The sequence below is a fragment of the Gopherus flavomarginatus genome, chromosome 1, assembly GCF_025201925.1.
Source record: "Gopherus flavomarginatus isolate rGopFla2 chromosome 1, rGopFla2.mat.asm, whole genome shotgun sequence".
Lineage (NCBI taxonomy): Eukaryota > Metazoa > Chordata > Testudines > Testudinidae > Gopherus > Gopherus flavomarginatus.
The window spans coordinates 195,951,106-196,023,194 of NC_066617.1; the positions used below are offsets into that span (position 1 = coordinate 195,951,106).

A 72,089-nucleotide genomic window follows, 5' to 3' on the forward strand; every position below is an offset into this window, starting at 1 on the left:
AGATATCAGAGTCTTAAAGGCCTAACTGGCTCCTACTACTTCAGCTGACTTCCTGTTCTCTTCAAGTGGGTTCAGGGAAGCAGCAGGAAACAGGAAGCTCCCTGAGAAGCTGGTGTTAATCAGTCCAGGCGCCTGGGAGTGCTAGAGAGGTACATAAGAGGCTCCTCCTCCTCCTCTCTCTCCCTGCAACTCCCTGTTGCTTTCTGTTATTTCCTCTCACATTTTCTCCTGCCTGCCTGTTATGTCTCTTGTGCCCTCCTTCCTCCAGCACAGAACTCCACCACCTCTGTGCATCTAGAGCAGAGAGAATACAGACGCACCAGCAGCAGACACAATTTTCTACACTCTGGGTCCTACTGGTAACCTCCCTTCCTCCCCCCCACAGTCTGGCACATGAGGCGGCTGCCTCAGTTCACCTCATGGTAAGGCCAGCCCTGCCCCTCCCACCCCACCTCTTGATGTTCTCAGCGGGTAATGGGTCTGAATCTATATCTATCGCAGGATTTTGTACAGGCATCCATCATCATCATAATACCTAAGATCCCCTTCCCTTTCTCCCAGTTAAGATGGGTGTTTTACAAACCATAGGAACATTCCTGGATTTGCCATACTAGGGACTGGCAAATTAGACCTCAAACTTATTGATGTTTGCCTATCACTAATCTTGACCAGCCTAGACTTCATTCAAAACATTGACCTAATGTGAGTTTTATACGATGTGGCTAGTGCACAAATTTTGGCTGACTCCTGAGTCGGTCACCAAAGATACCAGTATGTTAAGTGCAGAGGATGAATAGATGCATTTCCCCTGAAAGAGTGCTCTAACAGGCAGGGGTACAGGCGTGGCCTAGCATTATTCCTTACACATATGCTCTCAGAGACAGACCACCTGCCTAAGGGAGATCAGCAGTAAATGTGCTTTCTCCATGAGCCTGTGATCTTTAAAGATATTTTGCCTCCTGAGACACATTCCCTCCCTGAATTCTAACTGAGGTTGGATGACTTTGTGCCAGACCAAAGCAAGGCCGTGGATTAAAGAAAACAAACCAAAGCCCCATTGCAGATCCTGCTGAGATCTATCGGATACTCCCCTCTGCAAACTAGCCCGATGATTTAAAAAGGTTGATGATAAATATGTGTGGCAGATTTTATTTGGGAGCCAATTATTTTAACCCTTCTGAAATATTGTGGAAATGATGAGGATTGCAATACTCACTCTTAGAGAACAAGTGTTATAATGCCCTATACATCCTTTGTATAGTATAATGTACTTTGTCTAATCTGGAAGATAGTTCCAAAACGATAACATTTAAATTTAGTGAATTATGTAGAACAATATGCTCCAAGGATACACTTGGACCAAAAAAGACTAGAGGAGAAAGGCAAAAACTGAAATATGGGAATGTGTATTGTGGGTTGGGAGAAAACAGAAGTGTAAATTAGGCAGTCATTTTATTGATGTAACTTTTTTTATAATTATGTTAATAAAAAATAAAATAAATATGGAGATATACCTATCTCATAGAGCTGGAAGAGACCCTGAAAGGTCATTGAGTACAGCCCCCTTCCTTCACTAGCAGAACCAAGTACTAATTTTGCCCCAGATCCCAAAGTGGTTCCCTCAAGGATTGAGCTTACAACCCAGGGTGTAGCAGGCCAATGCTCAAACCACTGAGCTATCTAATCAGTAATGATAGGGGTGGATTTGAACTCACCAGAAGATATTTGCATATTATCTGCATAACAAGGAAAATTAAAATTGAAGTAATAATGGAAGACGGGAGTCAGAGCTGCTTATAAATACAGAAAAGCACAAGGCTCACCCCAACCTGAGAGAACTGAGTGGCCTGAGGTGAATTTTTAATATTCTAATCAGGAAATATTGAGATGAACTAAATCTAGGGAATTCTGTCCCTGATTGTCTTCTAGAACAGCTGAGCTCTTGGAGGTAGAAACCTCTGAAAGTTTACTCAATTTGTCGATTAGAATAGGGGAAGAGATCATACCCCCAAGTATAAGGCTTAAAGCATGATTCAAAAAGTTTTCATATTCAGTTCCTAAAAGTAACATTGAGGCCACACAGTGACCCCTTCCTACCTCAGAGAGAGTGACTGAAGTAGATAATTATCCAATGTAACATGAGCAGCAAGAATATTAAAGCAGATTTATGAAAAAAGTTGTAAATTAGAGGAAAATAAGGGCCCTTGCTACACTTTATACTGTTGTGGTACCATGAGTTTGGTACAGCTCACAGTTGTAGAAAAGTTCCTGTTACCGTGTATGCAAGGTATTGTGAAGTTACGGCATCATCAACATATGCGGTGGAAGAAGTTGACACGGTGAAGAATTATGATCTGATGTAAGTAACCACTACCATTAATAATTTATAGTTACGCATAGAGCAGGCTTGTCTGCCAAGGCTATGGTGAGCAAATAGTTAAGAGCCATTATATTTGCCTGGATGGTATCAATATACAATGTTCGCCTACAACTGATTCAATTGGACTACTCATGTGAGTACAGACATTCACATGCTTAAGTGTTTTCAGGATCTAGTGGTTAGACATCAGCCTTTTACTAATTAGTTGATGTGACTGAACAATTTTAGCCAAGAACAGTCCAATTTTGCCCTTTCTTTTTGCCCAAGAATTGCCATACACAGGCTTATTTTTCTACAATTTATAGTCTTGGGGCAAAGATTGTTTTGCAAGCATTTGAGCTACATGCCATAAAACAAGGTTCTCCTCTGACTGGAATCTTTGTGATATTAACTCACCCACCTTGTCTCTCTGGAACCTTTGAGAGCAGACATAATACAAATATCAATTTATTTGTGAGCTACATTTATTGAATAATTTCTGGAAATAATTCTTGGTCTGTGGATTATTATGGACAGATTGTAGCAAATATTTGATATTCTGAAATGTTGATCCATTTCGAGTTGATACCAACGCTATGTTACATTTTTGTTCACTGATTGGCTGAGGGTGTTTTCCAGTCAGAATACTTTTGTGGATTCAAAATTCACTTTCTGAAAAGTCAATGTTTGCTTAACATTTGCTCCTTCCCTCCAACATTGCTGCCCATAGACTCCTAAACAACTATATTCTCAAAAAGCAAGCACACCCACAAAAAAGAGTAAACAGATTCAAAGCAAATTTGTTTAAAAAATTAAACAATGTAGCCACACACTTTTCTTGCAATATTCACCCAGCTGTACTACTCAGTCCCAGAACGTGTGAGATGGTTCTTATTATGTTAAAAGAATCTGCTTAAAGAAATTAAAAATGCAGCATTCTAAAATGCAAAATAAAACAAGCAGCATATTGAATTGTTTGCAAGCAATTCAAAATGTTTATTACTGAAAAGTTAACATTTCTGTAGTCAAAATCTATCCTAATTTGCCAATATGTCAATGCAGAAAAGACACTGTGGATTCTAGGTGTCCAATACTGCACATGCTTTTCCTAAGATCTAACACTGAACTCTTTAATCTTCATCATATTGAAAGTCTTTGCTTTCTCCCTTTCCCTTCCCTCAATAGAAAATCAGTTTTGAAAAGCTAACATAATTATAGATATAACAGGCACCTTGTTTTGTTTTATGCTCATAGAAATTGAAACTAATTGTTGTTGGTTTCTTCTTCACATATTTGGTTTCTATTCTTCACATATTTACTGAGAGATTTAGTCCTTACCCTCAGGAAAATAAACAGAAACAAGCCAGTGATCAGAATGGTATTGAGAATGAATATTACATAAAAAACAAACAAATGCATATGCAAATCCAGCCAAGTTTACTTTACAGGTGGAAGAGAGTATTAATGTCATTCTGTTACTTTTGAAAATGTTAGTCATTTATAAAAAGCACCTAAGTGACTCAGGAGCCTGAAGTGTATTAACATTCAATTGGAAGCCGGTTTCTGCGTTACTTAAGCACTGAAAGAAAGTAACATATAAAAGCACAGATTGGGATGAACTAGGAGGTAGGAAAAAAAAAAACTGCCAACACTCCTGATAAGAATGTTTCAAAGAAGTTGTTAAAGTTTTCTTTCTCTCCACCATTCAAAGTGATTTCCAGTGAAGTGTAGAAGCAGATGAGGTCTCCATGTGATTTGTTTGGATGCCTGCACCACATGTGAATCAATATCAGATTTTTCTTTTCCATGTCACACATTCTTTTTGTTTAATATACAATTCTGCTGAGATTGATATATGATGCAACTATTAGAGGGTCAGGAAGTTTCTTGACTAAATATTGATCAAGGTTATTTAAAGAGGAAAAGTCCATTACCTCAATACAGCAGAAGGCATCTACATTTTATCTCATCTGATCTAGGCCCAGATCTGGGCTCTGATGCATTCCCAGCAAAAGCTCAGCTGAATCCTCATGACCCAGCCAGGCTAAATGGTCTGAGAATTCTCTAGAGAGTCTAGAAAGTAACCTCCCCCTAAACCTGATTTCATGATAGTTATGTTCCATCAAACTTAAATCTCCTCCCCTGGTGCACAGTTGCTAATTTTACTCCCCACCATGGTGCAGATGGATGATACTAGTAAAGGCAATGCATTCCTGATGGCCCCATAGTGGGATGGGCTTCTCTGAGTGACAATTAGTAGAAAACAGCCTGGGTCGAGCAGCATGCAAACCTTCCTCATTACAACTTCATAAGGGCAGTCAGCTGAAGGGAACGGCAGCCCAGGTGGATAAAGCTCTGCCTTAGACAATGAAGGATCAGGGATAAAGGAAAAGTCTAACACACGCTCCTCAGCGTCACTTGCTGCTGGAGCATTATCCGCTACCCATAGCAGTGCCTCCCAGAGGATTTAGGGGGCCTGGGGCAAAGCAATTTTGGGGGCCCCTTCCATAAAAAAATTGCAATACTATACAATACTATATTCTCCTGGGGTCCCCTGCGGGGCCTGGCACAAATTGCCCCATTTGCTCCCCCACATGAGCAGACCTGGGAAAAATAAACCTTCAGCATCTCGGCACAAACCCAGTTTTGAGAAAACTTCTTTACAAGGTATCACTGGTTCTCAGCATCAGCTAGTGCTAAAAGGCACTAAACCTCATTAAAAGGGTTGGACGAATATTTTCCGTCAAAACTTTTTTTGGATCGAAAACTAGGGGTTTTTAAAAAGCAGAAAAAAATCACGGATAATGTCTACTTTCCTTCAAAATTTGTTGAAGTTTTTTTAATTGAAAAGCTGAAATTAGTCTGCCAAAACCTGAATATGGTTTTGGGTTTCAGAAGTGTGCTGCCAAATATTTGCTACTTGCTGTGTTTGATTGTTTAAAGAAACAATAAAAAAAAATGTGCTAAAAAAAAATCCTAAACTTTTAAACCACCTTAGCTTGTGACCAAATGCCTGAGCCCATCCAGTCAGAGATTTTTCCAGCTTTCTGGCTTCCTTGACTCATATCTGTCTCCATAACTTTGGGTTCATTTAGGTTAGAACATAAGAACAGTCATACTGGGTCAAACCAAAGGTCCATCCAGCCCAGTATCTTGTCTACCGACAATGGCCAATGCCAAGTGCCCCAGAGGGAGTGAACCTAACAGGTAATGATCAAATGATCTCTCTCCTGCCATCCATCTCCACCCTCTGACAAACTGAGGCTAGGGACATCATTCCTTACCCATCCTGGCTAATTAGCCATTAATGGACTTAACCACCATGCAGTTATCTGTTTCCTAGAGACTGGCTCCATGGGGTCCCTCACAAACTGGAGACAGTTACTGTGGGTTTGTCTTTAGTATAGCTTATGTACATACTCCACACACTGAGCATTTGAACTTGTTCCAGAATCTGGGATGAACCTATGTTGTGAAAATTGAAATGCTCAAAATAGCACATGCATGTGAATAGACACAGGGTGCTAAAATTAAATTAACCCAGGGGTTCTCAAACTGGGGGTCAGGACCCCTTAGGGGGTCAAGAGGTTATTACTGGGGGTCTCAAGCTATCAGCCTCCACCTCAAACCCCACTTTGCCTCCAACATTTATAATAGTGTTAAGTATACAAAAAAAGTGGTTTTTATTTATAAGGAGGGGTCACACTCAGAGGTTTGCTATGTGAAAGGGGTCACTAGTATAAAAGTTTGAGAACCATTGAATTAACCCCTCTGGAGCCTTAGGGAATGCGGAGGAGGGTGGTCTCCCTTGGTAGGGTTGGGAAGGATATTGCTCTTCTCATGTGATCCTTCCCCAGTGGCTAATTTTCAATGAAGCTACCCTCCCCTGACATGAATCTCCCTATAGCACTGAAATTAAATATAGGCTATAATTTGGCATTTGAGAAGTGAAAGAGATGGCAGCCCTAATGGACAAGCTAACAGCTTGGCTCTTCTGCAAGCCTCAAATTGCTGAATGAGCTTTAGGGTAGGGAAGGCTGTGCCTCCCAAACAGCCTGACCCTACCCCCTATCCGACCCCCACCCAACTCCTGCCTGTTGAGGGCAGTTAGCATGAGCGACTCCATTTTGTAAATTCCCCTATTCTGTGAGGCCCAGGTCCACTATTAACTAAAAGTGAGCACATCATGTACTAGGGTCCCTAGGGCAGTGTTAAAACAAGGTAAAACCATAAACAGGAAAAAGGACAGAAAAACATTTAGCAACAGCACAATTAAGGGAAATTCCAGTATGCAAGATAACAGCTGGACTATGCGCTGGCCAGCACGAGGACTACGTTAAACTGTGATAGGCTAAAGATAAGAAAATGGCTTGTTTATTGGCTTAAAGCTTACGATGCATGAGGGTCACATATAAACCCCCTGTAACCTGTAGCCAGGGTCTGCCCCTGACTAGTAGGGGTGCCCCACGCTCAAGTGTAACAAAACTTTGTTATTTGGACACTCTGCGTATTTTGGGTTTGTTTATGTGCCTCAGCCTAGGAACGAACAGTGCGTGGCCTATTGGAGTAATTCGTAACACTGCCCCCCAACTGCCCACCCCCTCAGAATCCCAGACCCACCCTGCTCCTTGTCCCCTCACTGTCCCCCGAAGACCCTCTCCAACCACCACCCCAGGACCCCACCCCTGCTCCCTAACCTATGACTGCCCTGACCCCTATCCACCCTCCCCCCTGCTGAGTCCTGACAGACTCCCCCAGAATGCCCACGATCCAACCCTCCCATTCCCTGATGCCTCCCCTAACCTCTGCCCCCTCCCTGTGCCTTGAATGTGCCCGGGACTCCATGCTCCTTAGCCAATCTTCCCGGCCCTGGCCCCTGACCCCCGGCTTCCCCGTCACCCGGAGCCTCAGCAAAACCAGGAGCGTCCCTGAACAGCTGCAGCATAGCTCTGTTAGGGCCCCTGAACTCGGCCCTGCTCAGCCTGAAGCTCACAGCCCCACCCCTTGACCATGCACCTCTGAGTGGGGCGGAGCTCAGGGGCCAAGCCAGAGCAGCACTGTCCAGGGACGGAAGAGGGAGAGGGGTGGGGACGGAGCCTCAGCTATTCGCGTTAGGGCCCCTGCGGAGCCCGGCGCCTGGGAAAAATTGCCCCACTTGCCCCCCCGGGCGGCCCTGTCCCATAGAAACCCAGCCCCTGTTCCCACATGAGCAGGGGGCAAATGGGGCAGCTGTCCCGGTGCCCAGGGATTTAAAAGAGTCCTGGGCTCCCGCCGCCGGCGCCCTGCACAGCGTGGAAGGGCTGATCTAGCCCTTCCCCTGTTCAGTCCACAGCTGCCGCAGCAAAAGGCTCCTAATCACCATAGAACTTCATCTTCCCGGCCAGGGGTTTCCTTCCCGCAGGAGCATTTCACAACTATGATCTTGAAAACGAACTTTAGGGGGATCTTTCTAGCCAAGTGCCTGGTGGTTTTATTCTTCTGTGTGAAAGGTGAGTTTGCACTGGCTGTTTTCTGTTTCGGGCTGGCTTTGCTTAAAATGGCACTGAAAGAGTTTAAAACTGTGGTAGATTAACATCCATTCCTTGTACCCAGATAAGGGTGATGAATATCTTAACAGGGTGCTGATTAGGCCCATCTATGCCACAGTGTTAAATGACTCGGTGACCCAGTTCCATTAGGGCTATAATTTTCAAGGTAGGACCTATAAGTGCACTGTCCCAGGGTTTCACCTAGTTGTGAGAACTTGGGGTGGTGTCCACATTGCACACTTTAAGCCTGTCCCCTGACTCAGTTATAGCTGAGGAGCAAGTTATTACCGATATATTTTAAATTATTCCATTAATAGTGCTTTTAATATAGAAATGTGTAAGCATAATTAAATATGACTGATCCTACCTCTGCCACATATCTTCTACTTAAATCTAAATAGGGAAGCTTGGGGCAGGATGGATGACTTGATAAAATGCTTGGATCTTACTTAAATATCATGGGCCACATTCTTCCCTGGTTTAACTCTACTAAAATCAGAGATGAATTTGACCCCTTGTCTCTAGGAGAATTATCGTTATTGCCACAGCAAGTCCAGTGCAGATAAATCATTTGAAGTGTTACACAGCCCTCTCAACTGTAGCTAGCCCTTATGAAGCTGTGCAGATCAGATATTTGGAGAACTGGTAATGGGACCTTTTAGGGTAGGTTCCTGGCCCTGATTCTTGGCCATTGACTTTAATAGAGCCAGGATTTCACCCTACTGCTCTTAAGGCTTGATCCTGCAAAGTTTTCAGCACTCTGTCCCCAGTCCAGGCAAAGCACTTAAATACATGCTTCACTTTAAGCATGGGAGTAGTCTCACTGACTTCAAAAGAACTATTCACGTGATTAGATTGAAACATGTATTCAAATGCTTTTTTGTTGGGGGCAGAGTGCTTAGCTCCTTGTAGGATTGAGCCCTCATTGGGTACGTCTACACTACAGGATTATTCCGATTTTACATAAACCGGTTTTGTAAAACAGATTGTATAAAGTCGAGTGCACGCGGCCACACAAAGCACAATAATTCAGTGGTGTGCATCCATGTACCGAGGCTAGCGTCGATTTCTGGAGCATTGCACTGTGGGTAGCTATCCGGTAGCTATCCCATAGTTCCCGCAGTCGCCTCCGCCCATTGGAATTCTGGGTTGAGATCCCAATTCAAGATGGTGCAAAAACAGTGTCACGGGTGATTCTGGGTAAATGTCGTCACTCATTCCTTCCTCTGTGAAAGCAACGGCAGACAATCATTTTGCGCCCTTTTTCCCTGGATTGCCCTGGCAGATGCCATAGCATGGCAACCATAGAGCCCGTTTTGCCTTTTGTCACTGTCACCGTATGTGTACTGGATGCCGCTGACAGAGGTGGTTCTGCAGCGCTACACAGCAGCATTCATTTGCCTTTGCAAGGTAGCAGAGACGGTTACCAGTCATTCTGTGCTGTCTGCTGTGCCATTATAAATTGGCGAAGAGATGACAGTTATCAGTCGTTCTGTACCATCTGCTGCTGTCATGGGTGCTCCTGGCTGACCTTCACTGAGGTTGGCCAGGGTCGCAAAGACAAAAATGAGAATGGTGCCCTGGGTCATTTCCTCCTTTAATTGTATCTAAAAATAGAGTCAGTCCTGCCTAGAATATGGGGCAAGTGTACTAGAGAACCAGTGTATCAGAGAACCAGAGAGCACAGCCGCTCCATGTCAGATCTCACAGAAATGATGAGCTGCATGCCATTCTAGGGGGTGTCCATGCAACAACTCCACCTGTTGCTTCCCTCCTCCCCCAACCCTTCTGGGCTACCATTGCAGGGTCCCCCCATTTGTGTGATGAAGTAATAAAGAATGCAGGAATAAGCAACACTGACTTTTTAGTGAGATAAAATGAGGGGGAGGCAGCCTCCAGCTGCTATGATAGTCCAGGCAGGACATTAAACGGTGGAGGGGAGAGGAGCGCAGCATCCCGCTGCTATGATAGTCCAGGCAGTACAGAATCTTTTCTTTAGACATAAAAGGTGGGGGCTGATGGAGCTCAGCCCCCAGTTGCTATGATGAGGATGGTTACCAGCCGTTCTGTACCATCTGCTGGGAATAACCGGGAATCATTCCTATTTTTACCCAGGTGCCCCCGGCTGACCTCACCTGGGGCCAGTCAGGAGCACTCACGGGCTGATAACAAGGACGGTTACCAGTCCTACTGCGCTGTACCGTCTGCCACCGGGGAAGGGAGGGGAGAGGATGCTGCTGTTCATTGCCCCAGCACCGTGTCTACCAGCAGCATGCAGTAGACATACGGTGACATTGAAAAAAGTCAAACAACAAACTATTTTTTCCCTTTTCTTTCATGGGGAGAGGGGGAGTAAATTGATGAGATATACCCTGAACCACCCCGGACAACGTGTTTGACCCTACAGACATTGGGAGCTCAGCCAAGAATGCAAATGCTTTTCGGAGTCTGCGGGGACTGTGGGATAGCTGGAGCCCTCAGTCCCCCCTCCCTTCTTCCATGAGCGTCCATTTGATTCTTTGGCTTTCCGTTATGCTTGTCACACAGCACCATGCTGTGGACTCTGCATCATAGCCTGGAGATTTTTTTCAAATGCTTTGCCATTTTGTCTTCTGTAACGGAGCTCTGATAGAACAAATTTGTCTCCCCATACAGCGATCAGATCCAGTATCTCCCGTATGATCCATGCTGGAGCTCTTTTTGGATTTGGGACTGCATCGCCACCCGTGCTGATCAAAGCTCCATGCTGGGCAAACAGGAAATGCAATTCAAAAGTTTGCGGGGCTTTTCCTGTCTACCTGGCCAGTGCATCCGAGTTCAGATTGCTTTCCAGAGCGATCACAGTGGTGCACTGTGGGATACCGCCCGGAGGCCAATACCGTCGATTTGCGGCCACACTAACTCTAATCTGATATGGTAATACCGATTTCAGCGCTACTCCTCTCATCAGGAAGGAGTACGGAAACTGGTTTAAAGAGCCCTTTATATTGATATAAAGGGCCTCGTTGTGTGGACAGGTGCAGCGTTAAATCGGTTTAACACTGCTAAAATCGGTATAAACGCATAGTGTAGACCAGGCCATTGTTAAGCACATGGCCTCACTTTCCCCATTGGTAACATGGAGATAATGATATCTACCTTCTTTTGCAAAGTGCTGTAAGATCTCTTGGCTATTATTATTTTATTTAGCTTTCATTCTGGGGGAATCCACAGCCTAAGCTTGCAATTATAATATTTATAATAATACTTTGTAAATGATTTTAGCTTCAAGTTAACAATCCTTTATCCAACATGTATTAATATAGGTAAATGTCAGCCTGGAGTTTTTCCTACTGCCCTCAATGAAGCTGCTGTTGCATTTTTTCCTTAACCTTATTCAAGAGCAACTTCACTGTGCATCGTGTAGACCCATTTCTCTTTTCTAGTAACAAACATTTTATTAAAGGGAAACAACTGACAGTGCAAGTATTTTTTACACAGGAATATTAACAGAAAGGGTGATGGATACAAATGATCATATGGTAGGGTGGGGTTGGTCTAGATCGTAAGTTACATTAGGTACATACCTATTGGTATTATTTATACTTACAGCAATTATTTTTTAAAACTTTGATCTAAAAACTTAGTTGCTTGTGGCTTATTTATTAGAAGAAGTAGTGGATTCAGTACACAAGAACCATTCATGAATGACAGGAATAAATTCAACAGTAGATCATTTATGATGACTGTTTAATGTTTTCTATGTACTGTACAAGGACTAGATAAATAAGGAATATATTCTTGCTATGGACTTAAAATAGACTCTTGATTTCCTTGAATGGCTCTATTTGTTTAAAATGCTTGAAACTTTAAAAGTGAATGCTTCTTTTCTCAGATGGGTAAAGTACTATTAGCGCAGCTCTTTTTAGTTCACTGCACATGAATCATCCGATCCTCTTTGTGACAGCCTCTGAGCAGTCTGTAGCTAAATTCTGATCACTATCCTTTGCAGAGTATTTCACTTGGCACGATCAAAAATATTGTTTCATTGTCTATATAGAAGACTAAATGCAGCAAAGAGCCTTGTGGCACCTTATAGACTAATAGATGTATTGGAGCATCCGACGAAGTGGGTATTCACCCACGAAAGCTCATGCTCCAATACATCTGTTAGTCTATAAGGTGCCACAGGACTTTTTGCTTCTTTTACAGATCCAGACTAACACAGCTATCCTTCTGATAGAGGATTAAATGTTTGTTGGTGTTTGTTTTGTTTTGTTTGTGCTCATTACGTTCAGACTTCTGCTCCACTGATTTGGGAGACCAAGCAAACTTTTAAAGACCTATCAGGAGACCTAATCAATTGGAATACTATTGAGCTTTCCTTCCTCAGGATTTTGATCAGCTTTCCCTCATCTACACATGCAAAATATAAATGATAGAATATGCAATACAAACAATAATGAGTAGTAATAACTCTAAATATCTGGGAGTAATTCTGAGGAGTAGCAAGTATCTGAATTACATTCTTTTTCTTTGTCAAAAATGCTGCAGGTTTTACAAAGGGCTTTGGTGCTCCAGTTAACACCTATTGGGAGAACGAATATTATTAAAATAGTTACACTTCCAAGAGTGAGTGATTTCAGAATGTTCCATTAGAAATGCTGAATGCTTTTTAAGAACTGTAATAGCTCAAGAATAGCTTCCCTTTGGGCTGACAGATGCATTGCATTAAACTAAGGTGACCAGACAGCAAATGTGAAAAATCAGGACGGGACTGAGGGGCAATACATGCCTATATAAGACAAACTCCCAAATATCAGGACTGTCCCTATAAAATCTGGGACATCTGGTCACCCTACATGAAGCTCTTCATCCTCTCACAGGCTCTAATGGGTTGTCCCTTTCAGATTTCTCTAATAATTATTTTGCTGCACAAGCATGATATTCTAATTTTTTGGATTGATTCCAATATTATTATTCCACAAAGCAGCAATTAGTTTTCAATTTTCCTCTCTGATATATTTTATCATATCCTAGATATAATGAAAACTTTTATAATAAAGAATGATATATTGTAATAAAAGACTTATAAACCTAGTTTTTCTCTATGGGGAAAAGAACTCACACTGTGTAAAAAATAATTTGGCATAGCTCACCATACCTACTGTATAGTTTTATCCTGTAGATTAGGGGGAATTAATTTAGCAAATGGAAGACTGAATAATCCCTAGTTATGAATTAAAGTTTTGCTGTTAATGAATTTATTTTATTTGAAACTTACAAGCATGCATTTAACCTGATAGTTTAAAAGTTATTTATCAACTTGCTTATGCAGTACGGACTATGAATCTACAGAAATGTTTGTGTAGAGTCAGTTTCTCGTTTGAAGTCACCTTCAGGCAAAACCTGTGCTCTAAAAACCCAATCTGCTCTTACTACTCAGTATGCAGAGGCTGTGATTTTTAGATTTAGATTCAGTTTGAGATAAATGGGCATGAGATCTTATGACAGAACATACCATGGGAAAATGAATGCTTCTTTATAAGTAACAACATGAATAAGGCTAAACAGCCTTTACCTTTCTTAATAATACCAATATTTAGCCCTTATGTGACACCTAACATCTTCAAGTGCTGGACAACCACTTGCAGTAGCACCCTTGTGAACTGGGTGTTATCTGTTTTGCACAAAGGGAACTGAAGTCAAAGGTGACCTGAAAAGAGGGAAAAACCTGCCTTTGGGCCTGTGTTTATCAGATGATCATACCCATGAAATAGAGCTCTTGGAGGGAGGGAGTGTATGCTGAGGTCACAGCAGTGTGGGAGACAGGACCTCTGGGTCTTACTCCCACTTCTGCCACTCACTGTGTGACCTCAGGGAAGTTGTTTAGACCAAGATTTTGAAGAGGGACTAAGGATTTACAGTGTTAAACTCGAGACACATTAAAGGAAGCTGATTTTTTCAGAAATCGCAGAGCAGCTGGGCTTTAACCTGTCTCAAGTTTAAATTGAGGCACTCAAAATCACTGGTCACTTGAAAACTTTGGCCACAGGTTTGAATCATCAGAAGTAGTTTGAGTAATTTTGGCTGCCTCAGTTGTAGGTGCCCATCTTGAGGCACATAAAACAGCCTGATTTGCAGAGGAAATTTGTGTTCACAAGCCTTATTTAGTGGGAGCTGCAGGTGCTCAGCGCCTTTGAAAACCAGGCACAACGCATCATAAAGGAACACCTCCAAAACCAAGGCACTCCTAAGGGCACTTTTGAAAATTTGGCCCATAACTTATCTGTGTTCAGAATTAAAATGGGGTGTTTGGGACGCTTAACTAACTAATCTTTGGGAGTTGCTTTGAGGGCCTGAGATGAAAGCAGCTAAATAAATGCCCACCTTATTAATGAAGAGTGGTTTGGGAAATAACGGAAATGTGGGAGTTTAACTTTATGACCAAGTTATTTAATGCTGCAGTGTCTACTGTTAACGCTCCTCCATAGATGCTTTGGACAGACACTAATAGGGCTGTATTGTTCTTCCTCTATTCTTCTGCAAACGAAGCCCCTAAAGTATATGGTATTCAGAATGGTTCTGTTTTCTTGAACATTCCTGACTTCAAAGTGGAAAAGTAACAGGAAATAACATGGCTCAAAAATTCATTACGCCTCACAAAAGGCAAAGATTCTTATGTGAAATATTACAAGGATAGGAGAAAGTATGAGATGTTCCCCAATGGAACCCTGAAAATAGACTGCCTGGTGGAAGAGGACAGCGGAAATTACAAAGTGGCTGTGTACAATGGCATGGGAAGTCTGCAAGTGGAGAAGAACTTAATTCTGAGCGTTCAGGGTGAGTCACTTTCCACATCCCTCCCACCATAGCTGGGTAAGCCCCCTTGTTCCCATTCTCTTCTGCTGAATAAGTCTCCATCCTGTTTCCTTGTGGTCTCTAACTTTGCCACGTGGTCTCCTTTTCACTGAAGAGTTAGCTCTTTTGCGTCTATTCCCTTTCTCTGTTCTTGGGTGGGTTCCTCCTTTTCGTCTCTTGCCAGGTGAGTCTCCCTGTTCCCTTCTTTCCCTCTGCTATCTGATTTCTTCTCTCTCACATCAGCCACGAACTCCGCCAGGCAAAAAGAATGGTATCTAAGAACAATGGAAGAAGTTAGCTCAGGTCACACTAAGCCTTTGTTTTGCTACACAAAATATCCAACCCTGGTTTTTATACATTTGGGAGGGATGGGAGGCAAGGGTCTAAACTGGGGGAGTGGAAATGGTAGTAGAACTGTTCCAAGATCCTCCCACAAAATAACCCATTTGAGACATCAAAATGAGATGCTCCTCACAATGGATTGCAGAGATGTTTGAACTGTTTGCATGCTCTGCTGGGCTCAGCTCCCCTAACTGGGATTCAAATATACCCCTGGACTCCGCTAGGCTCCTTAAGTTTGTGTTCTTCTCCATAAGACACACATTTTGGAACCCAAAAAAACAGCTCAGGAGAGTGCTGGTACATGTGCTGCTGCCCAGTTCAAGTCCTGATTTCACAACAGAAAGTGAAACCTTTGTTAAGCAGCCACTCAAGGGACTGATACCTCTAGGTCGTTTAACCAGTGTGATGTGGAGCAGAACTGTGCTCTTTACATTTGGAATACTTAAACAGTCTCCTAAAACAGGAGGCTGCTGAAAAAGCCTGAGATCTTGCACAAATTTCTGTAACATGAAGATTTTCCTTCTACAGTATTTTGTTTTCATTCCTTGCTTTTGAGCCTGCTAGCTTGTTTGCATGTTTACAACCTGCATTAGTGTTGAACTGCTGCATCTGAAGCCTGACAATTAGTAAATGCTTCAGCATCTAGCCCCCATTTTATTTGTAATCAACTGGGGTCTCCTGTTTACTGTTCACCTGTTCCATCCCTTATAAGCAGGACTGGTTTGAATTTTTTTGTATTTTGAATTAAAAAAAAAGGAGGGGGGAAATATGTTTGGAATTTTTTTCTTGTTTATTGACCAATTATTACAGCTGATTGGAATTTTATGAATGTCAAGATTTTGATGACCTTTAAAAAAAATTCTAAAGAAAAGAAACATGAGCAGAATTTAAAAAAAAATTACTATGACATTCATTCCTGATTTTTTCTACTAACTTGACTTATAAGATGAAGGTAAAAAATGCAGAAATCCTTTAATGTTTTAAAATATTTTCTTTATCGAGATAATTGCTATTTAGATGGAGGTGACCAGTGTCAACTAAGACATCTTTGGCTGGTTCCCTTTACCTTCAGCCAAGAAAGTTGTAGAAGGAAAAGTGTTGCAACAGCTCCATCTCATCTCAACTAGCCTCCCTTTTCCCACAAAAGGATAGTTATTACCATCTAAGATACTAGCCCTCTGACAACCTTACAGATTCAGGAACTAACTTCCTGGAGGAGATCATGAAATGACTTTGGGAAGCTCATGGGGTGAACCACTTGGTTGCCACCCCTTACCACCATCAAACAAATGGCCTAGTGGTAAAGTTTACTGGGACTTTGGGGGCCATGAAACGAGGCACAGCAAAGAAGGAAGAACAGTTAAAGCATTAATTATATTGTGTGTGGACTTCTGCTGCCACAGCAAAGCTCTGAAGTGGTGACCACTCTCAAATCAACACTCTCTGAGCTATTGTTACAGACTGCGTGCTGGCTCGGGTAGGCATCAGTATGTCCGTTATACTTGGGTCACGTTTTTCAAAGTTTACTGCATAAGGCAGTGGTCCCCAGCCTTTTTGGCTGGTAGGCGCCAGCCGAAGGACCACTGCGGTGGTGGAGCACCTGCTGAAATGCCAAGCGACGTCATTGAGAAGCATCCCCACCGAAATTTGGGAGCGATACCTCTCGATGGCATCACTTGTCTGCTGAAATGCTGCTGAAATTCGGTGGCATTTCAGTGGGTGCTCTCCTGGGGGCCAGGACGCAGGCGCATTAAGATGCCCCCACGGGCGCCATGGAGCCTGCAGGCACCGCTTTGGGGACCCCTGGCGTAAGGCATTGGACTGGGATTAATAAGATTGGGATAGGATTTCTAGCTCAGCCACTGACTTCCTGTGTGACCTTGGGCAAATGACTTAATCTATTCAGTGCCTCAGTTTCCCAACTATGACATGGGAATATAGTTCTTAAGAGTGTTGGGAGGACAAAATCCATTAGCGTCAAGGTGGATTTGATTTAAATCACTGGACAAGAAGACTCGATTTAATCATGGATTTCTACATAGAAGTGCTTTCTTGGTGATAGTTATAACCTTAATGCATATTCTTCACAACTCAGAGGTAGATGTAGGTTTCATTTTTAGATGGTACCACTATACATTTTTAAAGTGATTTATTCTGAAAACTTTTCAGATTAATCAGAAAATGAATGATTGTTTGGTTATTTCATTTATTAAAGGTAATTGAAGCAGATAGTTCACCTTCCAATGAATTCATAAATATCTCCAGTTCAACAAGTTAATCATTAATATTTGGAGAATTTTCTTGCCATGCTGTACTAGAAGGAGAACATCACCAGACAGACATTTAAATTGTTTTATTTAACTAAAATAACATGTATTCTGGTTTTTCTTCTTTTAACAGAAAACACATGATTTAACAAAACAAGTATATGAATTTTTTAATTTAAACATTCAAGTTTTTTAAAATCAAGTTTTTGTTAACATTATTTTAGCTAAAATAGTTAAATGAAATATTTAAAGCAACTATATCAGCCAAGTCAACATGAGAAACTTCAAATGTTGGCTCCTGCAGCTGACTCAGTTGTCTTCACCTTCATTTTCCATTTTGTTCATAATCTGGAAAAGAAAAACATGCTTTCCTGCCTTTTCAGGTCCCAAACGATTTCTCAATTTGGAATGAATTAGTCCAAAAGAAGAAAATATTCTTTCTACACCAGCAGAAGAAGCTACTGCTGTTAAAAGTGAGATTATCACTTTTACAGTCTCTGAATCCAAGTGCTTAAGTGACTTCCACAAACTTACTGGTATGACTTCCTTTAAAACATCATCAGCAAACATATTTCTTGAATGGTTCTTATTCCCAAACTGGGTCTCTTTTACAGCCTACTATTGTAGGTTTTTCCTTCTAGTGAGAGAATGGTATGATAGATCTCAAATCAGTGAAGGCTACACTCAGAAAGACCTCAAGACTTCTGGAATCTGCTACTCAAATAATTACACTTTTGTTTCTGCTGCCTGTCCCTCCTATCTCACATTTATCTCCAGATTGCTTCTCCTTGTCCAGATCTATTCCTCCCCCAGCAATCTTCTATTCATTGAACTTTTTGAAACTTTGCACTTTTTAGAGAGAGGTAAGGGATTGACTCCATGTACGCAAACTTGCAGCCAGACAATAGGGTTGAGGTCTGTTATTTCTCACCTCTATATATTTAAAACATTTTTTGCTGTTAACAAGTATGTTATCTCTGGAGACACACATCCACAGTTGGAGAACTGCAAAACTAAGTATCTTTGATAGTGCTCAGTCTAGAAGATACCAAGACCCAGAGGGTAGATAGAAAGATTAACCTAAATAATCTATACAGAAGCCTCTGGAATCGCATAAGATTAGGTCCCTAATTCATGAACTATTGGAACTCATTCACAAAACTTTTCTTAAACATTACATGAATATATTGTCTCATACTATAGAATTTATTCCATGATGAGATGCATTATAGCTCAGATAGTTTTAATTAACCTCTAGATAGGTTTTTTTTTCTTCACAAAGCATTTTATCAAAAAAATTCAACTTAAATAAAAAAAATGATTTTTAAAAACTTTTTTAAATCATTGATTTTTATTTACCTTGACTAGTGATGTGAGGTGCAGTGATATGATGCCCGTTAGGATCAGATAGCTAGGCGAGCTGATACTGAGAGCGTGCAGAGTCGGTTGACGGTATGCCCGGCTCATGAGACAGCTCATGGTGTCCAACACCATCAGGTGGTCCAGAGATGTCTACATGGAACAGATCACGGGACACTGCCAGTACCAGGTTGAGTAACTGAGACTGCTGACCAGGGAAATAACCCACTTCCTTCCCTGATGAACCCATGTACTTATTCTCTACACCAATACTGACTTGGACTCTTAATACTTTCCATGGGTGGCGGACTCGAGTCCACTTGTTCACTGATGCCTTAAAAACTCCCACAGCCTAGTCTGAGTCTGTGCTGGTTATGTGATATGTATGTACCTCGTGAACCTTGTAACTGATACTTGTAATCCCCCATAACCCAAGCCAGATGTATAGTACCTTCCCTCTTAAACTTACGTAAATTTGATTTTAAATATTAACTTTAATATTTTTAAAAGTAAAAGCTTATCTTCTCACATCATCATATGAATCTAGGAATCAGGACCCTAGCTATCTGTCCACAGTATTTAGAATGTTTCAAAATAGGATATCTTTCTGAAATTCATGCTCACTCAAACTGAATTTATGGGCTTGATGCAGTAATTACTGGATAAAATTCTATGGCCTGTGTTATACAAGAGGTCACACTAGATGATCACTGTGGTCCCTTCTGGCCCTAAAATCTATGAGTAGTGTTTGTCTAGCCCACAGCAATTGCTTAAGTGTTAGCAGGATCTGGGCCATACTTTGCACATACACATACATTTTATTCAGTAGATGGATTACAGTGTTTGCTCGGTAGTTAGTGTTCTAGTTGAAGTGCTGTACTCTGAAAAATTACTGACTGTAAGCTAGCATTGAGGGCTTCCAGGCTTTTTGCAATGACTGATTACCTTTACACAGCAAATTCAAAAAGTTGCTGCTTCTTCCTCTCCAACTGATGTGCCTGCAACTTCAACCTGGACTCAGAGACATGGTGGGCTATTTCTGGCTCATGCACCATCACCAGTAATAGAGATTCCACAAAGGGAGCTCCATTAGCAATTTCCTGTGCATAATAAGAAACAGAAACCAGTTTATTCATAGCTTCATTTCCTCTGTAGTGCTAAGATGATTTCTAGTCTAGTCTGTTTTTATACTGCAGTTAGTTATACTGTCATATCTGAACACGTTCCAGCTGTGCATTAAGCAATGTGACTAAGACCTGGCCTATACACTTATACCATCATAGCTATGGCAGGCAGGGATGTATTTTTTTTTTAAACTGACATAGCTTTTCCAGTCTTTCTAGTGCCCAAAACTGAATGCAGAATTGCAGATGCAGTCATGCATAGAGGGAGACTATTGTCTTTCTGCTCTATGATGTAAAGCCTTCATGTAATTTCCCCCTCCCCATACCTTTCATGCTAACTCGTCCCAGCATAGCATAGCATAGCATAGTTTCTCTCCCATAGTAACTGCAATGTGTGTTTGCTTAATTGGACTGATGACTTCCTGTATGGAAGAGAGGAAATACTGCAGTCTCCCTATGTCCCAAGCAACCACCTTAGTGTCTGAAAGCCTGCATGATATCTGAGGTATTTGTGGGTGGAGATAGAGCAGCAGCTGATGTTTTGCTTTCCTTGGCTTTTCCTGCTCTGTGCTCAGTTTTCCACACACAGATCTGGGAGGGAGGTGTTATATTTTTGAGTATGGTAATATAGATATAACTCTGGGTCCTCTCGCTGGTTGCTAATGAGCAGCCACCCCAGTTAGTGCCAGCTCTGTGCCTGAGACAGAGAAGGAGGTGGTCAGTGGAGCCCACAAGTTGACTCCAGGCTCTGTATGGATGGAATAGAGTTCCTGTATCCATGAACCCCGGAGAGCAGAGTTGTTGGGAGGGTTTGCAATCTCCCAGGTCTGCAGGATCCTGTACCTCCTTCTACCAGATGGGATGATGTGGCAAAATTTTTGCTGCGGGAAACTGGTAGTTTGCTCCTCCCTTCAGCCATGTCTGCATGGTTCTCCATGAACTGGAGCAGTGATATTCAGACCTCAGTGGTTCAGAAGCCAAGTTATCGATCAACATTACTCAAAAGAGCCACAGTAGTGTGAATTCATTATGAATATTACTATAGTAAATGAAACATTCAAACAGTATGATGGGAAATATTTTGTGTGTGTGTGTGTGTGTGTGTGTGTATTATTCTCACAGGAAATAAGGTAGTGCAAGTTGGTCACTTAATTGGTTAATAACAGAATAAAAGCATCTTGACTGGTTAATAATTAAACCACTCAGTGTTTTAATATCATGTGCTGCAAAGAGCCGAAAGGAGACATCCTGAGCCGCAGTCTGTTGAGGCTATGTGTACACTGACACTTTCATTGTTAAAACTTTTGTGGTTCAGGAATATGCCCCCTCCCCCCCCCACAAATGGCAAACATTTTAACAACAAAAAGTGTCACTCTAGACAGTGCTACATCAGCTGCTCTCCTGGCAATGAAGCTACCACCCCTCATTGGGGGTGGTTATATTTTTTCGCCAAGAGAGCTCTCTCCCGGTGCTAAAGAGCAGCTACACAGTGCTCCTTACAATAGCATGACTGCTGCAGCACAACCACACCATTGTAAGGTGCGCAGTGTAGATCTACCTGAGCTAGAGTGATCTGGCCTCTTGTGTTTCAAAACTGAATAGGACAAAAGGACTGGGATTCTCTCTCTGTAAATAAACAATGAAATGTTATCTCAAGAAGAAACACTGTACAGATCTGTAGGGAGGGAACAGAGAGGAAAGTGATAATGAGTCATAAAGGTGTTAAACTTTTTATATTAAAGAAAAATAAACATACAGGCCAGTATTGTGGTGGCCTTTTCTTTGTTATTGCCACATCACTTCCCCCACCTACCCTTGGGTCTAATGTGCTGTTCGCTCTCCCCTTTATGTTTTCAGGCATTGCTACTTTCCCACTTTCTCTCTCACTGAATATCTGTATTTCAGATTAATTTGCCCCAGATCCTTTCACATTTTGTTATGTTCTACCAATGCCTATAAAATCCCGCCAGGTTCCTTTGTATCATTCTGTGGATCTTGCCAGTTCTAATAATTAACTTCTTAAAATTAGAAATCTTCACAGACTGCCTCTTCTATTCTCTTTCAGAAATTGTCTCTAAACCAGAAATCAAATGGATATGTTCACAAAAATTAATAAAGGTGACATGTGAGGTGAAACAGACGAACAAACCTGCTTTGCATTTGCTTCAAAATGACAGAATGCTCTCTGTAAATGGGCCAATATATACAAATTGCACATGGAAGACTGAATATCCACCCAAGACCAGAATCCTTACTGCAGAGTTCCAATGTGAAGTTAAAAATGATGTTAGCAAGAGAACTGATGATCAGGAAATCAAATGTTCAGGTACAAAGTCTATATTGTGACAAGGTCTCCTTATCACAGCCCACAAAGAGTTACAAACATATAGCTGTCTCCAGGGTACTGATTCTAAAACTAGTGGCAGCCCAATAAAATAACTGAGGGAATTGACATGAAGTAGGTTTTATGCAGTGCTACACAGCAGGAAGCAAAAAACAAAACCCTTTTTGTCAGCTGTTATTCTTTTATTATTTCTACAGCACCAACAGTATCCATTGCACTACACTGACCATTACAACTTCAGAGGTCATTTTAGTTGGATAGAATAAAATTACTCAAGCTGAAAATTGGTCAGGGCGTCCGTTAACACCCGATCTTTCTCAAGAATGGGCCTGATTCTCCTCTCTCTTAATCCAGATTTATACTGTACACCTATGTGACTTCATTGACTTCAATGGAATTGCTCTTGATTTACACCAGTGTAAGGCTGTGCCTACACTACAGGTGCTACGGTAGCATAGCTATAGCACTGCCGCTGTGCCACTGTAGTGCAATGGTGTAGATGTTTACTACCATGGCAGAAGGGTTTTTTCCATCACTATATTTAATCCACCTCTCTGAGAGGCAGTAGCGAGGTTGACAAAATAATTCTTCCATCGACCTAGATGCATCTACACTGGGGGTGACATCAACTTAACTGAGGTGCTCAAGGCACAAATTTTGTTATGAGCCTGAGGAACATATTTAGATCAATCTCATTTTTTAAAAAAAGTTAGGTTGCCCCAGCTACATCGCTCAAAGAATTTAACCCCCACCGTAGACAGCGCTAGATTGACGGAAGAATTCTTCCATCGACTTAGCTACCATGCGAAGCTACCTTCCTGTCAGTGTAGGTAGTGCCCATGGTGCTGCAGCTGTGCCACTGTAGTGTTCAAGTGTAGACAAGCCCCAAGTGACAGGAGAATTAGGTGCAAGGAAGTCTTGATCTTTTCCACCCTTGTATCTACACAGTCAGTGGTGCCACATTGGCAGATGGATTCTTCTGATAGAAAGAAATAGATGTCCTTATTATGTTATTTAACATGTGCATATAAAGCATGGGCTTCCTTTGCAATTTTTGGGAAATTAGCTGTGTTTTAGGAGGTGAGCGGCTTAAATGAGCAATCAAGTAGATTATGCCTCAGGTGTAGATTTTCTTAAAGGAGAGGTTTTACAAAACTTGCTCTTCATAAAAATGTTTTCATGAAACTTTAGGGGGAAAAAGTCAGTGGAAATTTTGTTTTTGTTTGAACGAAACAGTGTCCTGCAGTGTTGGAGAGGCAAGCCCAGCAGCATTAGGCTAGTGTGCAATGAGTGAAACACACCTGAAAATGACCAGTCTTTTCTTTAATTGTCCAACTTGGTAAAATACAAGAAGTCAACAAATTAAAAATTAATCAGGTCTCCAAAATCCTTTCAATTTTAATTAGCTAAAATGTCAATAGAAAAATTGTTAAAAACTAAATTTCATTACCTGTGTGTTTTTAGTCTTTTAAAAGTAATATCTGAACAAATTTGATGGCTTCCCACCTGTGGTAAAGTCCTGTGGCCTGTGTTATTCAGGAAGTCAGACTAGATGATCACAATAGTCCCTGCTTGCTTTATAGTCTAGGAATCTCCAACTATGCAATTAACTCACATGTTCCCTGTGACGTGTTAATCTGGGCATTTGGCAGCTTCAGACACCAAGCAGTTTAACAGTAACATAAGTAAAATTGGCAATCAGGTGGTAGAAACCTACATACTTACTACAATGGGAACAGTGCTGCAGGCATTACCCCTTTAGTTTTGCCAGAGTCATAGCTACAGAAATGGGCATTTACAGCTATTACCCCAAAAGAATCATATATTCTAAATTAGAGATTCCAATGGTTAAATCATCACTATTTAATATGCGTTGACCAGTGACTCTGCAGTACATGCTGTATGGTATACAGGTGAAGATATGGAGTCAAATTTGCTGTGGAATTAATTCCTTGGGCTTCAGTGAAGTTTTCCACGCAGAGAGTTTGGCCTATTGACCATACCCCAATGAGTTTATAATCTAGATCACTGGTCCCAAAACTTTTCAGGTCATGTCCCCCTTTACACCAGATGCTGCAGCAGGGAGTGCCACTGAAAGCCTGCAAATAAATAAAACCAGTCTGCTTTCAAAGGGGGTGAGGTGCAGATATAAGACTCAAGAAATAATTCTCAAAGATAGCTAGGGATAATTCTGTTAAATTGACACACAAGCATAGGGTGGATGGTCCAAATATGGAGTCACCCTAAGGCAGGTAGAGTTGCTGTTTCTTACTGTCACAGTCATTTGTGTATATTAAATACTTGGAGCTTATTGCATGAAGTTCATTCTTTCATCACTCAAGGCCAATCCTCACTGGGTGTAAACCGACACCCCGAGCACTGGCTCCGCACTCCCATTTGTGGATTCCTAGCCAATGGGAGCAGGGGCAGGGGTAGTGCCTGTGGGTGAGAGCCAAGCAGATCCACTTGCATGCTCCACCTAGGAGCTGGACCTGATGCTGGATGCTTCCAGGCACAGCATGGTGCCAGGACAGCCAGGAAGCCTGCCTTAACACCTCCACTGTGCTGCTGACCGGGAGCCGCTCAAGTTAAACCCAGGCCCCAATCCCTAGCCCTGAGCCCCCTCAAACCAGGACCCTCTTTGTGCACCCCAAACCTCTCATTCCCAGCCCCACTCCAGAGCCTGCACTGCCAGGCCAGAGTCCTGACCTGCTCGTGTACCCAACCCCCATCGCTGAGCCCTCCCAAACCAGGAGCCCCTTCCTGCACCCCAAATCCCTTATCATTGGCCCTAGCCCAGAGTGCTGACCTGCTCCTGCACTCCAACCCCCTGCCCAGAGCCCCATCCCACACCCTGAAGCCCTCACTCCCGTGGCCCAGCCTTGAGACCTTCCTACACCCCACATCCCTCATCCCCAGCTCCGTTAGGTTATGGGCATCAAAAATTTTCTTCAACTGGGTTGCCAGAAAATAAGTTTGGAAACCACTGGCCTAGTTGACAGAGCACTGGACTCTGGACTCTGTAGACTTGTGTTCTATTGGCAGCTCTGCCACTGGCCTGCTAGGGGACCTTGGGCAAGTCACTTCACCGTCCTGTGACTCAGTTTTCCCCTGTAGTAAAATGAGGATAATGATACTGACCTATTGAGATCTATGGATGAAAAGTAACATATAAGAGCTCAATATTATTATTACATGAATCTCTTGTTTTAATTGGGCTACTTACAGGTGCCATTTTGCAACCCAAATAATATTGATAATGATGATGATAATTGTATAGGGCAGTGTTTCCCAAACAAGGGTCGTCTCTTGTGTAGGGAAAGCCCCTGGTGGGCCTGGCCAGTGTGTTTACCTGCCCCGTCCGCAGATCTGGCTGATTGCGACTCCCAATGGCTGCGCTTTGCTGCTCTGGGCCAATAGGAGCTGTTGGAAGCAGCGTGGGCCAAGGAACATATTGGCTGCCACTTCCAGCAGCTGACATTGGCCTGCAATGGCGAACCGGGGCCAGTGGGAGCCGCAACCGGCCGGACCTGCGGACGGGGCAGGTAAACAAACTGGCCTGGCCCGCTAGGGGCTTTCCCTACACAAGCGGCGACCCTAGTTTGAGAAACACTGGTATAGGGTATTTTTTTTGGAAGATCACAAAGCACTTCGCAGACTCTAAGAAATTAAGCATTGCAGCATGCCAGCCCTTTTACAAGAGAGGAAGGGGAAGCCTTGCGATAATTAAAGACAGATTTCAAGACACAGAATTTAAAGTATGTACCCCTTTTTGCTCACACATGTGCACACTTTTGCATACTCAATCACTTCCATTTTGTGAGCAAAACTTTGGATTTGCAAGTTTAAATGGGGCTTTCCAATATCCATTTGTTTTATGATCCAGTGCCCCATATGCGCACACATTTGGGAGAACTGTATGCAAACATAAATGTGTGTAAACATGCAAAAATATGTGCAGAGTTTGAACCTCCCTTTCTGCAAATTCTGTGCCAAGGATCTGGCTTAAATAGATGGGCAAAGAGGCTGAGGCCAGTAAGGAGGAATCCTCTTCCCTGGGCAATAGATCAATTGAAGATCCCCTTCCCTAACCTGAGGGTGGAAGTAGACTGTGGTGCATCTCTGAGGATATAGTTTAACCTGGGAGCCCAGCCTACACAGGAGAATTAAAGCATAAAGCACCTGATCTACAATTCCCATAGGGCTCCAAGGTGCCATTTCTGAACTCAGCTATTTCAGTTGTCAGCCAAAATATTTCTGCTTATGATTTTTTGAAAAGTCATAATTGTCAGTGAGGAGAAAAAAAAATCAGTCCAGCTCTATGTAGGATCTACTCTACATTAGAGATTTGTGCATCATATAGGTGCAGAAATCTCTAACTCACACAAGCTTTAAGGTGTAAAGGTTTGGTAGTCAGTGAGTGTGCAAAGCAAGTCTGAGTGACACATTGAGGGGTAGAAGAGGACTGTGTCTTACATCCTCCTTTTGGCTGCCTTTCCTGCTACTCACTTTTCTTTTATCCACTGGGCACAAGTTCTGAAGTCCTTATGTAGATACAACCGTAATCGACTTCAATGGGAGTTCTGCCCAAGGAAGGACTGAGTCAGGTTTTGATCCTCAGTACGTACATGGTATTCGTTTGCACACACAGCGCACGTTACTGTACTTCACACTCATTTTTGACCAACTTACCCCCAACAAGCAATTTTACACTTGTGTTGAATTTAGCCCCCCTCAGCACCCCTTCTGAAAGGGCCTGCTTTTGAATGCATGCACTCCCAAAGAGGTGTGGTGCTGGATGGGGGAAGTAGAGATATAAGCAAGCCTATTTGGATAAAATAAGGAACAATCCAATCAACCTTCACCCTCAGATCAAACCAAACATTTGTTTTGAGGTTACATAAAGTCTGGTTAGTTTTTCTGTTTCTTCACTGTTGTTAATTATTGTGTAGTTCTTCTTTAGAGTTCCAGCCAAGGCTAGAAAAGCATGCTCTGAAATACCACAAGACAAGTTTTTCTCACAGTATTTCCGGCCCAGTAGGAAGCACCACTGAAAAAGTCTGTTTTTTGTCAGACTCTGAGCCCTACTTTTGCCCATTCAAAGCATTCTGAAAGTCTCTAAAAGGGCCAGAAGGGCATTCAGATCTTTGTGTGCCAATCTAGAACAAGACTTTTGAGGTTTGACCATCCTAGCTGCAAGATGACACCTACTGTTGCTTAGGTAAAACTTCTTGGTACTCCTGTGAATTCTGCCTCAAACTTTCCCTAGAACTCTCATCAAATAAAGCGTATGCCACACACATTTCATAACTCTGTGTTCCATGAAAACTTGGCAGGAAGCAGAATTCTGTGAGACCATAAGCTAGTGGTTTAACCTTGTTGTGCCTCAATTACCCCTCTGTAAAATGGGGATAATAATACTTAACATTATCTCAGAGGGGTATTATGAGTCTTAATTTGTTTGTGAAAATGCTTTGAGATGCTAGGACAAAAGATGCTATATTAACTACAAGGTTTTCATACAATTTATCATTATCCATGTCATAAGCTTCACGTGTACATCCTCCAGATCACTGGGACCAAATTCCAGACTTTGCATTGGAGTTTTCTTCTCTCCCTGTGACATCTCCTTCTTCTCTCTGAGCTAGGGCTGCTGGACATTGTTCTCATTGGGAGCATTGCAGGAGGTTCAGTTTTCTTTATCATCTTTTTGGCTCTGCTGATTTACTGTATCAGGAAGAAGAGAGCACAAAGATATGAACAGGGTGAGCCCTTGAAATTTTCATGTTGCTGTCTGACCACTTAAAATCTCCTAGTTCTTTTCACAAACTGCTCAGAAATAGTGAAGAGAAAGAACGGAATTTTGTCACACTGAAATTCTACGCTTAAATTGCCAGTTTTAATCTTGGTTACTGATAGTTGTTCTTAACAAGACAGTGCTATTTTCAAGGACTATTATTTACCAGTGAGGGGAGAACAGATCGTCCAAAAGCTTGTCTCAGAGAAGCATTCATGATTATTTGAACATCCTTGATCTACATGTAAGCTTGAGAATCTCATTAACTTATATATATGTAAAGACAACCAACTTCACTAATTGCATTTGAAATGTAGGCATGCCTAGAGAATGATTTGAGATGCCTCCATTTTTTTTTTTTTTTTGGATATGCAGCCTGAGACACTTTAAAGAGATCAGATTTTCAGAAAGTATAGAGCGTAAGAGAGATTTTGTTATTATAGACTCATAGACTTTAAAGTCAGAAGGGACCATTATGATCATCTAGTCTGACCTCCTGCACAATGCAGGCCACAGAATCTCACTCATCCACTTCTATAACAAACCTCTAACCTATGTCTGAGTTACTGAAGTCCTCAAATTGTGCTTTGAAGACCTCAAGCTGCAGAGAATCCTCCAAGAAGTGTCCTATGCCTCATGCTGCTGAGGAAGGCGAAAAACCTCCAGGGCCTCTGCCAATCTGCCCTGGAGGAAAATTCCTTCCCTACCCCAAATATGGTGATCATTTAAACCCTGAGCATGTGGGCAAGACTCACCAGCCAGCATCCAGGAAAGAATTGTTTACAGTAACTCAGATCCCAACCCATCTAATATCCTATCACAGACTACTGGGCTTACTTATCTGATGATAATCAAAGATCAATTGCTAAATTAATTGCCAAAATTAGGCCATCCCATCATATTCATCCTCTAAAAATCAGGCCCCATTAAAGTGTCTCAACTTGAGTACCTGAACATAGAAATATGCAAAAATCATTAGTAATTTTTGAAATTTTAGACTGAGTTTTAGTTTTAGTGGTCACAGAAAAAGAAGAAAAGATATGTAATGAGAGAAATCTAATTCAAGAATACAACAGAGTATTAGTTATAAATAATTAACAATGAAATCATCATTACAGGTAAATCATATCATTAGGGTGAACAGGGTTTAACTAAGTCCTACATGTTCATTAGATGTTTTCATGGTGTGAATAGCTTGACCAGCAATAGGGAGGACCATAAATCTCCCAATAGCCTTTTCTTGGAATATATCCAGTCTGAACTTGCAGACCTGAGAGGTTTGGATAGTTCAACTGAACTTTTGGTTGCTCATCTGAGTCAAACCCAAACTCCAAACCTGTTAGGCTTGGCTTCACTAGAAAGCTAAGACATGTTAGAACATGACCTTGAGGAGTCATGAACATAAGAATGGCCATACTGGGTGAGACCAATGGTCCATGTAGCCCAATATCCTGTCTTCTGACAGTGGCCAATGCCAGAAACTTGAGGGGAAATTAACAGAATAGGCAATCATCAAGTGATCCATCCCCTGTCACCCATTCCCAGTTTCTGGGAAACAGTTTGTTTTAGTTGCCATGTTTCATTAACTTTGTGCCCAGCAGTTAGTGTAGACAGCGACTATTGTGTTTAACATCTTGCCAGCAGCCATGGGTAACCTTACTGGAACCAAAGATTTACTGGTGATCCATTGACACAGTTTTAAAACTGACTTCCTGTCCTCACTGAGTGTTAAGGTGCATTTAACTCTGTGTTAGTTACTATCAGGGTAACTAGGTCCTTTAGAATGGTTCAACAGGAGTTTAGGATCAGTTCAATATCTAAGCCAAGGGTCACTCAGTCCCTAAATCAAATCATAAATGGTCACTGGCCTTTCAGAAATGGTAATAATGTGGCCAAATACCATTACTTTACTTCATCTATATGAAGTACATTTAGTATGGGTAAAAAGTACAAGATTGATTGCCCTTGTGTACGGAATCCTCTATTTACCTGCAGAACAATTACACTACAGATAGCAGCAGGACAAACTTATTTTACGCTGCCCTCTGCTGATGTGTCTCAACCCTGTGTTCAAGGGATCACCTCCAAAGATGAGAGAGGAGTTCAGTCTCCTTGGCATATTTCCTGCTTTCTGGTAAGCTGTTGTAGCTGTCCAGCAGAACAGGCGCACTGAGATAAGAGGGGATGGAACTGACTGAAATATCCTATGAGCACCGTGACCCCTACCAGCGAACAGATGGGCCATGGGTAGTCTGGAATAGATGGCAAATTCAGGTTTGATTATTTCATTGAAATAAACAGGGTCCCCAAAACCATACCACTTAAACTATGCAAGCATTTGACTGCTTGCCAGTATCCAAGCCTCCTTCCCTAAGTAGTAGCTTTTCACTATAAATAATAATGCCACATTACTTTTTGACTAATTTTTTTCTTATTGCCCTTCTGTTTATTTCCAAAATATCCAGATAACTAAAAGGCACTAGCTTCTGTATGCTACCTCTGCTAACAGTAACCATCAGCGCAGTGAAAACCTTTGACTGCATAAGAGGAACAGGGCCTAGGAAAGATCTCAGCAGCTTCCCTAACTAAGACAGGCACAGGCTGCCCTGCAGACTCCTTCTGTAACCAGCATGGATTATCTTCTGTTTGTTTGTACTGGTGACATGACTCATGCCGAGTCATTAACTAATTACTTGGTGGATTTGTAATTGCAGATGACGAGACACTGATGTAAATTCAACGAGTGAGTGATGAATTGAAATATCAGGAGTTTCCTCAATCTCCAGTTCATGCTCCCCAGAAGCAGCCATGTCAGCAGCAGAGACCCCCTCCACAGTCTCAAACTCAGTACCAGGCAGTGCCCCCCCAGCCCAGGCCATGCACTCAGCTGAAGTCTCCAAGCCACATGAAAGAGAAACCGTAAGCATTTCTCCTGGAGGAACAGAACCTGTCCCATTCCTGCTCTGATGGGATCCACCACAAAAATAATCTTGCAAATAGTCAGCAATTCCCCAGACTAGCGGCTTTTGTTATGGAAGATCATGATCTGTATTGAATGGATGATAAAAAGGCTCATGGATGGAGACTAGAGGTGATCAAATGTCATTATCTTGTCCCTTTTCTCCAAGTGACTTCATGCTAATGTGGGGCATTTAGTCCTGAAAGCTGCTTCCTTTTTGCTTCATTTGGTTGTACCTCTCCTTGCCATCTTCTGTTTTGTTGTGGCTTTTTTGTTTGTTTATTTTGGTTTGCTTTGGTTTGGTTTTATTGTTTGAGGAAGGCCCTAAGACTCTATTTAGATGACTTTCATCACATCTATCTCTTTCTCCCTGTACCTGCACTCCCACCCAAACATGCCTCTAGTTGTTGCAGCCAGTCATTTGGTCTTATGGGGAGGAAAATAGTTGTGTTAATTGTAATGAAGGTCTGACATACTGGAGTGCTGGCAAGAAACAGCAACTTTATTTCTTGGCTAGTGACATGACCTAGTTCAGGGTTCCCAAGGCAGATATGCTTGTCACATGACAGTAGCCAGTGTCCATTCGCATGTGAGATTCCTGTAACAGTAATACATACTACCAACCAATACCAAGCAGTCTAATTAATAACTACTTTCTCTGAAGCTTGTTGATTCTCTCATCCAGAGGTGAAAGTGGGCTGATACAGGCTGGTACAGCATACTGGTAAGAAGTGGCTATTGGCACCGGCCTGTACACAGATGATGTTAAAGCACTGCTGTGGCAGCACTTTATCATCATTGTCCCTTTTGCCCCTCCCCCACAAGGCTGTGGATGGGGTGAGGCAGAGGGAGGGAGGAAGGGGCAGCTGCCCCGGGATTTGGTGATTTAAAAGGGCCTGGGGCTCCCAGCCTCTGCTACTGCAGCAGTGGCCAGAGTTCTGTGCCCTTTAAGTCGCCGCTGGAGCCCCAGATGGCACGGAAGGGCTGGCTGGGGAAGGCTGACCCCTAGCCTGCACCCCTTCCGGGGGCCCAGAGTCAGGTCTCCGTACCGGTAAGTCTTTCATCTTACTTTCATCCCTGCCCTTCTCCCATGGGCACTTCATAAGGATTACTTTATATCTATGGCTTTGGTATCCTCCACAAGCACTATATGGAGTGACTTTACTCCCATCTAACTGCACCTGAGGCTGTCACATCAAGACTTTAGTCGAACTTGTATGCCTAGAGCCCAGTTAATGCCTTAGTTACACCCCAGAGGTAGTGTGGACCATTGTACTGGGATGCAGAAGACCTAGGTTTCTATTTCAGCCACTGTCCTGCAGTTTTCTCTCCTATCCTTTGTTTATCTTCTCTGTTTAGATTGTAAATGTTTGTGGCCTCTTGTTAAGTGTTTGTTTAGTGCCCACCATAATGAGACCTCTAGGTGCTATGTGTAAATATTTAAAAAAAGAAAAACAACCCCCCAGAAACCTATGCAACCCCAACAAAGGCAGTGGGAAGCACAGAGGTAACAAAGGGAAGAATATTTCCTAAAGGATCATTTGGCTTCAGTTGTAAGGCTAAGTGTATTGTAAACCATCCAAAAGACCAAGCTAACTCTATTCTCCAATGTAATTCACTAACATATACAGTATTACTATCTGCTAAAGTACTGTTGTCAGAAAAATGCCTGAAAAAACAATTTTACCAAATTCCATAATTCTCCTATCCCACAAGCCTCATTAGATTTGCTTAGTTAATACATCAAAAGATTTTTTTAAAATTCTAATCAGTAGCTCTGCAAAAATCAACTCAACACCTGAAAGTCAGGTTAGGATCTTTTTGGTTCATGCATGATCACCACAGATAGTGACTGCACTTTGAATGTGTTGATTATACATAAGTCAGAAGGGAAATCAGTGCTCACTACTGTAGTTATATTGACTCTGCATTGCTCACAGTAGTAAAAATTGTACAGAAAGCTGTCATGTCATAGAGGGTCAAATTATTCCCCTGCATGCACTGAAGGTGTGCCAATTTTATGTACAGTGAAGTCACTTCTCACATATCCACAGTTTAAAATTAGTATGTAGAATCTATGTAATGTAGGTTGAATGTGAATGATTGCAAAGAAGTCCCTTCAGCTTAGGCATGCCTTAAGCAGAAAACGTGCAAATTCTCCAAACACACTTTTCACTACACTCAATAGCCTATAGGAAAGTGTGAAAACTAAAGGAATTACAGTAGCAAAGAGAAAAAAAACAGACTTTGGACAAATGTTATACAAAATTGAGTTTGGATTTTGCCTATATTTTACCAATATATCATGGTTTTGCTAATTTCACCAAATCCTGCAATCCTTTATCTGGGGCATTTGCTCTCATTGAAGACAGTGCAAGTTTTGCACAAGAAGAACTGAAAGAGGACTTGTAGGCTTTGGCCAGGGTAGAGCTGCATTTTACACACTAGTTAAACTATAATGTTCCTTATTCTGTATCTTTTAACAATGTAATTACTGCAAATGAAGAGCTGGAAGAATAAAAATTGATGCATGCCAGGTACGCAAAATCCATTTCTGGTAGCCTCAGTTTTAAGTCCATATGCTGAATAATGTGAATATATTTCTTTCAATTGAAGACAAAGCCTTAATTGCGACTCAAGCAGGACAATCCAAAATGTTGTTGAACAAACAAATTAAACCTTTTTTTAAAGAAAGAAATACTTGGGCTATGGGTTTAATTAGATATCCTTTCAAATGGAAAGGTTCTTCATTACACTGTTCTCTTTAAAATGATTTTTGGGGGAGATATATAATAATCACCTCAAATCTAGATCCAGAGTGTGGAGCAGTTGCTCAGTCACCTTGAAGCTGTGACAGCAGCCTCGCCATACTAACAGCACCGCTATGATTTACTATGTGCTCAGGGGTAGAAGTTGATCAAGGGAGCCACACAGAGCTCCAATCCTACAAATGCTTAAGCACATATGTAACATTACTCACCTGAACAAAATTACATACATGCTTAAATCGGGGTCCTTCTTTGCAGACTTATCTAGCCACAACCATTTGTAGAAATCCTGACCCCAAACCCTCCTACAGAAAGAGCCATCACAATGCCTCAGTATAGCCTACTATTCCCTACCCCATGATGCAAAAAATGATGATTTCATTGCTAGCATGTATATTTGTCAGAATTTGCCCCTGACGATGAAGTGGATTGCAGCCTTGAACACTTAAAAACAAAAGCAAAACAAACAAGCCACAACACTGAACTACGCCTCAATGGACCTGGACACGATCTCTGAAGAAAAGAAGAGGGCAGGCTATTGAGGATATCATCTACACAATGCATATCCTGTGTATATACAGATTGTTACATCTACAGACTCCGCTGGCTTGTCTCAATTGGCCCTGTGGCATAGGGCTTTTGGAAAATAAACCCCTTTTCTATGTTTGTGGGTTTAGTTGCACTATGTTGCTGTGTTCCTAATCTCTAGTTATTATTGTTTGCTAAGTGCTAAAAAAAATACTAACTTTAACAGCTACTACAAAACCCCCAAATATAAATAAAATCAATTTTACCCAAAGTCCATTAGCATACCTCTTAATAATAGTATTATATCTGGGACAGTGATTGCTGTGAACTAGATCTTCCTATGCCTAGAATCTTTCTGTACACATCATACCACTTTTTTTTAAAAGTAGTGAGATGGAGTATAAGCTTAAGAGTTTAGGAATTTTTACCGTAAAAGCAAGTAGTACTCAAGTTTCATAAATGTATATGATTGATCTTAAATTAACTGGGAACCCTGACATAACAGAATTCTCTTGTTTAGGTGTGAGAAAAACTATTCTACATCCATCTGATGACAAACAAGAGTAAGTTTTCAGCCATAGGAATGGAACTTTATAACCTCATCTTTATTGATGATGGAATGTAATTTTCTATAGGAAAGATAACTTATTAGCTTCAGTTTATAGGGCATTTGGGGTTTGACGTATTAGAGTGCTAAAAGCATTCTGAAGTCACTAAAAACAAGATAACCACCTACTTTTCCATTATTGATTCTAGATAACAGGTTCTCTATGATAATAAAAATAGAAAGAAGAGTCTTTATAGCTTTTGTTGTTTAGAATCATAAGCGGTGAAACTCTGAAGGAAAGCAAGAACATCTGCTGTCAGCATTACTCAGTTTTTCCCATGGCTGCGTTCTTGTGGAATCTAAACAGCTGGTCAACAAGAATAAAACATTTTATGCAACCATGTACATGATTTATTATTTCCCCCTCCCAAAAATGAAAGTTACAGTTTTAGGTTGCATAAAATGCAAGAGTGATAATATACCCAATCATTTCTTCAAAAGAGTTTGTGCTTTGAGAAAATGTTTGCTATATTGCTATGGCAATCCCTTGAAAGCTCAAATTGTAAAACAGTTTATTTGCTAAAATGAAACTAAAAAAGTATTGTGTTTTTTATTGCAGCAAACTCTAATAACATATGAATGATATTTTTAATTTAGATTTTCCATTTGGGAACAATTTTATTTCAGTGAATATAAATAATGTACATTTTTCAAAGGAGATCAAGGAAAAGGAATACAAACATCCACTTTCAAACACTATGAACGGACTACTTGCAGTCTGAAGCACTGTGCTTTGTACTAAAGTCCCAGTCTTGTAAACTCATTGAGCATGTGCATAACTTCATTCTTGTTAATAGTCCCATTGGGTGAAATCCTAGTCCCACTCAAATCAATAGAAAGTTTACGACTGTCTTCAGGAAGGCCAAGATTTAATCCATTGATTGTGTAGGCCAGTGTTTCTCAAAGTGGGCTCACCACTTGTGTAGGGAAAGACCCTGGTGGGCCGGGCCAGTTCGTTTACCAGCCCCGTCTCAGGTCTGGCCAATCGCAGCTCCCACTCACTTCAGTTCGCCGCTGCAGGCCAATGGGGGCTGCTGGAAGCAGTGGCCAGTAAGTTCCTCAGCCTACGCTGCTTCCAGTTTGAGAAACACTGGTATAGGCATTACTTATGAGGATAAAATTATACACATATAAATGTGCTTGCATGATTGAGGCCTCAGTCAGGATGAGTGATAATCTATTCAATTATTCCATCTAAAACACAGTCATTCCTCAGAGATCATGTCTGAGCCAATGACAGCAGTTTGTCTCCACGTAATCGCAATAGAACCATCCTGGATATCACCTTATTTACAGAAAATGCAGAATTAGTAATATATTCAATATAAGCAAAATATCTTTTATGTTTTAAATTTCAATTGTTTCTTTTCAGTGTCAAAAAATGAAAAGGTTTGGTGTGCAATAGATATGCTATTGTTATTCATAATCTTTTATCTAAATATAACCATTTGGGGCCTTGTATAAAGAAAGCTGTGTGCTGCAAATCTATTTTTTTATTATTATTATTATCTGAAACAGATGTCAAGATAAGTTGGTCTCAGTCTGTTACTATATAAAACAGACACTTAGAAATATATAACCTGTTATAACTAGGGATGTGGAAAGGAGTTTCTATCCCATTTAATAATTCTCCCAGAAGTCCAACACATCCCAGATCAAGCCCTTTGAGGTACAAAAAGAGTTGGTTAATATTTCTTTCTACTTCTCTTTTTTCCCCTGTGCCTTAGTACTTCTGGATTCTGGCTCAGACTGAAATTACAGATATTGACATATAAGTTTTGAAAATCACAAAGAAAGCCTTTTCTTAATGTATTTCAGGCCCTCCTGGAAATATGAAATACCCTAGATCTGACCCCAAAAATTCTAGTCAGTTGATTTATTCAGTCCAGTTTTGCAAACTCAAGAGTTTCAAAGAGTTTGGATAAAGTTCAGATCAGCATTTCAACACTTTGGTGCCTGTCCAGTCTGAACCACCCAACCTTGGTCCATTATTATTTTAAACATCTTCCCAAACAGCAGGAAACAGCAACAAGCCTTTTCTATCAGCTCAGAAGTCATTCCTTCCATGTAATTTCTTTGAGTGTACAGATACTTCAAGTTTATGATGTCATTAACCCTATTGTTTCTAGTATCTGTCAAATACCACACAGCTCAAGTTTCTGCAGACCAGTAAGATAAAATCTCATCACTATCAACACTGTTTATACAGTAGTCCCTAAAAGTCAGTTCTGACAATGTGATAATGAATTAAAATAGGTTTTGGTATTTTTCTAATTTTATTCTACCTGCCCCTGAATGTTTTACTTTCACTGCCTATTAATGTCAACTCATACTAGGAGATAACTGATTTGGTTAATGAGATTATGGTCACAAAAGTACCTGTAAAACTATCACGTCATTACTACACATATCAGATGTGCATGTTCTGAAAAATAGCTGTTTAATTTCTAACAAGAAATGATTTTTTACTGCTGTCAGCACTACAGAGTCCATAGACCTGTGGAAAAATGAGCTGCCTTCTATTTTTTCATGTAATAAACTTGCCAGTCAAATTCTTTTTATTTTAGAATCTGTTTACACAAGAACTTCAGCTCAACCTAAATTCTGTTGGAATAGATGTAAAGGGAAGATGGAAATTGCTCTGTTGTAGGGCAATCCCACATAGTGTAAAGTCGGCATAGAAAGGTCTATACTATTAATGCCACCCACCCTTTCATGGAGAGCATTCAGAGGCAAGCAAAGGGCATGGCTACAATGTGATGTGCTTCGGTCATCTTGGATCATTATAATGTTCTCTAGGCTCACTGAAACACTTTCCTATGTTACAGCAACACAGTGTCTGTTTCCTGGATTACATGTGGTGCAAGGGAAATCTGAACCTCATGTTTCTAGGGTATTTACAGGGACATACTGGTACAAATGTAAAATATGTATATCAAAAATACAGATTTTTATACAGATACTTGAAATATTATTCACCAAAGAATATACAGGCATTTGGTGCAAGATTTTTATCTACCAACAATTACACAAATAGTGGGGATATACTTTGTAGAAACAGATGTATAGGTAAGCATTTGGTGCAAAATTCCAAAATGTTAATAGTTCACACATAGATGTGCAAGATAGAAACAACTACAGCTTGGCTTTCAAATATTAGTTTGTGCTTGCAGTGTTGTCAATTAATGCAAAGACAATACAATTTGCCAGCTAAATCAACATGAATTACTTAATCCACATGGAGGCGACATACAAATCTATACCTAAAAGACAATGACAATTCAGACTACAGGTATAAACTTTTACACCTCTACCCCGATACAATGCTGTCCTTGGGAGCCAAGAAATCTTACCGCATTATAGGTGAAACCGCATTATATCAAACTTGCTTTGATCTGCCATAGCGCGCAGCCCCGCCCCCTCAGATGACTGCTTTACCATGTTATATCTGTATGAGTGTTATATGGGGTCACATTATATTGGGGTAGAAGTGTACTACCATAACTTCCATCTGTACATTCTGTACCAGATACTGTTCTTCTGGCCCTTTACCTCCAAGCTGCCCCCTTCTGTTTAGAAATATTCTATATAGTGATTGACTTTAAATTCATACACCATATCAAGAATTTCTCTACAATAATAATCTTAGACCAACTATTCTAGCAAGTTCTATTCTTTTATGTCTTTTTGATAGATGGATTTTTAAGCATTTTTATCAAAAAGAAATTGAGAAAAAGGCTGTATACTTTAATATACTGAAAGAAGGGGATGCATGCAGATACATACATTCCCCCCAGCCCCAAATGAGTACAACAATCTTATTACTTGTACTGGGGCTCTTGGGAAGCAATTACTACTGTAGAAAGCAACTCTCACTGGGAGACCCTGTGTGACTTTTGTTAGAACATTAGCAATACTGCAGGTTATAATTAGTTTTATTGATTCTCCAGTCTTTCTCCGGTCATATTTTTACATTCCTACAAGCCCACTATATATGGATACAGCTCCCTCTTTCACAACAACATTTCTTCTAGTACCTATTTGCATCACTATTAAAAGTGTATGCAAGTTGAACTAGAGAGATGCCACTGCTAAAAGAATTTTAATGCAGTTTTCATTCATAATGTTATAAAATGAGTAGGTTCATGTCCTGCTCCATAGCTGTGGCTAGTTTTATACACAATATCTCAATTCCATCTTTCATGAACATAGTTTTTTTTTTAATACTATCTACAAGCTAATATATATAAATACATAGTTTAATTTTCTCTAATGTCATTTTTAATTACATCAATGTCCCAACCATAATCATATTTCATGGGATTTTCCAGTGATAAAAAGAAACTAAATAAATTATTTTGCCTTTTAATGTGTGTTTCCAGTAGAGATTTTATCACTGAAAGATATTTTAAGATACTACTAGTTATATTTAAAGCACTAATATTTCCCTTCATTTTCCATCTGACCTGTTTGGATGTTGCATGATGCACTAAAGAAAAGTCTGTTACACCATAAAAATTTCCATGGCAATAGATGGTATTATAACGAACATGGGACTGAAAATTCAGTGCAGACACCATCCTGACCTGGGAAGCTGTGAAAAGTGCTATTTAAGATCAATGTCTTTAATTATAAAGAGCATAGAGTTAAATACTAATACAGCTATTAAAAAGAACCTAAAAAGAATTGTTTTCCAAATATAAAAGACACTTCAGAAAAAAATGGAATGATCCTGGCAAACTGGCTGCCAAATTGGAAGTGACAACGTATTCCCATAAATTTGGAATTTTTTTGCTAATCCCTGGCAATAATGGAGAATATTTGACCTTCTGAGCCAGCAAGCTGACAGAAAATTGCGATGTCAGAATGAAGTATTTTTGTTATGCAGATGACCTAGTTGAGAACAGAAGATTCTTTCCTGAGTTTTCTAGCTGTATTTCCATAAAGGTCTTGACATCCAGACAAACTGATCTGCAAGATTAATATTGTGAGATGGCAATAGGTATCTCATTAGAACACTTGTTCATTGTTTGGATTTCCAATGACTCCTACTGATGCTTTGCATGATAGAGGTAACAAGCTTTCAGCTACTCACTGGAGTCTAGCTGCTGTATTGGATGTGAAACAGCAATAATAGCGGGGAACATCGGCACTGAACCTCAAGGCTGAGTAAACATCTTAGTATTAGAGGAAGTAGATGAAAATACAAATATGTTGTTCTTCTCTTTAGTACAGCGTTACTGTATAGATGGAAAGACTGAAACAGAACTAAGGGCCTTTCCAGAGTTTACACAGAAAATCAGTCCTCTGCTTAAACTACTATACCACACTCCCTCCTTCGTCTGTATGTGGGGGTTTTTTTGACTGATTGCCTACAAATCTGAAACCTGTTTGAATTTTTAACTGACTTAAACACTCTCTCATATACTGTTGCTTTACTTCTCCTCAGCCTGGTTTCTGTCTCAAAACTTTTGAGAGATTTTTCTTCTGCTTTTAGAAGGCACTTGCCCTCTTTCCTTTTGAAATCACTTAACCCTTCTTTCCTAGCTAATTATATGAAGTATTCTAGTGCAGTGCTACTGTAACACATGCTGTTATATATTTCAGTGGTACAACTGAGTTCAGAAGCAAATCCCATCTTGATCAAATCTTCATCCTAACCCTGTAGAGACTCAACATATTGCTGTAGCTATATCCACTGATTATCAGCAGTAAGCAGACAGATGATTAATGTATTTATCTGCTAGCATCTTCTTGCCAGATATTTTACCATGGATAACTCACATTAGTTACACTCATGTCTCGATGCCTTCTTAGAGCTGCAAATATAGGGCTGTTGTAACTCTTGTAAAAGGAAAAAAAATAGATTCTCTTCACCCTCTCACACACTTTATTTCCCAGATGGATCAAACACCACTATCTGTTTACAACATCCATTCTTGACTTACTACTTTGTTGTTTCATTCTGAAACCTCTTGTATCTCTTTTTTAGAGTAGCTGATTTCCCTTTATGGAAATAACCACATCCTTTGTTCTCACTCACTGCAGAAACATAAAAACATGACATTTTTGCAAAAAGAAACATGCACATCCATCCAGTTCTTTCCTTCCCCCAATCCCACTAGGGGCTTATCTTTAAAGCTACTCTATTTAAATAAAACTAGCAGGAAGAACATAAATTTGAACTATTTGTAACTTGTATAGCTTCTATCTGAATTCAAGGGCAGAGAAGGACTTTTATAGTTCAGTAAAAGCTACTCGTCTTTGTTCACGTAGCTGCACATTTTATTCATAAAGTGTGCACTAAGCTGAAAATATCTTTCTTTTTATTCACCTAGCTGTGCAGTGAGGCTATTGGTTTATTTTGAAGTTGAAGCAAAAAGGTGATTGTTCACTGAGAGTTTAAGAAAAAAAATCCATGCACACAGAAGCAACAACTCATAAGACTACAATTTTCCTCCCTAAACCTAGAAATGCATTTTAAACCAAATAAATAATTGTAAACAATTGGAAAGCTTGGAGGCTTAGAAACTAAAGTGCATTGTCCGATACAGATTTGTGTGCTCACATCTGTTTTAAGTGACAATTGTTTACACGTATGCAGTGTAATAGTAGCCATGTCAGTCTTTCAGGATATTAGAGAGACAATGTGGGAGAGGTAATGTCTTTTACTGGACCAACTTTTGTTGATGAGAGACATTCTTTCAAGACACAAAGAGCTCTTCTTCAGGTCAGAGCTCTATCCTGCTTCCCTCTGATCCCAAAATGTGATCTTGTCAGCTCTCACGAGCTAAGAGCAGTCGGACCCAGTCAGTATTTAAATGGGAGATCCCCAAGTAAAATACAGTGTATTGCCAGAAATGGTAGTAATTATAGTAACACTGCTTCCTATAACTCAGGCCTACACCTGTCCAGGCATAGTATTAAACAGAGCATTGTTGCCAGGGTTGTAAAATTAAGAGCCTGGACACTTATTCTCATTAAATGTCACTTGGCAGTTTTCACAAGAGTAGAGATGTAAATGTCAGTCTCTCAGCCAAATCCCAAAGTCAAATACATACATTCTGCCAATACAAAATCCCCCCTGTAGCTTCAGCTGGATACACTGCTTTTGTCCACTGACTCAGTATTACATCCCCAAATGCGCTCTAGTCATATTTGAAAGCTTTCCCCTGAAACTCATAAGGGCTAGAAATTTACTTTTTTTAAAAATGAAAATTGAGATTCTCATGTAATTACACAATCCCAGAAACTGGGACTTCAGAAAAAAAACAAACCTCTCAGCATTCCATGATTTGATCATAAATTGTGTAAACTCTCGTTGTAGTGTGGTGTGTGTGAACAGCTGCCACACATCACCCAAAGGCAGCTATATTTCAGTGATAGATTAAGTGAATCTTTTATATAGTTTCTAAAATGCTTTAAAAAACTCACTTGTCCTCCAAATGAGGAGGAGAAGGTTTTGGTTTTTTTAATGTTTTATTAGTATAGTCCCAGGAAACCTTTCTTTTCTCAGATGTTAGTTTCTAAATACACCCCCCATATGTGAATTTAGTGGTAATAAAAGATGTTAGATATACAGTTCAGGAAGAAACTGAAATCCTGTTTATTTCAATTGTACAAGTATCTTGAATACCTACCCCCCACAAAAAAAATAAAATTAAAAAAAAATCATTGGTCTCATTTTTCCCTGCTCTGAAAAATGGAATCAAAGGAATTGGCGAAATAGGCAAAGAGCTCTAAAACTTGTGGAAGGGAAGAGTGAAGTCATCCAGTTATGTTTCCCTCAGAAGCATATACCCACCAACTTCCCTACATCTCTGGAGAAGATGGAATCAAATACAACATGTTGCATGCAGCATGCCCATCTCAGAATCTGACAGCTTTCTGACAGAATATCCAGTGACCAAACAATTCATGTAAACTCCTTTTCTTCCACCCCTCCAGAACTCTGCACTAAAGAGACAGTATGAGGCTGTCATAAACATACAGGTAAGAGTAGCATAAAATCCCTTCTTTATCTGTAAGGGGTTAAGAAGCTCAAATAACCTGGTTGGCACCTGACCAAAAGGACCAATAAGGAAAGAAGATATTTTCAAATCAGGGGCTGGGGGCGGGAGGTTTACTTGTACTCTCTTTGTGTGTGCCCTATCGGACAGAGAGAGGGACCAGAGCAGGAAAAAAAATCTCCTAAAAAGATCCTGAAATTACAGAAATTGTAAGTAATTGCAAGGAAATGTGTTAGATTATCTTTTGTTTTAGTTTGTGAATTTTCCCTATGCTATGAGGTAATTTTATTCCTGTTTTGTAACTCAGAAGCAGAATCAGAGGGGAATCGTCTGGGTTTTAAATCTTTTTATTTACCCTGTAAAGTTATCTTCCATCCTAACTGATTCTTTTACTTTTTTCTTTTTAATAAAATTCTTCTTTTAAGAACCTGATTGATATTAAGTATCCTAAAAAACAGGGATTTGTTCTGTACTCACTTTGTTAACCACAAGAAAGGGAGTGAAGGGATTTGGGGGGATATTTGGGGGGGATAGGGCTCCAAGTGGCCCCTCCCTGAATGTTTGTTTAAAGCACTTGATGGTGGCAACAATACCGTCCAAGGACAAGGAAAGGAATTTGTGCCTTGTGGAAGTTTTTTACCTAAGCTGGTGGAATATAAGATTAGAGGGTCTTTCATGTGGGTCCCCACACCTGTACTCCAGAGTTCAGAGTGGGGAGGGAACCCTGACAAAGCACAGGTGACATACTTTGAAAGTCAAAAAATCTGTGGCTCAAATGCAAAATTCAAAGGCAGCCAGAGGTACATGAAGTGCAAACCTCTCCAAATTTGTTGTACACATGGTATTTCAGCATGAAGAAGCATTTTTAAGATAGTATCAGAGGGATAGCCGTGTTAGTCTGGATCTGTAAAAGCAGCAAAGAGTCCTGTGACACCTTATAGACTAACAGACGTTTTGGAGCATGAGCTTTCATGGGTGAATACATGCATCTGACAAAGTGGGTATTCACTCATGAAAGCTCATGCTCCAAAACGTCTGTTAGTCTATAAGGTGCCACAGGACTCTTTGCTATTTTTAAGATATCTACTCAAAACTATTTCAAGACTTTAAAAACCAACCACAAAACACTGAGGATTTTGTTTTGTTTTGTTTAAAAATGGTGATTTCTAGCACTTGTTTTCAAAAGCTACTTCACTTCTAGGCCACTAGTCTCTTGACCTTTCGTCATCATTTTTTAAAGCATTCAGATAGCTTGGTCTTTAAAAGATCAGACAGAGGTAACATCTCTGGATTCAGATGTAGTCACTTTGATCTGAAATGTGAGCGTAATCTACATAAAGTAAACTTGAAGCAAACGGAAGTCTCCTTTGTATAGGATGTTCTGCATACACTCATCAAATTAGTGGTATCCCACCAAAAACAAGGGAATATGAATCATGTTTCTTTTTTTGGATATATATAGGCAATTTTTCTCTCTATTGCCAGACCTGGGTTCCAGTCAATGGTAAAATGGAGACAGATAAAAAGACATAGGGGGTAAAAAAAAATGGAAATTAATTTCTTTAAAAAGATTAGGAGCTAAATGAATTATTTTTAGTTAATTTAACTTTTCTGTTTATTTATGTGATTTTTGAACAAAATTATTCAAATCTAAAAATCAACTTCAAATTGAATGGATTTTTTTTTCTGTTTTCAGAAGGATAGGGTTTGAAGAGGGAATAAGAAGAGATGGGAGGAGAACAAAGTTTTAGTTTCATTGAAATCAAAATGAAGAAAAAAATCATTTCACATTAATTTGAAACATTTTTGACCAAATGGTTTGAAATTAAATTTGGTCAAAGTTTATTTTTTATGGTGAAATTTCATATAATTTGAAAAGTTTTTTGGGGGGGATGAGGGGTGGAGGAGGGAAGAATAGAGGAAAGTTTTTCGAGTTCCTTCATCCTTACTGAAATATTGTGACAGAGTCCCACTGGTGTCAGTTGGCAAAAAAAGAATTCACTACTCTGTGTCAGCAACTCCTAACAGGCCTGAAAAACTCATAACATCTAATACACCACTTGCTTAGTATTTATTCATAAATAGTGTCTTGTAAGATAGCAAATGAAAACTAGTGTCCTCCTGGTCATTAGTATCATTTTAAATATCATCATTACATACATTTCACAGAGTTGTATGTACCTACTAAAATATATGTTTTAAACCAGTGTTTCCCAAACTTGTTCTGTCGCTTATTTAGGGAAAGCCCCTGGCAGGCCGGGCCGGTTTATTTACCTGTCACGTCTACAGGTTCAGCCAATCGCGGCTCCCTCTGGCTCCAGTTCGCTGCTCCAGGCCAATGGGAGCTGCTGGAAACGGTGGCCAGAATATCCCTCGGCCTGCACCGCTTCCAACAGCCTCCATTGGCCTGGAGCAGCGAACCGCGGCCAGTGGGAGCCTCGATTGGCTGGACCTGCGGATGCGTCAGGTAAAGAAACCGATCCGGCCCTCCAGGGGCTTTCCCTAAACAAGAGGCATCCCAAATTTGGGAAACATTGTTTTAAACCATGTAACATGGTAGAGTTGACAGAGAGGTTTTCTCCCAGATAAAGCAGGTCTATTCACCTACCCCTGTCTGATGTAAATTGAGTGTTCATAAGTCAAACACAGTGGAAGCTATATTTGTACTGCAAGTCAAACATGAGCACCCAAGTTAAACATAGGGACAGCACACCAGAGAAAACATTGGGGGACTAGTGACACATTCAGGGAGCAAAATGAATGATGCTTTTTTAATCCTTGAATAGTGGATTCCAGCCATGTAGATTGGTTGTTCTGGAAGATGGCTGTAGGTGAGAAACTAGTTTAGGATTTTGGCTTGTTAAAGTGTTTTATACCTATTGTTTGTATGTAATCATTTGTTTCCATTGTCCTAACTCAGTAACTTTTTAAGTCTTAACATTGATAGTAACATTTCAGTGCTGTCCTGTTATAGATGACCTGATTCTGAGCTGTGCAATCTCTTCAGGGACAGCTTGTATAGTAATTTCTGTGAGCATCCAGGGACAGAGGCTGGTCACTATAGAGAGATTCTTCACAACTTGGGATCTGGGATACTGCAAGTGTTAACCTACAAGGTAAAGTAAAGGCTGGCAGAGCCATGAAGAGGTTACGTGGGTCACTAAACAGGCTGGGAGTGTCAAGGAGTTGACTTGACTTGATTTAGCAATAGCAAGTCTCTTTCTCACTGATGCAGAGGGTTTACACAGAGATTCTCAGTACTGGGCACCCTGAGAAAGTGTCAGATACAAATTGCAGTTAAGGACTGTAGAAAACACTTGCAATAATTTTGCATAAACTTTAGACATGCCAGGAATCTGTTTCTGACAGAAGTTGTTCTTTATGGCTTTCAGAGTCTCTTCAGATCAATCACTTGGGAGCGGGGAGGATGTATTGGAAAGCATCACTTCCTATTCATTTTTACCTGCTCAGATCAAGTGCTCCTATTCTTGCTGTCTCCTGTTACAGGGGGCAAAGAGAGGTGCAGCTGCTGCTGCCGCCAGTTGCTGCTGCCAGCTGCTTTTTTAATCTCTACCAAAAGTGTGGAACAGGGCAAACAGAGAAGGTTCTATCCTGCCCTCACACACAGGTTTGGGGAGCTTACTTTTGTCTATCTAGTACATTAGTGACCCAAGTCTGGAGAGGACACCATGGGAAATCTTCTACCGTGTGTGAAGCAAGGTAATGTGTGTGTGTGTGGGGGGGAGATTTTCAGGAATGGGAGAAGATAAATTCCTTCCTTCTACCTCTAAGTGAGACTGCAGTGAAGCAGAAGAAATTCCCATGGGTAATAGGCGGTAGTAAGCTGCAGCAGGTAAAAGACAGACCCTTACTCCCATCATGCCTCCACCAAGGTGAGGAGGGAACATCTGGTGATGTGAAGTGAGGGGGACACAGGAGATCCTCATGTCTACAAGGAGTGGGCTGAAAGGGACAGGGGGACCCCAGGAATTCTATGGGGAAGAGATACCACAGTGGAGAAATCCTGGGGGAACAGGTGAGGGATGAATACAAGGGACCAAAAAAACCCAGAGGAAGGAGAGAAGAGAAGCATGGGAGTTAAACCACTTAATGATACAAGAGGGAAAGGGTGATGTGAAAGTGGGAGCCAGAGAGGAAGAAATAAGGGGAAGAGAAAGAATAGAGGGAGCTATTTAGTTGGGAGGAAGTGAGAATACAGTACAAATGTATGTGAAGGAAAATAAGGCAGGCAGAGAGAGAAAGAAAGAAAGAAAGACCAGACCAAAAGAAAGACAGTGAGTTATTACTTTAGAATTGTTTAATCTGAAGCTTCATGGGAAAAATGTGATAAAAAAGAACAGTGTATAATGGGAGACATAAGGGCAGGGACATGAGTATGTAATATTTCAGGAGTTCTGTCAACAGAATGTGGTGTTCTGTACATGGTGATGAAGTAATCTATTAAGTTTCTTTTTAAATCATCTTGACGTTGGCTTTTTGCTTAGTTTTATTCTGCTTCAGATTAGAAGGATACATGAGTATTTGGGTGTCTATATTTCTGGTGTGTGTTTGCATACTCCGATATCAGTGTGGTGTACTGCTTATACTGGAAAGTGAATTCTAACACCCTCTCCCCAGGGCCCAGATCTGTGTTTAGAAAGCCAGCAGAACCATAATAACAGGGAAGAGAATGATTTTGGTTTCAGGAACAGCAGGTTTCAGGAGGAGCTCAGCCTAGTCATGAAAGTATTGCGGCTGAGGATAAGTTCTGGGACAATTACAGGTGAAGGATGAACTACAGCACAGCTACAAAATGTAAGCATTTCAAGGGGTAAGCAAAGGTCATGTTTTCCCCAAATTACTGCAGAGCAAGCAAATTCAGACTGACTACAGCACTAAACTCGGTACAATCACACTATTTATTAGAGTTGGCTGCCTGATTTTCATTTTTTTTTAAATGTTGATTCATCCAAAAACGACTCAAAAAAAAATCCGGAAGCTTTGTCAGGTTCAGGATGGAAATTCTGGTCAGAGAGTGACCCACCCAGAACAGCCCAAATCCCAATAGTTAATGTGCTCACCTCCTTTGTGGGAAACCCACATTCAAGCCCAGGACTTGAACCTCAGTCTCATACCCCAGGTGAGTGTCCTAACCACTTACTTACATTAGGTTTGTGTTCAGATAGTCTTTATATTTTCTACAATACAGGAAATTGCACCTCTATGTAAACACATACAGAGAAAAAAACACCAGTTTCTTGGTTTATTCTAGCCTCCATACTGGGCCTCAGCTACCGACAGACCTGAATCACTTCATCACAAAGCGATATTCCACAGTTCAGCGAATTTTTAATGTCAGCTATTCAATGGAAGATTATTTCTGTTACTAGCCTGTTCAAAGGGTCTTTTGCCTGAGACCCACAATGGTACAGGTGCCTAAATCCCAGTTTTAGGCTCTATTACAATCCACAAAACCTTTGTACACAGTTATCGCTTAACCCAGTTGGGGCCTAAACTCATATAGTGTCCAAGTTTTTGCAGTAAAAGTCCCCTAGGTGCCCAAGTTTCTGCCTCTGGGTATGTGAATAAATACTTAAAGAGTCATTGGAGAAAGGGGACGGGACCCTAGATCTCCCATCTTCCATATGGGTGCCCTGACCTCCAGGCTACAGAGTCAGTGACTAAGTACTTGACCACCTTTGGTCATTTTATGTGGAGTTAGGCAGGATCCTAACTTGTTCTTGCAAGAAACTTAAGTGCCTAAGCTGCCTGACTTCAAGAGAGGGTTTCCCACTTGTAGATCACTTATCAGAGTGACAGACACTTCCTTGCAGACCAGATTTAGGCACTGAACTCCATGATAGGGGCAGGGCTTAGGATACTCTTCTTATCAATATTTTCCATTGGCTAGTTTAGGAAGCTCCTCACACAGCATCTTGGCTTTTGTGGATACAATTCTTAAGTGCTTATCTCTCCCAGTGCATTGTATGGGGAGCTTACGCACCTAAACCAGGCTTTGTGGATCTTAGTTTTGCTCCTGTGATTTGCCAAAAAGAGTTAGGCATTGAAATGCTGAATGTCACAATGCCTATGCCCCTTTGTGAAGCAGGGCCTTCATCCCCTTGTGCTAAGTTTGCTTTCCACTTTTAGATTTCCATGAATAAAATGTTGTTTTGTTCCCTCTTCAGAATCACTTGGCATGTCTGCTATTCTTATTTCTGAGATGTCCAATGTTGGATCCATTTCCAGCCTAATGGTTGATTGTTGCTCGCTACAAGCAATTGCACAGGCTTTCATGCGTGTATAAAGAAAGCTACAAATAGCTCTCAACACAAAGTTCTCAACCATGCTTGTAGCTGTTTCTATTGCTTCACACTGAGTCAACACACATTCTAGGCTTCAAAGTGATGTTTCAGGTTATTGTGTGTGCTGTTTGTGTTGTGCTCGGAGATTTGTGTTCATTTGTGCAGGTGGGAAATGAGATGTGTGATGTAGTGAGGGGCTGTATGTGTTTTCATTTATGTATGCTCGTTAGGTTGTGTGTGTAGTTTTGAAGAAATATGACAGCTGAGCTAAGTAATCCCCCACTTGTGCAGTGTGTCTCATAGGCTATAGCTAATTTGAATACAACAATTTCAGTGCTTGTAAGGGTAGGGATTAGTTGAGTTACCTCTGATACCATAATAGTCTAGAACTGTTGGCATGGCATGGATATCTGCCTTGCTTTCACATGGGTGTAATCTGTAAGGTCAAAATGGTCGAAGACTTGCAGATTGGACAGTAACAGACCATAAACCCCTGTGATGATTGAATCTGGTAATAGCTTTTTCTGTTCAGAGTCTCAACCACACTTATAGGTATTTCCATTGCTTCACGCTGACTCTGCAGACTTGCTAAGCTTCAGAGTGATATACAGAATTACAATCCTGGAATCCTATTTTTTGGGGGTGGGTGGGTGTATGTATAATATATTATATATAAAAATATAAAAATTCACCCACAAACTATAGGAGAGAAACTGACCTGATAGTCAATTTAACAGTGCCTACAACATTCTGAATAGCAGCAGTGAAAAATTAGAAATATCAGATCAGATTTCATGGTGCTACATGTTGTCAATGTTCTGAGCAACAGAGAGGTACCAGAACTGGTTGCAAACATAAGAAGACAGTTTTTCTTCAGTTAGTATCAGCTGTAGTTTCCAAGATTAACTCTGCAACCATGAGAGCTAGAAACATTCACAAGTGAAAGCTTAGATTCTGCATAAGATACAACTATTCACGTAAAAAAGCTTCCTAATCAATATAAACAACTGGAGTGTTAAAGACCTATTCAGTAGTCTATCAGACTATAGTTGAGTCCTGGCTTCACTACACCAATCCCAAAGACCCCTAGTTTGTCAACCCTCAAGACATGTTGCAAGACTCATCTATTCATATTGACTGTCTCAGAGGGGATTCAGGAAGGAAATCAGAATTATTAAGAAGGGAGGAAGTAAACCGGATGAAGTTTAATAAGGACAAATGCAAAATGCTCCACTTAGGAAGGAACAATCAGTTTCACACATACAGAATGGGAAGAGACTGTCTAGGAAGGAGTACAGCAGAAAGGGATCTACGGGTTATAGTGGACCACAAGCTAAATATGAGTCAACAGTGTGATGCTGTTCCAAAAAAAAGCAAATGTGATTCCGGGATGCATTAACATTTGTGTTGTGAGCAAGACACGAGAAGTCATTCTTCCGCTCTACTCTGCGCTGGTTAGGCCTCAACTGGAGCATTGTGTCCAGTTCTGGGCACCGCATTTCAACAAAGATGTGGAGAAATTGGAGAGGGTGCAGAGAAGAGCAACAAGAACGATTAAAGGTCTTGAGAACATGACCTATGAAGGAAGGCTGAAAGAATTGGGTTTGTTTAGTTTGGAAAAGAGAAGACTGAGAGGGGACATGATAGCAGTTTTCAGGTATCTAAAAGGGTGTCATCAGGAGGAGGGAGAAAACTTGTTCACCTTAGCCTCTAATGATAGAACAAGAAGCAATGGGCTTAAACTGCAGCAAGGATATTTAGGTTGGACATTAGGAAAAAGTTCCTAAATGTCAGGGTGGTTAAACACTGGAATAAATTGCCTAGGGAGGTTGTGGAATCTCCATCTCTGGATATATTTAAGGGTAGGTTAGATAAATGTCTATCAGGGATGGTCTAGACAGTATTTGGTCCTGCCATGAGGGCAGGGGACTGGACTCAATGACCTCTCGAGGTCCCTTCCAGTCCAAGAGTCTATGAATCTGAGTGCTTTATGAACACTGTTTCAGCATATGAAGTTTTATTAATAATTACCTTAATGTACAGAATTCATATTAGAGTGTTTTCTAAATTTAAATACCTACCATGTTCTATGTACATTATAATTCAATAGCTAGCTAAGAGTCAAAGGTTACTAATGAGGAAAACAAATGGGAGGGTGGTAAAACAACTAACTGTATCATGGAGATCTGAAGAAATTCTACAGGTCTGTTGCATCTTAGGTGCATTTAAAATGCACGATTTCAGCTTTACGTGGTCGGCAAAAACAAAAAAAAAGAGAAAAATAACAATTTAAATACTGTTTCTGTAGTGCTGGCGATTCCGCCTGCCATAACACTCAATGTAACTTTGACTGTATGCGATTTTTGCTTTAAGCGCTGACTGCGGAATGTAACCCCAGTGTAAGATGAGACAGACCTGTATACTTTATTGTCAAATGAAGTCTGGTTTCACACTCAGGAGGAGAGAGGGGTTTAACAAAATGTGATGCTAAAAAATCTGGATGGGTATATTCCAATGTAAACAAATGGTAATCATAGAACCTAATGAGGTAAAGGATCAGTTAAATTACAACAAATTCTAAAGAAAATAGTAAAGGGAGTAGAAAAAGCTCTTGGAAGAGGTGTTGCTGGTCCACTAATGATATGAGATGTATCCTAAGAGTAGAGAGAACTTCAACAGGTAAGCCTACTGCAGGAAGGATCAAGAAGAAATGTGTTATTACAGATCGGTAAAGCTGACTTCATGGGGGAATAAAGGAAATGCTGTTAGAAGTTACTCATCAGAGTTTCATATTTTGAAGAACCATGAAATATGCATGAAAATGTTGTCAGTGCACAAAAACATTGAATCTGAGGAAAAAAGTTATAGTACTGTCCATGGAACTGGAATCCTAAGTTACTTAGCACATGCAGTGTGTTAAAGTGAGAATGAGAAACAGGTTGCCATTAAATAGTTCAAGGCAGACGGGGAGAACAGGTGGGTTGCTCACACTACATCTCTACCCTGATATAACGCTGTTCTCAGAAGCCAAAAAATCTTACTGCATTATAGGTGAAATCTTGTTATATTGAACTTGCTTTGATCCACCAGAGCGCTGCTTTTCCATGTTATATCTGAATTCATGTTATATCGGGCTACATTTATATTGGGGTAGAGGTGTATAGCAATTCATATTTAGAGTGTATGACTATAGTTTCTCATACAGGTCAGTCAAGTTTGGTCTATTACTTGTGAAAAAGCACCTCTACACAATTAGAAGGTTCTTGAGAGTAGTCAGGAACAAAGTGATTGATGTAAACATGGGAGTTTTGAAGTAGAAGTAATTCAGAAATAAATCACATAGAAAAATAGCTGACAAACAATCAGGCAAACTTATTACAGGAACAGATTGTGTATGAAAATAAAAATCAGCAAGGATGACATACTAAACTATAAGATGACATTTTTCAGAAAAGCAACTTCTGTCCCAGACAAAGTTATGATTAATGATATATTTAGAATTTCTCTTTAACCCACCCCATTGTTTATAGCTACTGAAGTCAGGTAAAAGTTATGGGGTTCCTTTGAGGTATCTGAAGCACATGATTAACTCCATTACTAGTAACAGAAGCATTCATGGGATCATAAATCTCATTTTCATTAATATTAATACAATAACCCTATGCTGTGTGTCATTTAAGACTGATATAACACACAAAGAATACCCGATACAAAACCATAAAAACAGTGATATGAAAAATGAAGGTATCTGACCATACATACTCATCCAGAGATACATTACCACTAGAACCACCATCATCCACTACAAACAGAGAACTACAACCATAAGTATACCCTAGTAATGATGCCAGCCTTCACCAAAGACTGCTGCCACCATCATCAAGACCACATACTCCCTTCCTTGCTGTAACCCTCCTCCTCGATATTATTGCACCATTTTTAAAAAGTCACTCAGCTTCTATTTCAAAAGGGGTATGCTTGTTAGGTGGCAATATCCTTCTAGCTACAAGATGAAAATCTTTCCAACAACCACCAACCATGAGGATTTTTCAGTGTATTGTGGTAGGGGGAGTTGTTCTTAAGTGACTGCATTATTTTCTTTGCGTAAAGACTCAAAATGGTGTTATTGGGATAGTGCTCCTCCATCCCAAGAAATCTCAGATGGGGTGCCAAAATAGGATTATCAACTAACTCCATCTTTGAAAACGTATATGGAACTATTAAGTGACTGTATGGGTATGTGAATGACACCCAGTGATATTTCTCTGCTTCACCATATATTGATTGTGCAGTTGATCAATTTTCCCCCTGATTGACCAAGAGTGGTTTTTGGACAGGGCTGCCCTGGGGGTGGGGGGAGAGTGGGGCAATTTGCCCCAGGCCCCGGGCCCCGCAGGGGCCCCATGGGCCCTGGCCTGGTGGCAGTCCGGGTCTTTAGTAGCATTTCGCTGGTGGAGGACCCTTCAGTAGCTCTGGGTCTTTAGTGGCATTTTGGTGGCGGGGTGCCTTTCAGTGCTGCTGAAGACGCAGGGCGACTGAAGGGCCTCCTGCCGCCGAAATGCCACCTAAGACTTGGACTGCCACCAGGTGAGTACAAGCACCGCAGCTCCCCTGCTTTGCCCCAACCTCCCTGAATCCTCTGGGTAGCCCTGTTTTTTGATGAGAGATCTCCTGAAGGCTGAACTCAGAGAGCATATTTACATGTTGGTGGGTTGATGGGTGGAGGGAGAATGGAGGAAACAGGTAATTTATCAACCTCCTCACCTGAATGCTTGCATCTGACTTTTGTTATCCAATAAGATCTCCAAATGGTGACCCTCCATCTTTATTCAACTACTTCTGCATACCCTGATAGAATTGGCAGTGTGTTTTATTCTATCTACATGCGTCTAGAAGACTGTTGCCTTTTCTATCTCTGTGTTTTGTCACATTTAAGTTGAATTATTGCAGTGGTCTTTGCTTAGGACTATACAAAAATGATACTTGGAGAGTAGCTAGCATAGAATGTGGCACCCCACTTAGGCCATGAGTAACATTTTCAAGAGCAATAAAGTGATTTAGTAGCCTTTGTTCCATTTTCAAAAGTTAGACTCCTAAATGTCCCAGTAAGATTTGAAAACGGGACTTTTGAAAATTGTGTCCTTTTCCTATACAGTATTTTTTAATCCCTTGTTTGTTCTTAAAAAAACCCAAACCTTAAGGTGAGAGTTTATAGCTATATCAATATAACTTCCCACATAGAAATTTAATCTTGTATATAAGTGCTTTGTTGCTGTTATTTAGCTTATATCACTAACTAAAAGTCACTCTTATACCAGAATAAGCATGTCTATATGGGGAGTTATACTGGTGTAACTATTAGTATAACCAATAAACAAACCCATCTAGGAAGGCTTCAGTGGAGTTTTTCCTGCAGGGAGAGCTTTAATTGGAAGCTGGTGCAGATTGTAGTTTATTAGTTTCTGGATACAATTCCAGGTGTGAGTTAATTTAAGCTCCAATTGGTTAGGATCTAAATATGAGCAGTTCAACAGCAAGATCATTGACTTTGGAACCAGTTCCTGTCTCAGTGTGACAGCTAAAATTTTTTGGCCTTCAGAGGACTTTTCAAAGCTTACTTGTTTCCCCAGGATCTCTCTTGGGAGCATGTTGGAGTATCTGTGTGTGGGCATGTAGTAGGAGGGGGATAAAAAGTTTATATTTGGTGTATTAGGATGGTCTATTACATCAACATTGGTCCTAGATGGTTTCTCAGTATTTAAATGAGTTACTTGTCCATACATCCAAGTGTTGGATAGGTACATTATACATGTAAATAAGGAAAAGAGTTTCAGCATCACACACATTACTACCCCGCTTCCCGGATATAACGCTGTCCTTAGGACCCAAAAAAATCTTACCGAATTATAGGTGAAACCACATTATACCGAACTTGCTTTGATCTGCTGCAGTGTGCAGCCCTGCACCCCCCGAACACTGCTTTACCACGTTATATCTGAATTCATGTTATATCGGGTAATGTTATTTTCAAATAATATAGTGTTTTTCATTCACTTTCAAAGTGCCTACAAAATTAAACTTTGAGGAAGAGTCACACTCTTTTCACAAATGTGCAACCTGTGAGACAGAGAGGTTAAGGACTTGACCAAGTTCCTTTTGACTGCAACTCAAGGATATAGCACAGAGTCCCCAGAAGATGGCATTTATTTCTCTGCAACGTACACTACTTCCATAAGCTCAGAGATCCTTCTGAACATCACTGTATGTAAGAAGGAAGGATAGTGTCTGCTGATAAATCATATTTAATTCTGATTACTTTATTGATCATTCAAATTAAGTACTACTAAGATCAGTACAGATAATTGTGTCAAAACATTAAGCCATGACAGTGAAACCTTAACTATCAGTGAATAGTTCTTCAGCAAGAAAAGCCAGAGTCATCCTGTGGTGGAGAAAAGGGAATATGAACATCTTTGGGAAAAAAAGTCACATTATAGAAATAATGAAGATTTACACATTAACACAGTTCAGAGAAGAGAGCCTTGTAGGGGTAGAGCACAATTTTATATTCAGTTTTTTATTTTTTCACTCACCTAAGTTTGAACAGGTCCATGCAATGCTGTCATGGTATAAACCCCCACTCTGAACCTTAGCGTCCAAAAGATAGGGTACCAGCATGAATTCCTCTAAGCTCAATTACCAGCTTAGTACTTGTAGCGTTGCCACTAACCAGGAATTCCGGTGCCTGGTACACTCTGGTCCCCCCAAAACTTCACCCGGGGAACCCCAAGACCCAGTCCCTCTAGATCTTAACACAAGGAAAGTAAACCCTTTCCCTCACCATTGCCTCTCCCAGGCTTCCCCTCCCTGGGTTACCCTGGAAGATTACTGTGATTCAAACTCCTTGAATCTTAAAACAGTCAAGTCACCCTTTTCCTCCAAGGATCCATTTTTTTCCTCACTCAGTCCACTTCAGCTCTAACCTTCCTGGGTCCTAATCAATTCCTTTGTCATGTTCCCTTGGTCACCTTCACACAGCATAGCAGTATAAGAAGAACCCCCATCCAATTTGTATATGGGTTTCCAGCCCTGGGCACCCTAAACAACCAGGTCATTTGCCTCTATAGCCTCAACCTGCCTGCTATTACCCAGCACCTCTTCCTGTACTCTCAGACCTACTGGCTATGCACCAGCTTTTATAAAAAACACTCTGCTTCCATGTTTCACCACCCTTCTTTCCTGAAGTCTTCCTTGGCTCTCACAGACCTACTACTCCCCAGAGTGAGCTCTGCCTCACCACAGGCTCCTCCTATCCACCCTTCCCTCAAGCAGGCCAGGTTATTTGCATGACTTATCTTGCCTCCCCAGGTGAAGGGAATAAGTGAAGTGTGGCACAGATGCAGCTGAACTTCCATTCCTGTTGAAGGGCCAGCTCACTCTGACAGATGGGAAACAAGAAGCGGATTCTCATTCAAAGGCAAAAAACAAGGACTCATGTCCCATGGATGCCGTTATTTCTGTGACTGTTTTCCTCTGAAAACACAGGATGGGCTAGATTCACAAAAGGACTTACGGCCTGCCTCTTTAGGCACCAAAATCCCAGACTGAGGCCCCAGTGGGATCCACAAAGCCACCCAGCTCAACTTATGCTGAACTCTTTAGGCACCTAAACTCACTTGGCACTTTTTTGGGGAGAGGGGCGCAACAGTCCCCTAGGCATTAATGTTTCTCCCTCTGCCCCTGCACACTGCAGCCCATACCTAGAGTGATATATGAATTGAGGGAAGATAGTTGTTCCTCTGCCCAAGTTGCTTGTGGGAACCAATCTGGTAAGTATGCTCAGAACTCAAGTGTGGGAATGAATCTATAGCTTAGTGGTTAGCATATGCCTCTGGGAAATGATAGATTCAGTCCCACTGCTCTAATGACTTTTCAGAATTATTTATCCTCCCTGCAGCCCAGATTTAGGTGCCTATGTAAAAGATAAGACTGGGGATTAGCACCCCACCTCTCCCCTGGATCGTCTGTTTTAGGCCAGGAGCCAACTAGTATGCTGTTTTTGTTATCTCATTCTAAGGCACCTCCTTGCCCATACATTAGGCGCCTAGGCACAGAACTCAGGCTTTGTGAATCCTGGTAATTTTGTAGGCACCTAAAAATTAGGCAATGCTCAGTGTCACACACCTAATTTCTTTATTAATCTAGGCCAAGAAGTCTAAAGTCCACAAGTGACAGACAGTTTCAGGAAGAAAGATAGTAACTCTTTAAAGTATTATCTTTATGTACTAAATGGAAGAATTTGTCATTTAATTTTCCAGTGACACATTGCTACAGCATTGAGTAAATAGTCACAGTATACATACAATGCATATAGCAGAAAACTAATGGTCCTTTCAGTACTGTTGCTAAATATGATACCCATTCAATGGCTTACAGCCATGATAATATCAATATAGATAATAATCTTAAGAACGTTAAAGACCCAATTTTTCAGTTGAGTTTGAGAGGCTTTATATGAATGTAAAACTGTTGGACATGTCTGAAAGGACATAAAACCAACCCTAACAAACTACTGCTTATAATCACAGCTGCATAGATTAGTGTTGAAATTTATTGCAAAGTAAGCTTCCAATATGGGCAACTGGAATGCCAGGTTTTAGCAGAAGATCTCTATAGGATTATTTATGGGAATATTTTTGAAGAGTGTGAGCCAAGAGTGAGCAAGAAGTTACATTGTCAATATTTTGTATATAAATTGGTATATCATTGACTTACAAGGACAGATCTTAATGGATCATATGAGGATCTCTCAGCCTTTACTTATTCCCATCTTCCTAATGTTTGCTATGACTGCATTGTTCTTACAACAGTCATTACAGACTACATTTTTCAAAGCCCTATTCACAAAATATAAATAGCTCATGCCTCCAATGCAAAACTTTGTAAATTGTTCCTGTTGTCCTCAGGGATCATTTAGCTCATCACTACCACCCATACTTTGTAAGAAAGTTCACAAACCAATCAGCCATGTTACTTACTATAGGGATATGTCTTTATCTAAATTTGATGTCTTCCTGTGCCGTGAAGTGTCACTTAGGAGATGAACAAAGCTCGGCCATTCCTGTCTATCCTGGGCTGCCCTTTACATGTCCTCTGTGTTACTGAAACCCATAAGTTTTCCCTTTCTAAGTGCTGTCTGATGGAGGGATTCCTTCGGCCAGTCCCCTTTGAATGTTTCTTCAGTTGCTCAATGGCTCTCCTTCCAGGTAAGTCACTCTAGCTTCATTCTTAACACATGGACCAGATATTTAATTTTCTTTTCTGAAGAGTAGTCTGATTAATCTTGATATTGGTTATAAATTCATTTAATTTAATAACTGCTGTTTTCCCAAGTCATTTGCTTTCGAAGGCATTTAGGCATCTGTCTGTACTTTATATCTATGTACTGGGAAAAATCCTGCTGTTTATACCTGTGAATCCTCTGCTCCATCTCTCCCATAAAAGCAACGGAAGTTATAAATGCACATTGGAGGGCAGATTTGGGTCCATTAAGTCTAAGCATATAATCTGCATTTCCATAGGAGTGTATGTACGTACTAGCAGAGATGTCACTCACTCTTACACCAGCAAAAGCCTATACATGAGCTTTGTGTCTAACATTTACCCATCCACACACTTTTGCATTTATATCCATTATTCTCTCCTTTGCAAATCTGCTGTTTCCCTGTAGTTGAGTCTTGTTTTGAGAATAATCTGTATGGGGAAAATGCCTGCTTCTAACACTAAGAATTATTTAGTCTTTAATGTATAATTTATTAGCATGTGATTCAAATTTTAAACACTTGTCACTCACTGGGAAAATTGAATGTTTCAGCTAAGTGCAAACAAGATGTCAGTTCTGGCAAAATAAGTGTTTGGAATATTAAGAAATGGAAAAAATCAGCACCAAATAAAGTAGCAATTTATCACTATTTACTTCAGTCAAGTAGTGTGTGTGTGTGTGTGTGTGTTTGTCTTCCCTCACCACCCCTTAGAAGCATTGTACTGTTCCCTCCTTCCCACCCCCCCACATATAAACAAACACTAGAATCTAATCTAAGTTTAAACTGGAAGAACCATTGTAGCCCTGAGGATTAATCTGTTGGTCTGTATAAAATGTCTTTTTGATAAATTTAAGTATTTGATGTAATAGGCTTATAGATTTGTAATGCAATAGCTGTAATGCAAGAAACTTACAGGTCAAACATCCTGTATGACGCTAAGGCAACTTCAGCACATTTTGGGACCCTTACTCAGAAAAGTGACAATAAGACAAAATACCTACACAGATATCTAGAGACCTTTAACTGAACCAATAACAGTAAAGGGTGGAAAAAGGGGATTTTTGCCCACAAATCAAACAAGTACAGCACAAATGTGTACATACCTGTCATTCATACGCACATAATTGTTAACCTATGAGGTAGGTGTACCCTAACATTTCCGTGGGGAAAAGATGAAATTTGGGCATTGGAGGAGGGATTTCCGACCAATGCTCTATAAAAAAGTGAGACAGCTCACCATCAGGGAGGCAATACACCCATCTATCTGCTCCTGTCTACTCTTCATCGCCTCCACCCTCACCTATGTGTCGATGCTACCCATCTATGAAGGCTATTAACTATTAATAGGCCATACTATTATTTCTTTTCAAAACTGTAGGTAAAAAGGGATCTAATTTCCCTTCTGCTTCATTCTTACCCTAGAAAGCATTTAGCACATATAGTGTTAAACCAGAACGCAAGCAATCTTAAAATAACTTCCTCTGTCAGAGGTGTGGAAAATTCCCAAAGTGCTACTGCACTACACAGAGTGAGCTTATAACAGTGTATTATCATAAATATATCTCTAAAAGAACTGTGATATTTTGTAACTTTGTAATCTTGAACTGTTTTAACATTTGCTTATTATGTCATTGATTTTAATAAAAGGTCTTTATGACTATATCTGTTTCAGCGTAAGCTCCTGTCGTATACCCCAAAGTTCCTTTTATAAACTCTATGAAGCCTGATTCAGGATGAACTTTATCTTCTGATCAAATATATTGGCAAGCCAAACCCATACTAATTAACATCCAATTATTATTATTAATATTATTAATTAATTAAAATTAATTAATCAAATACAATTAAATTAAGTGGATAAATTGCACCAACCCTACTAACCCACCCCAAATCAGGCTACACCATGCTGTGGGCAGATTTACCTAATTAAACATAGCTACCCTATGATCTGTAAAGCAATTCCCAATCAATGAAATGTGCTAATTATACCAAATGCCTTTATAAAGGGAGATTTAATTGCAATATACTTAGATCCCCATTGGCTAATACATTATCTCCAAAATAGAACAAAATTCATGGCTAGGATACTTTAATTATGAAGGCAACAATTTATTGTGATGTGAGGTAGGGTGATGTTTGTGAACGTTATACTTATCTCTAGTTTAAAAGGCCTTGGATTTTTATGGAACAAATGCTTATTTGGCCATTTTTCCCTGATCTTGTCAAAGAACTTTTCCAGTATATATCAGAGTTCAGAGAGAGATATTTTTAAAAAAAAATCTGACGTGCAAGGTTTTTGAAAGCTATTCCTCCTGGAGCAATTTATTTTGTTCTACAGATTATAAAGCAATTTGTCTTTAGATATTATCTGAATAGCAATCTCCCCAGAAATTAGTGGTTTAGCATTTCATATGCACTGTTTTTAGAAACTAAATACAAATTATTGAATTTGGTCCATAGCAGCATTTTTATTTTTGTTATGTTCGAGTACGTAGTAACTTCATTTGTAAAACTATGGTCAGGGTCAATCCAAAATGTGCAATGAGCCACATTCTGCTCCTAGGTAAACTGATATAAATATGGAGCAGCTATATTGACATCAGTGAGGTTATTCCAGATAACAATGGAACAAAGCAAAATTTAGTCCTTTGTTTCCCTCTATTTTTTTTTACCCCTTCTAATACCCCTTCTAATACCAAACTCTGAAGTCCTTTGACATAATTTGACATTGATTTAAGAACAGGCTCCCTGGTCTCTGTCTCCACTCCTTGACAAGAGAAATCTCATTTCCCTCTTCCTTATATTTTTTCACCTTTATTTAATTTTCCATTTTTTTTAATACAGCTAATTTGAAAGACACCGTTGACCTATAACCTCTGACTTGATCTTAGGGTACAATATTATAAATCATGTGCTAATGCATATTAAAATGCTTTAAGGTGGGAAAATAAAAGCTATTGGAGCTGTGGTGCAAGATAGGAAAGTATAGAAACTTAAGAATCTGTACAACAACAACAGTAGGCTTGGCAAGAAGTTGAACCCTAGCTGGCCTGTTGGTTTTGATAACTAATCTAAGTAGCAAAGCAGTTAACATGACTAAGTCCTAATGTTATAAGATTTAGCAATATTTAGCTTGTGATAAGTACACCACAGAAGCATGAAATAATGCTTTTGGGGGAATTTTTAGTATGTGTAAGCATGAGGTTAATCCATCAGCATATTGGAAATGTCAGGATTATTTTAACACCATATTGATACAAATCACTTATGTCAGCGATCGGAACCCCAACTGTGAGTACTCAGAAGGCCACATATGGAATAGGGGCTGAGCCCTACATACATATGGTCAGGAGTATGTAAAGATATGAAAAAAGAGGAAATAAAACATGATGCTTGAATGTTCACAAGTGGGATACTGGGAGTGATTGAGGCTGCAGCAGCCCAAAACTCATTTCTTCTCTTGGTGGGCTCCACTGACTGTTTCTTCAATCTTTGTATCTAATAGCCTCCACAAGGTTGTAAGTATGACCAAGGTTAAATAAGGTTAGAGAAAAGCTGTAACCTTGAGAGTGTAATACAAGCCTGGAGTAGCAAGTATTAATTTTTAAAATCCTTGTGGGCCCCTACTTCTGCACTTGGAGTGACAGAGTGGGGATTCAGCCTTGGCAACAACAGTGGCCACTTCTGCCAATATAAGATTTTGAAACTAATGGCAGTAGTCCAGTATTGAAGAGAGTTTAACACATGGCAAATAGAATTAAACATTTGTGTCACCTCAACCTCTTCCATTCCAATTTATGTTGCCCCATCCCCAAGAATCATGGTCAGGAGCCAGGGGCTGGAGCAGAGCCATAATTGGAGCTGGGCTGCACTCAGGGCTGGGGGCCAAAGCTGGGGTTGGAGCCATGGCCAGGTCAGGAGCTGAAATGTGGCAGGGGTCGGGTCTGGGGCTAGGGGTCAAGGTTGTGGCCAAGAGTGGAGTCATGGCCAGGCCGCAGTCGGGGCCTGAGGCTGAAGCAGAGCTGGGAACAGAGTGGGACTGGGTGGCACTCCCTCCTTGCCCCCTAGAGGGTCTGGCCTGGGTCTCACATCACCCCTCTGAATATTCTTCTGCACTCCCCTTGGGGGCACACCCCAGTTTGGGGACCACTGCATTATAGTAAGTATTTAATTAATAAAAAAGTTAAGCTTCTGAATTTCCTTTCCAGAGACCTCTCCAGCCAATGGGCTCTATAGCTGCAAAGCCCCAGTGAAAATGTGATCTGAGAGTATGCTGAGGCACCATACCACTATGGCATACCACTATGGCACAAGGTGCAACTTGAACTGCTGCCTCCCCTTCGATCTCCAGCCTAGATGCTTCGCTAGTGAATTGCAACCCCTCCAGTGTCTGCTCCTTTACAGCCGCTAGCATGTACAGTTAGTCCCAGCTGAATGCATGAATGCTCTCCCAACCATCCATGAACTGCATACAGGGCAAAATCTGCATATTCTTAGTCCCAGCTTTGCACCCCTAGAAATCTGCATCTTGTATTGTCCAGGGCACCACTGAACAGTGCAAGCTCATAGATACAATCACCTCCTTTATTGAAATGATGGACTATGCACCAGCCTTGTCTCAAATGGAGGTTTCCCAAATACTGGTTCATAGATTCTAAGACTGGAAGGGACCTCGAGAGGTAATCGAGTCCAGTTCCCTGCCCTCATGGCAGGACCAAATACTGTCTGGACCATCCCTGATAGACATTTATCTAACCTACTCTTAAATATCTTCAGAAATGGAGATTCCACAACCTCCCTAGGCAATCTATTCCAGTGTTTAACCACCCTGACAGTTTTTCCTAATGTCCAACTTAAACCTCCCTTGCTACAGTTTAAGCCCATTGCTTCTTGTTCTATCCTTAGAAACTAAGATGAACACGTTTTCTCCCTTCTCCTTATAACACCTTTTTAGATATCTGAAAACTGCTATCATGTCCCCTCTCAGTCTTCTCTTTTCCAAACTAAACAAACCCAATTCTTTCAGCCTTCCTTCATAGGTCTTGTTCTCTAGACCTTTGATCATTCCTGTTGCTCTTCTCTGGATCCTCTTCAATTTCTCCACATCTTTCTTGGAATGTGGTGCTCGGGACACAATACTCTAGCTGAGGCCTAACCAGCGCAGAGTACAGCAGAAGAATGACTTCTCGTGTCTTGCTCACAATATACCTGTTAATGCATCCCAGAATCACGTTTGCTTTTTTTGCAACAGCATCACACTGTTGACTCATATTTAGCTTGTTGTCCACTATAATCCTTAGATCCCTTTCTGCCGTATTCTTTCCTAGACACTATCTTCCCATTCTGTGTGTGTGAAACTGATTGTTCTTTCCTAAGTGGAGCAATTTGCATTTGTCTTTATTAAACTTCATCCTCAGACCATTTCTCCAATTTGTCCAGATCATTTTGAATTATGATCCTATCCTCCAAAGCAGTTGAAATCCCTCCCAGTTTGGTATCATCTGCAAACTTAATAAGTGTACTTTCTATGCCAATATCTAAGTTGTTGATGAAGATATTGAACAGAGTCAGTCCCAAAACAGACCCCTGTGGAACCCCACTTGTTATACCTTTCCAGCAGGATTGGGAACTATTAATAACTACTCTCTGGGTATGGTTATCCAGCCAGTTATACATCCACCTTATAGTAGCCCCATCTAAGTTGTATTTGCCTAGTTTATTGATAAGAATATCATGCTAGAATGTATCAAATGCCTTATTGAAGTCTAGGTATATCACATCCACTGCTTCTTCCTTATTCACAAGACTTTTTATCCTATCAAAGAAAGCTATCAGATTGGTTTGACATGATTTGTTCTTTACAAATCCACGCTGGCTATTCCCTATCACCTTACCACCTTCCAAGTGTTTGCAGATGATTTCCTTAATTACTTGCTCCATTACCTTCTCTGGCACAGAAGTTAAACTAACTGGTCTGTAGTTTTCTGGGTTGTTTTTATTTCCTTTTTTTTTATAGATGGGCACTATATTTGCCCTTTTCCAGTCTTCTGGAATCTCTCCTGTCTCCCATAATTTTCCAAAGATAATAGCTAGAGGCTCAGATACCTCCTCTATTAGCTCCTTGAGTATTCTAGGATGCATTTCATCAGGCCCCAGTGACATGCAGGCATCTAACTTTTCCAAGTGATTTTCAACTTGTTCTTTTTTTTATATTATCATCTAAACCTACTCCCTTCCTATTAGCATTCACTATGTTAGGCATCCCTTCAGACTTCTTGGTGAAGACCTAAACAAAGAAGTGGTTAAGCCACATTTTCTATCTTTCCTACCCAGTGGAATAGTTTGCTTTTGGGCCCTTAATAGTGACCCTTTGAAAAACTGCCAACTCTCCTCAGTATTTTTTCCCCTCAGTCTTGATTCCCATGGGACCTTACCTATCAGCTCTCTGAACTTACCAAAATCTACCTTCCTGAAATCCATTGTCTCTACTATCCTGTACTCCCTTCTATCCTTCTGTCAAGGTTCCTTCCCCACTCTTAACTCTGAGGTGAAGATGTGGGGACCTGCATGAAAGACCCCCCAAGCTTATTTTTACCAGCTTAGGTTAAAAACTTTCCCAAGGCACAAATTCCACTTTGCCTTGAACAGTATGCTGCCACCACCAAGTGATTTAAACAAAGAATCAGGGAAAGGACCACTTGGAGTCCTATTCCCCCAAAATAGTCCCCCAAGACCTGCAGCCCCTTTCTTGAGGAAGGCTTGAGAATAATATCCTCACCTATTGGTACAGGTGAACACAGACCCAAACCCTTGGATCTTAAGAACAATGAAAAAACAACCGTGTTCTTAAAAGAAGAATTTTAATGAAAGAAAAGGTAAAAGAATCACCTCTGTAAAATCAGAATAGTTAGTACTTTACAGAATAACAAAAGACTCCAAAAACACAGAGGATTTCCCCTCTAAGCAAAACTTTAAAGTTACAAAACTGGGATAAACCTCCCTCTTAGCAAAGAGAAAATGCACAAGCTAATAAAAAAGGTAATCTAATGCATTTCTTTGCTATTAATTACTATTTTTGCAAGACTAGATGCTTAGTTCAGATATGGCTTAGGGAGATGCATTTTCCCTGCCCTGTTTCCTTGTTGAGTCTGGGAGACACAGGCAAAAAACCTTCCCCCATAGATTTGAAAGTATCTTCTCCCTTTATTGGTCCTTTTGGTCAGGTGCCATCCAGGTTATCTAAGCTTCTTAACCCTTTACAGGTAAAAGAGGACTTAACCCTATACAGGTAAAGAGGTTTTTATGCTACCTTTAGCTGTATGTTTATGATACTTTCCTTAGAATTGTCAACTCTATGATTTCATGATCACTTTCACCAAATCTGCCTTCCACTTTCAAATTCTCAGTGAGTTCCTCCCTATTTGTTAAAATCAAATCTAGAATAGCTTCCCCCCCAGTAGCTTTTTCAACCTTCTGAAATAAAAAGTTGTCTGCAATGCAGTTCAAGAACTTATTGGATAGTGTATGCCCCGCTGTGTTATTTTCCAAACATATATCTGGATAGATGAAGTCCCCCATCACCACCAAATCTTGGGCTTTGGATGATTTTGTTACTTGTTTAAAAGAGCCTCATCCACCTCTTCCACCTGGTTGAGTGGCCTGTAGTAGACTCCTAGCATGACATTACCCTTGTTTTTTACCTCTTTTAGCCAAACTCAGAGACTCTCAACACTTCCATCTCTTATGTCCATCTCCATCTCAGTCCAAGTGTGTACATAATATATAAGGCAACACCTCCTCCCTTTTCCCCCTGTCTATCCTTCCTGAGAAAGCTTTACCCATCCATACCAACTTTCCAATCATGTGTATTATCCCACCAAGTTTTGGTGATGCCAACAATGTCATAGTTCTATTTATTTATTAGCACTTGCAGTTCTTCCTGCTTATTATCCATACTTCTCTCATTTGTATATAAGCAGAGTCTGGATGAGCGCTACCCTGACATCTGGTGGTGAATTGTAGGGAATGTGGAAAGAATTCCAAGAATTTCAAAGAGTGGGGAAAGATTTGCATTGGCATCCACCCCTCACTTAGCATAAGCCCACAGCAGATTGGGATGGTTATTTTAACAGCTCTGGGATCCCCAATTTCTTTGTTATTGGGGCAGGAGGAAAAAAAAGTTTGTCACTCTGATTGTGTGAATGGGGAGCTGTGGGACTGCTTTGTGACAGAGATGACTCAACCTCAGTTGGGTGGTACTTGCTAAACATGGGACATGGGTACAAAACCCCATGAAGAGAGAGAGAGAGAGAGAGGGAGGTTGGTTGGTTGGGGACTGATGTGTGTACCTGATGGTATGGGCCCCTTTTGAGGGCCTGGAACACCAATTGCACATCCTCCTCTCTCCACTGTTAAAGAGTAGAGCTAATTTTGATTCCATTAGGAGTCTATCTAAAGACTGCTGAGCTTAATTCATGTTGAGCCAATGGTGCACCAACACCAGGGCTCTCCTACTAAGAGCTGAAATCACTGGAGGGGCTGAGCCGAGCTGGATGACTGAGTGCTGTGTTAACCTGTGGGGGAGCCTGAAGACCTATCGTTAAGCGGCTGGCAGAGCGGAGCGGTTTGCAGCGTGTTGGAGCAGCCCATGGAGCAGTGAGCAGAGTGAAGTGGTTTGCACGGACAGCTGGAGGAGCAACACAGCTGGTGTGGTGGAGCGGGTCGTGGTGAAGGCTGCAGCAGAACGTCACGGAGAGGTGGAGCAGTTGGCCCTGGCCCACGTAAGGTGCCCCTTAACACCCTGTGTGGACTCTCCCCCCCTCCCCCCCAGGCTTGGGGGGTAAAACTAGGCAGATAAGCTCTTGAATTCTGGGCTGGCACTGACCAGAGACTTTTGGGTTGTTGGACTTTGGAGTAATTGGACTTAAGACTCTAAAGGGGAAAGGACATTGCCAAATGTACTTGGAGGTGGGTTTTGTTTATGGTTTGTGTTATAATCCTGTTTGTGGTGTTTCTCCAATGGGATGCCGCATTGTTTCCTTCCTTTATTAAAAGGATTTTGCTACACTCGGACTCAGTGCTTGCGAGAGGGGAAGTATTGCCTCCTAGAGGAGCCCAGGAGGGTGTGGTATGTAAGTGTCCCAGGTCACTGGGTGGAGGTTCGAGCCGGTTATGCATGGTGTTATCAAAACGGAACCCCTGGATACTGAACCTGGCCCTTGTTGCTGCCAACTCAGAGGGACAGAAGGGTTACATGTATATAGGAATCTAAGATACTGATTTGATCTTGCCTCCCAGTTTCGCCCTGACTCTTCTTTCTCTCTGCCATTATAGTCCACACTCCCTCCTATTTCTGACCCATCTTCCAGGTCCCTTCTAACACACTAGTTTAGATAAAACAACTTTATTAACTAAAGAAAGATATATATGGCAAAGCATAAAAGTCACAATTGGTTACAAAAGAAATAGGAGGATAAGATGCAAGCTAATTCCTAAACTTTATCAGGCTATTAGGCTTAAAAGCAAAAGGTTTCTCTCAACATGAAATGCAATACGTTTCATAGGCTGCCTCCCTTTCCAGACAGGGACCACTCCCTACTAATTGTTCAGTTTGAGTGTGGCTGTCATGAGCAGAGAGATGGAAGGAGGAGAGAAAAATCCTTCCTGGGTCCTGTGAGTAGGCAGTTCCATTGCACGTGTGAGTTCCAAATGGTCTTTCAGATAAATTTTAAAACATCCTGTTTACAGCACCCCTTCTGGTGAGTCTCTGACTAAGCAGGTAATGATTATTTGGCACTTTGCTGGTGTGCCAGTGGGTCTTCATCTTTGAGAAATTGGCTTATGAAATATGTAATAATTCTGGGTAACAGAGCAAAAATCACAGAATTTCTCACAATTTCACATGCAGTATCACACACATTTCAACAGGATAATAATATTGAACAGATTATGAGTTTTCAAATGATACTTTCTACAAAATATAACCACATAAAAGTGGTGAATGTGGGGTATAGGGTGTCAGATAGGGTACAAGATGCCCCAAATATAAATATCTATCCTTTCAGAAAGATTAGGTCACCCTTACAAAAAAAGGTGTCCCTAATCTGCCCTTTGACTAGGGAGGAATCTGACTCTGCCCTGCCCAGCTACCACATATGATAAATGGTCCTTTGGAGGAATGTTGTTGGGTGATGTGCTGAACATTCAACAAGAAGCAGCCCATAGCTAGAATAAATTGAGGACTGGGTGGATTCATCATGGGGCTGTGCATCACCCTAACAGTCCATAAGTTCAGGTCATCCAGTCAGATATTTCGTCCAACTTCACAAATGTTGAGATAGAGATGAACAGCAAACTACTTGAACTCATTGAATACTGCAATGCAAGAGGGACAAGGGGATGCTACCTGTCAGTGGCAGGACTTCCTCATCTCATAAGGTTTTGGTTTTTTTTAACTAATTATCATGGTGGGAGAAGCAGAAACTCATCATGCTGAAAGATATATTAGTTCATGATCTTTTTAAGAGAAGGACTGGGATCCTGGGTCGTCCCTCTGCTTACCCCATGGTCACAGATTATGGTGGGGGAGAAGATGGGGAAGGGAGAAGAGGGAAGAGAAACAAGCTAATAATCAAGAAATATCACTTCTCCTGTAATTCAATTTCTGAGCTAATGTTATTCAAGGGGCCAATTGGTACAAATGCATTGAAGATGTATACAATCAATTCCATTCTTGTTAATCTGAGCTACCTGTATAACTTCCACATGCAACTATGAGAAGACAGGCATTTCTTTGTTTACAGTAACTTAAACCATGAAAAGCTAGAAATTTCCACAAGTAGCAATAGTTTGACTAAATTACCAGTCATCCTTTTATTTTGCTTAGCCAGAGTTAACAATGTATCTATTATGTCTCACCAATCAAATCATTTTCTAATTACTGTAGGAAATCTACCAGGCATTATGTGTCAGACAGATCTACAATCCCTAAAACTAAAACCCATAATATATTCTTGTAAATATTTCTTTAAAAGCTTTCTATGAATTCCTTTGTCTCACACTTCAACCTGTAAGATAAATGGTTTTCCTTTTTTTTTTACTCGTGGATTTATGATATGTATCATACATGTTCAATCTTCACGGTTTAAGTTCTATTAAAAATGTTGTTCACTTCCTTTTCAACATTAGAAACTCACATCACATTCTCAATCTCCTCTAAATATCAATTGACAAATCTACATGAATAGTTTCACCAACCTTTTATTTGTTCCCATCTTTAAAATCATTTAATGTTTCAGGTGATGAGAAAATATTTTATGTACAATCATTCTCCTTTACACACAGCTATCTTACTTAATTCAAATCCAAAATGTCTCTCTACAGAAATGGAGAGAGGTCACCACAGTTGTTTCAGAAGAGCCTATTCCCCATGTTCCAATGGATTTTTTTTTAAAACTTACTGTAGCTGCAGGTATTTTCTACTTTCTCTTACCATGCCACTTAGAGATGTCTTTCTTCCCTCCAAAAGGAATATAGCTCAAATAAAACAATTTAAAGATAAGTTTAAGTGATATATTGTATTGTAGACTATGCTGCAGCAGCCATCCCTTGCTATATGTTTGCATAGCACCTAGCACAATGGAGCTCCAAATTTGGCTGGGACCTGTGATCATAAGAGTTTTCCAGTGCCAATTGGCACACTGTTGTCCAGATATTTACCCAAAAGGTGGCATATATCATTGGAAAACTAACTCATTGATCATTAATATTTTTGTGTGATATATGTATGGTAACCCTACAAATGATTTTATAGCTATATGCTGGAAATGTGAACATTTGTTTAAACCAGGCATGCTGGGGAGTCGATAAACAGTTTTTTCCAGACAAAAGAAAGAGACTAACACCTCAAACCAAGTGTGACTAAATTTGTGTAGGAGGTTGCAGGAAGAGACTACTTGCTTTTCAAAAATAACCTGGGATATAGGGAGAGACAGCATGGCATTCACACCCAGCAGGGGGAAGGAACTTTATCTGGGGATACATTTCAGAAGAATACATTTCAAAGACACACTGGACTACAAAGAAAGTAGGAAAAAGCCCTGAAGTTATCCTTCACCTGAGTAGTCAAAGAAGCCCAGCGCTTCACACTTCATGTGCTGGGTCCTGGCCAGAGGATCTGGTCAGCTATGCTGGAAAAAAGTATTGGTGAAAACTATTTTTTTTTTAACAAAGACACTAATTTATGAAAGCAAGTTTTAGTCTTAGAAGCATATATTTACTTTTGTTTGCTATAACTATCTATCTTTACTCCTTATATTTAGTATCACTTAAACCTATGACTTTTTCCCTTAGTAAACTTGTTTTCCTTTTACTTTGAGCCAATTCAATGTTGTGTTTGAAGGGAAGGATGTTTACACCCAAGTGAAGCTAATAAACTGTAGTGTACCAACTCTTTAAAAAGAGCCATGAACTTAATAGCTTCTATGGGTCTTCAGTATGGGGAAACTCAGGACTTGGAGAATGTTGGGATCACTCTGTAAAAAAATAAAAATAAAAATACATATATATATATATATGTATTTTTATTTTTATTTTTTTACAGAGTGATCCCAACATTCTCCAAGTCCTGAGTTTCCCCATACTGAAGACCCATATATATATATATATATATATATATTATATATATATATATATATATATGTAATGGACAGTGGAAGCTAAGATGTGACCTGAGCGCTTGCATGCTGGCTGTTGGCATCAGGGCTGTGAGGCACAACAGCATTGAAGGCCCCCAGAATTGCAGGGCAGGAGATGAGACACCACCTTATTGCTTTCAGCTGAACATCAAAGCTTCATTCATAATATTTAACCATATAAAATGTCTGAAATATAAAACATTTAATTGGAAGAGCATTAGTAGCTGCTAAAATTTTAAGTCTTCTCATACTACATAGTTTGTTGCTTACAACTTTCCGTAACTCATAATTTTAACCTTGAATTCTGGGTAGACTATCAGTGCATACCAGATGCACACCATTGTAACATACACACAGGCCTACTAAACTTGGCGTGGGAAAGCTGAAGAGTTAAATCAACCTCTTACAGGTACTTGAGGTATTTTTTGTGCATCCATTGAAATCTAGACTACACTGAATTTTTAAGGTAGTTAAAATGGTACCCGGAAGGCGAATCCTTTCCATTCTCATTCATTTGTGCTCTGACGCAACCTACAGCTCAAAGCTTCTATCCTTTCAATTTTCATCCTCAATGGCTCAGTAATGCAGAGTTGTTTGCTCTCCTATACACAGAAAACATTCAAATAAACAAATTCTCTTCTGCCAAAGATTTGAAAAGGTCATTGCCAACTTTGTGTTTTCAATTCTGGATTCAATTCCTGCTTACCCAGCTGTTAATATTCCTTGACTGAAAAAATGAATATCAACCTTGTCCTCTCTTGGCAGTCCATACTTCTAATACTTGCTTTACTTATGTCATACCCACTGTCTGAGTGCGATAACAGGCTGCACTCATTCTGGTTTTGCTAATGGCCATAAAGTTCTGCTTCTAGCCATAACAAACAGAACACAAATCAGAAACTGACAGCAAAATGTTTGAAGTAAATGTGCACTGT

At 40.5% G+C, this 72,089-nt stretch overlaps 1 pseudogene; it reads left to right on the top strand.

Annotated features, from left to right (window-relative positions):
* The first annotated feature begins 7,775 nt into the window (after positions 1–7,775).
* Positions 7,776–30,883, top strand: LOC127054864 (T-cell surface antigen CD2-like; annotated as a pseudogene).
* Positions 30,884–72,089: the final 41,206 nt, after the last annotated feature.